The 72,089-nt window shown below is 32.2% G+C and overlaps 1 protein-coding gene across 1 annotated transcript; it reads left to right on the top strand.

Moving 5' to 3' along the window:
* Positions 1–19,611: 19,611 nt before the first annotated feature.
* Positions 19,612–47,723, top strand: LOC127852681 (limbic system-associated membrane protein-like). Its single transcript, XM_052386631.1, has 6 exons — positions 19,612–19,761; positions 20,152–20,356; positions 41,807–41,965; positions 42,823–43,116; positions 43,862–43,987; positions 45,807–47,723. The coding sequence occupies exons 1-6, from the start codon at positions 19,612–19,614 to the stop codon at positions 45,968–45,970; spliced, it is 1,098 nt and encodes a 365-aa protein (XP_052242591.1). The 3' UTR covers positions 45,971–47,723.
* Positions 47,724–72,089: the final 24,366 nt, after the last annotated feature.

The following is a 72,089-nucleotide window of genomic DNA, read 5'->3' as shown; positions in this document are numbered from 1 at the left end:
AGATACATGCGATATGTAAACGACGTTGCATTTTAAAGCTCTGATCATATCACGCCATATAAGTTAAGCTTCAAAATATGTTTAAATGTAGTTTTACTGTATTGTTGATAAACATAAGGTTTACGGCATTTGTTAACATTTCGTGTCCACGGTACCATTATTATAAATTAATTTATATTATCATATATGTTCCTGACAACAATTTGAACACTTGCCCTTATAATATTCCACTACAAATACCTGCGACGTAGTAGCATTGTAATTATCTTCTAAACTTTTAAAAATAGGATTTGCGCTTTTTTGCATTAAATGCACGATGATGATATGCAATATTTCATCGTTTAACTATCATCTATAAATGTACATTAGACGCATGATGCTTAAGTTTAAATTCGATAATCTAGTAGTTAAACGGTGATTAAATTGAAACGTATCCCATATATTCAATTTGATTTGGTTTATGATGAGGTTAGTTTGAATTTACACTTAATCTCCCAAATGTTTAGCAAACGGTCCCTTACCTTAATTACATGACCTCATAGTTATGAAAAGAAATATATTTTGCTTATTCAAACGTAGTATTGCTTAGTCGTTATGTGTATACATTTGAATGCATCGTGTCTTATACAGAAACATAAGGCGAAATTACGGTGCGTTGTTTAATATACAAATATTGAAATATATACATGCATTGAAGTTGATTTTTTAAAACGTGTCAGGGGTTGTTCATTAATTGTAAAGTGTGGTTTGGCATGCCTTTCAACAGGGATAAAGACACATGTTTTACATTAAATTGTCAGTGCAATGACTATAGAAAATATTATGTGAGTGTCGGATAGAGATCAAGTTTATCATGCTCGGCTGAGAAACATGTAGTGCGAGGCTTGCCGAGCGCTACAAAGTTTCGAACCGAGCATGATAAACTTGATCTCTATCCGACACTCACATAATTTTCTATTTATCCTATTATTTTGTGGTCGTTTATCGTTCAAAAAGAGTAAAAATACTTTAAAATTCAAAGAAACAGCGCTGGTTTTCCAAGTTGACTCCGAAGTGTTGTTTTACTTCAACGTCATCATTTGCTATGACGTCACATTGAAACATATAGTGTTCTTAAGATAGAGATCGGAAAACCATGGTCTAAAAATAGCGATAGTATAAAGGTAAAGTTTATACGATCGTTGTTATACTATCGATTTTCATCTGGTAATAGGATAAAATATTGTTTGATCATCGTTTTGGTTCATGCATGTTTTATTCTGTGTTTGATAAGCTGTTGAATACTCGCCCTATATAAGAGACAAGTAATATTAAATTGCAGTTTCTCTACTGGTGTTGCCTCTGAAATTGCCATGTTACATATAACATAGGTACAATACTAGTTTTTCTTATACATTTTTATTTCAACGGCAGTATTAATAATAATTTGTGAAAAGTATTGGCGCGTACAATCTTTATCACAATGTTTTTTTTACACGTCTTAATGATAAACGATTGTAGCATAGACCGACCTTTCAATATTATTGAAGCTTCCAGAAAGACAGCTATGAACATTGGAAACTTGAAAACAAAAGCATTTATTCATTCATTTATTTATAGATTAGTAACATTGAGTAAGCCAAGCGGTATAGTGCCAAATCAAATTAAACATTTTAACCGCTGTATGGCAGAAAACAGTGAATTTCTCAATGATTAGTATTGTTATTGATAGAGGCGTCAAAAATAATAAGTATTTGTATGCTATTCATTCAGTCTCAGTCTCCCGTCATTTGCATTCAACGCATTTGTTTTATAACATTTGTATGTTATTAAAAAATCTAATTAAAAGTGTTTACCTGTGAGTAAAACATTACATTTTAGTGATATTCATGTTCGAAAATGCTTGGTGATAAATATTTACTTGACTCTTTTTTCGCTTAAATTTGTTTTTGCTATCCACTAATATAATACGTAGCATAAGAACAAAACCTATTACATTTTGTTCTATACCACCTCTAAAATATAGTGTCACAAATGAAAGGAACTTGGAATTAAATTAAGATGGTATGTACAAAAAGACAACATTACATTTCAATAACAAATCGTTCATATGTAAGAACACTCTCAATAGTGGTGATTTATAGAGACTGTGGGCATTCTAATGAAGTATACATTCCCATTTTCCCGGAAAGAATCACGTTCGTTTGCTATTTCCGAAAAGGTTCATGCGTCATTTAATAGTGTTAACACTGTTGAACTTATTTTTTAATTGTGGCTGAATTAACATTAATCTTTTTCTGATAAGACACATATACCTAGCAAATTTACAATATAACCGTTATGAGATATTATCCAGTCTGCAAGTTATACACATTACGCGAATGCATGTTTACTGGCAACGGTTTCACGTTTGCGATATTTTACTATGGATAATAATATTTTTTTCTGGATATTAAGTCCCAACTATAAAAATGTAAAGAATACATCGGGCTTCATACTGTGAGTTGTGAGCAATCGAAAATCTTTCAAGATAAACCGTTTTAAGTATGTATACTCGAATCTTGTATACTTTGTGTAGAAATCGTCTGTAAGATTGAACGTTAAAGACGAGGCATTATATGTTCAAATTGTTCATTGCTCACCTGAGCATGTTGTTCTCATGCTGAGCTTTTGTGGTCGACATCCATCGAAATACGTCGTGTGCCTTGCGTCGGCGTATACCTTTAGCTTGTTTACACTCTAAATGCTATTCTGTGTCATAAGGTCGGACCCTAAACAAACAGTGTTACCACGTATAGAACCATGTGTATGGCTAAATCTTTATGAAATTAGCTCTTACTGTCTATGTTGACAATATATAACGACTTTATATCGCTTATTTCGCTTCAATGGTACTACCTTCAACACGTTTTGATCTCACAATATTTAATTCATTCTTCGTTCACTTTGAGCGGCCTGTAATTTTTAATTTTGCATGTGTAAACACGAGAAAAGAATTTTCAATAAGACAGACATGATACGTATACGTTTGAATACTATGCTTAGTTGGATGGTATATAGACCCATGTATTTAATTGACGCAAGTTAAATTTAACTATTTCTAATGCATTTGTGAAACATTCTTATTGTTAATAATGTTCATTTCAACATTTTATAAACATAAATATACATATGTGGCGTGTTCTGAGACTTTTGGTGCTAATTCGGCAAGCCGAAATGACGTCGCTAAACTAGCGCTTATTTTTGTTTAAATTGCTTAATGTTTTCTGTGATTATACCGTTTATCGTATTTAAGTGATATAAAATGGACATATACTGGTCCTTGAAAGCTTGAAAGTATTTTCTATCAAACAAATAGTTGACCTTTTAATTTCAATGAGCTGACTTCTTACTCCCCTTTTACCAAAGTTAACAATGGATGATAAATAGTCACAAACAATACTTCAACACATGCTGATACCGATTTTTGCTTGATGCTATTAATATTTTTTTACTTCGAACAAGGTAAGTATTATTCTTTTAATCAATTTTACTTTTATTGTTAAACGCCCAAAATAATCTAACAAAACAACATATTTACAACTGGAAACGAAAGTTAAAATGGCGACCGTGACCTTTTTCTTTTCCTTTTATATTATTTTTACATTTTAGTTTAATAAATTAAGTTTGTCAATGTTTCTTATGATTGAATGAAAAATTCCATCTGTTAATTATGTATATTTAACACCTAAATTTTTCTCCAATAAAATCACATTTTTGTTTTGGAGAAATTCTTATATGGAAATCCTAATCCAGTCATTAACTTCATGACACGTGATTGCATCTTTTTTTTAAACAGAATAACATCATACAAGGCAGCTGGAAGATTAAAAACGAAACAGGGTCACTGTGCAGAAGATGTCAGAGAATTATCAACATATGACTTTTGAGAAGAAGTTTGATAACTTTTCGTATACCACACCAACACTAAATACTTAGCCTCCCATCTCCATGCCTTGATATAAGAGGAAGAATTAGAACACCGTGCAAAACAAACAGTTCCCGTCTATCATATGTGCAGATGTAACAATGACAAAATATGTGACTAATAACAGCTCATATTACAGCCAGTTTCTGTAACATATTTAAATCATTCGCAGTCTATGAGCATGTGCTATACCATGATATACTTAACCATGATGAATTTAATTTTAAGAGTTAAATGCAACAAGACCTCACTCATATTTATGCAATATGTTTGGATAGAATACATTTTACCAATACTTATTTTATTATGTAGTTTTATAATAATAATGTATATTCAGTTCTGCAAAAGGGACTTTAAATAACTGAATTATTGTTTAGAATTTAAAAATGGTTACCATGGTAACCACACTGCTTTAATAATTGGTTTACTAACTCTCTGACATTAACGATTCTATAATATATTATTGTTTGATGGGTTTTAAGATAGCAATGTGTAACTTTAACTGAACAATTAAATGAAAATTGAACAAAACTGAGAAAAGAAGGTTTGTCTATGTATGTAGCTAATTTTTGGATCTGTTTGAATTCTTTATAAATTTATAATATGATTGAATTACTATTATATGATTATCTGAATTGCTGAGAGATAGAAACATGCAATGTTTAACTAGGTTGTGTTTTATTGTTTGCAAGGTTTAATGAACATTTTATTTTAGTTTTACATCTTTTACATAAATTATTTTAAGTTTCACCTCTTTTAAATAAATGATTTAAGTTTCACCTCTTATAAATAAACTTTTGTGTGTATGGTTTCAATGGTTACAATACAACCAACAGCTAGAGATACCTTGAAAACAATTATAATATTTGGAAAAAAGTAAATGCAAACTTTGGAATATACTGGTAGAGTTATTTTAGACATATTTTGCATTGTCATTACATTTGCTAAAATGAGGTAATTGTTTGTTTTCTTATCTGATCCAAATTTACTGCGCATAAATTTATAGTAAATTAACACAAGGGTCCATATCTATTGAGATAGACACTTTGACTTTGTATCTGCATTTAGAATGGAAGTTTTTTTCTTATATCAGTTTAAAAAAAACTATGCAAAAATGTATTTGTATGCACATAATTTCAATAATTTGAATGTTTGTGGTGTTTTCATGGTAACCAATATACCTTTTATAATGGTTTCTTATGTTTGAGTAGTATTAACAATGTTGTATTATAAAACCATATGTTATTGATTTATTCCTGCACTTGTAGATTTATTTAAAATGTAGAAAATTATTTTATTGAAATGAAAATAAATAAATGAATTTTTATTTTTTTGTTTTAATAGGAATTTCTAAAGCAGCCTTTTTTACCTTAAATTGAGAAATATTGCAAAACTCTTAACTGTTCTATGTTCAACATACATTGAAGCATAACCTTTCCTGAAAATGTGAAGAACTCAATTTCGTCCAAAAACCTCGTTTGACCATACATCTCAGAACAGGCCACCCATATATATATATATATATATATATATATATGTGTGTGTGTAGTATTTATCAATCTGTTCTATTTGCTATCGCGTTCATCTTAAACGTTATCTTATGTGCTAAATTTGAACATGAAAACATAAACATGTTTTACCACATTGTGCCCCGTATGAATATATTCCCGAAGCAAACTCGTTTTGTCCATAGTATTCAACCTAATAGAGCAATCAACAGTCCGACACTGGATTCCGTCTATCACAAAGGAATTATTCATCCTTGAAATACATTTGGAATTGTAAGGAGTTATTTCTTCAGCTGCATGTGAACATTCCTGCACATTATTTTTTGGAATTAGGAATATTATGGCGAATTTTGATGAAAATATTTTTCGATATGAATTTCGTTTACTAGCATAAGTAAACAAGATATTTTTAATCAAATACGCATTTTATTTCATCTTAAAATAACGATAAAACTTAACAATATCATAAAAAAAATTCTGTTAAGCCACCCACATTTCATTGTACTCGTCAGGTATTATTAGGTATTGTTAAAGGAATGATAAATTTTGATTCGAAAAAAAACCCTCATACATACGTTTATGGCCAAACATAAAATTGATTTCTTACATTGATTAGATATTTATTTGATTGCCCTAGTAATGGGTGGCAAAGAAAAGAACGCTTACTAAACACACACGTGAAAACACTTTAATACAACCTGAATAAAATAGCTTTAAAAACTATATCACAAAAAAGCGTGCTAGCGTGAACAATTATTCTAATATACATGTAATACATAGAGACCGAAGGATGAACATATAAACTGTCATCGATAGGTAACTAAAGCGTTAGAACAGTGCAATATCCGCAAACTTCTCCGTCATTCTTCCGTCATTGAATCGCCTATGACACGGGTCAGCGTATACTCGATCATTCGAGACATCTTATTAAACCATATCTCAAGAGCCACTCTGTGCGCTAACATAGATGAACGCCAAACCATAAGATGTATCAATCAAGCAAATGTGCAATAACAAGTCAAATCATAGTATCTACTCAATCCTTGATTTACATGTAACAGTGGTAATATGCCGTACGTTTATTGCATTAAAACGCTTTGCAAAACTTATTGCAAATGACATACGCACGCGAAGAGAAAGAAAAGAAATCCTTTACAAGAGCAGCAGGTACCGAATATATAACATATCACACATCTATGTATGATTTATGCGCTGATAAATGTGATTCCTGTGCAAAGTTTGCGTCATTTAGGTCGTCCTTTTTGACAGAATTCCTACAATCCCGATCGGCTGAGAAAACAAGGACTATATGAGCCGCGTTCTGGGGAAACTAGGCTTAATGCCTGTGCGTAGAGTGTCATCCCAGATCAGCGTAATCAGGGGCGACATTACATACAATAGAATCGTAGGTAGGAAGTAATCCGTTAGGCCGTTCAAGCTAGACGTGCAATGCGCATCGAAACATACATATCATGGCGACATACAACGTGAATACTATTTCGATTTTTGTATCACAAAAATATTAGCACAAACGATATTTTCCTTGTACTATTGTATGGGTAATATAGGGTGGGAGGTTCACAAACATTTAGCTAAATAAATGCGTCACTGATGATTCGCAAAGTTATGCAGACGTTCCGGGGAAATAGAATACGGCTATGGCATATTTAACGTCGAATAATATTTTAATCCTCTACATTCCTTCCTCGATGAGTCAGAGATAGATCGAAATAAATCACGTTTGATTATTCCAAAGAAATCCACATTCATTTGAATGTTGCCTTCAAGAAAATTGAAGTGAGAAAATTTGCAACGAAGACATAATGCGTACTTTAAAAGTAGAAACACGCGTTTGATGCTTATGATATAAATATGTTGATTTACATGTGTCAGTTGTTGATCTATGGATTCAAATTAATAATTCGCCTACATGAGATGTCTTGTTAACGTGATTTTTTGTTTTATGGTGTTTATAATTGATTGATTTAAACATAAAATAATTTAGAATTCAATGTGTTCTCAATGAAAACTATTTTCAAATAAAAATAATGATTTTTCATCTTTTGGTGAAAAGCGTGTGCTTTTGTGTTGCTTTTTGGAAGACAGTTTGTATGTGTCCTTTACAAATGTATGGAGCGAAAAAACTGCATTAGACTTAAATCAGTATTTGAGTATACTGCATACTGCATGTCAGTGATAGACTTATGTTGTTATGAACATACTCAACTTGTGACCATTTGTGTTTGCTGTCTTTTGGCAAATTAAAGAAGAAAGTGTCATCGTTTGACTGATTTTCCTTTTGAAATTCTATACATATTGTTATGTCGTATAACAAAAGAAAACAAAAGGTTCATTAAAATGTTCTACTTTTACTTTCAATTTTAGTTTCATTATCAATTGTCTTTATAACAAAAAGCATATATCTAAAAATAGCATATATAATCAAGACTAAAATATTCGTTCCTGCATCTTGATTCTTGTCTTAAATAAAATAATCGTTTTAATGGAACCGGATGTTTTCTGTTTAAATCTTCATTCGAAACTGACAAATGTTTACTTTCGAATTCGATATTTATACTTTGTCGCGCTTGACATCGGTGACACATGACGACGTTGTTATAAAAATATCTACCAATGAATGTAATACGAAATGGCGGATTTACTGAATGAATGAAATGCAAGCGTAAACAATAATAATAAGTTAAATCGCTGACAATTACAAAGGTTTAACAATAAGTATGACTTGTAATCAATTAATAAGCTATTTATCTTTAATGTTTAATGCAAATACTTTAGGTTATTATTTAAGATATTTCATCGGCAAAAAGCCTTTGTTTATATTTCGTTATTTTTTAACGACTGGGTGGGGTAACGGCCTAGCAAATATCATTTACATCACGAACAATAATGTTCACATTTGTCTATAACATTAAACATGGCTTACAGTCGGCTATTACTGATGAACAGTGCCTTTCTCGATCCTTACTTTATTGAGGTATTCATTGTAGCATTTACAAAATCTTTTTTAATGTATAAAAGACGGTGTATTAAAAGAACCATACAGCCACCATCAAGGTCAATGTCATACTTAAACATCGAATATCAAAGTATAGCAATCATGTGAACCCTTTCGTAACAACTGTATCAAAGTCAGACTAGTAAATACCGTCTAGAAAAAGTGTTAAAGGTACCGTCAACCACGACGAAGAAAAGGAAAGTTGTAAAATATCGTAATTTTTAACAATCATTAGTTTATATTGATTAGAATAACACGACTGGTATATTATATAACTTTAAAAATGTTGTTCAGTTTTCATATTTTCAGTATATTCGGTAATAAAGTTTACTGGGTATGTCTACCAGGTAACTACCGGTTAACTATAAATAACGCCAGTAGATTGATCATCATCGTCACGTGGTAAACTCAGGAATGCTATTTGTGCATGCGTCGTGAGTTGTATATATTTTGTATATAACATGATCAATCACCTTGCGTTATTGATAGTGTGTATATCGTTATGTCACCTATTTTCGCGATGTACTTTCGATTTCACATCGTGAAATTTTATTACCGAATATACTGTAAATATAATTTTTTTCAAGTAATGTAATATACCAGTCGTGATATTTTAATCAATATAAACTATTAATTGTAAAAAAATACGGTTTATTAGAACACTTCTTTTAACATCAACGGTCCCTTTAAGGCAATCATTATTGAAGCCTTATACATAGAAACCAAATTTTTTACGTTGTTTGGTGCATCACTGCTCAATACAGTAAATCAAACTATTCAGGTGAAATTGATCATGGTTTCAGGATTCAGGAATGTGCTTCTTCTCGGCCAAGTGTAGGCGAACCTGCTTCACACACTGTTTCCCTCAGAAACATTTAACTCAGAATGCTTCGATCACAAAGTTACGTCAAAAAAGACAAATCATAAAAACACGGTTATAAAACACATAACATATTTTTGGAAACCCCAAAATGGAACATAATTTTATGTTTAATAAATTAACTATTGTTTGACATCTTCAAAGAAGCTAAATAAATTAATAAATAGATAAAAGAAACACTTGCAAATTGTATGGCTGAACAAACACATATTAGAGTATAATATAACAACGAATACATTATATGCTTGAATGAGCGCGCGCATACAAATTGTCCCTTTCTCGCCCTATTGAATAAAGCATGATTACCCCTAACGCCATAATGGCTACAAAACGCAATGAAAACCAATTTCCTAAAAGTGGACTTCAGAGCATGTTATCGTCATTTCAAATAAAAGTCGAACCCTTTCAGTGATCGCGTCTCCCCCTGGATTTCTTTTTGTAGGATTCGTCGGTGTGTGATTTAATATCGCATTAACTAAACTGTTTCGAATTCGGGATAAAACGTATTCTTGTTCAAAAGTACGTTATGTGGAAAAGCGAGAACACGTAGAAGCTCGTTAATTAACATACATAAGTTGTTGATGTTACACAAATGTTTTATGTGTTTTTTACTCCAAGTTGCTTTTTATACATGTATGTTTAATATAAACATTTACACAGCTAATGCAATTAATACTTTTGTATCGCTATAATAGCAGTATATAAATTAACATAATTCTTAGCAATTAATGCGAGTTCATATGTATCGACATGTTGGTTTAAATGCTGTTGTGCATGATTGATTTTAGACTGACCATATTATATGCACACATAAATGGTAACACCCTTATGTAAAATAAAATGATAACAACATCTTAATCTTCACCAAACGAATATATAATTAGAAAACGGCAATTTTATTCGGTGGCCTATAATTGTTAGTTTATCGCATACAGGGACAGTTATCAATCATATTTGAAAACCTTATTTTTTGTTTATTAACATTGTCTATCAACAACGATTACCAAAGCGATGCATGATAGTACATTACTGGAAAAGAAATCAGTTTACTGTGCAATAGATTAATTATTACTGTCAAAAAAGTTTGTTTATCTTAAAAAATAATAATAAATATTGTTAATTACATGCAAATAATACATATTTATTTTAACAGCGAGTATAAACGATCTTAATTTTTTAACAGATATGTTAAAATGATTCATACACATCAGATTGTATAACAGTTCAGAAGAAATAGTACCGGAAAATAAAGTACAGTTCAACTCCTTTGCCAATAATTTTCAGATGTACAATAGAAAACTACATAATTTTCAAAATCATGAAAGTTCTTTGAAAAACCCGATTAATTTCTCTAGAATTAATATTTATTTACTTAATATTTATTGTGCTACATATACCTGTAAACGTTTCCGTATCGGCGTAATTGTGTTCGCTAAATATGTCATTAGAATTTACAATATTTGATTCATGGTATCATATAAATTGTATATAATATTCATCTATACTATTCATATGTTGGTGTAAGATTGTAAAAATAAAAAGGTGACATTGAAATCGTATTTACTCGCTTTAATATACATTAAATATATGTAGCTGTTGAATAAAATCCCGTCAGTTTAAACAACCAGTACATTTAAAGGTATATACATTTATATAAACTTTTCACCAGCGCCAGAAAATCTTTAAGTATTGTTTGAATTATAAAATCAAAATGTACCAAATTCTGCATTCCTTTATCATCCAATAATATGGGATAAAGTAGGCACACACAGGCAAAACATATATCAAAGTAAATACGCACGAAATGCCAGTTTTATACAAAATTAAACATGCAGTGAGTAAAATATTAAAGTATTTCGATTAAGAATATCTTTCAAAATATGACAAAATGGTCTCATTGTTGAATATAGCATTGACGTACACCATGTAAGAATCACTAATCCAACGTACACTTATAGAATTGCTTCAACGACAGCGCTATTAAATTATTGTCCAGATAATATGCATTATAAAAGAAAATGGAATTTCTATTAATACAATAGAATAACGCTTAACTCAGCACACATATGTGAATATACTACTAAATACATGGGCACAAAACAACTTGTTGTGTAACGTCATTATATTGAGACCGATCCTGGTGAAGTGTCATATTCACAATCAAAAGGTATCAATGGGCCGAATGAATGTGATTGATTTTTTCGTCCGACTTGAATTACCATAATTCTCTCCGAAAATTAGGATGTACAAGCCTGCAGCAATTTAACGGAAGCGGTTATTGTTGTCCGAGTAAAGCTACCGTTTTTAGCAAATGGGTCTGTTTTGTACATGGACAAAAAGCGCCTTCAGGACTTAATTGATATTAATGCCTTAAGCTAGACATCGTTAGCCTCGTTTAATTGTTCCTGTTTTAATGCTGTGCGCATCGATACTAATTGATGTAATATCCGGAACAGACACCACATAGGCGACAAAGCATTTATTCAAGCATATTAAACAATGATAATCGCTAATGGTATGGTATTTCGTATGGTTTACCGAGTAAAAGTCAATATATAATCAATTAAACAACAACGCTTTACACCTTTCAATAACCTTTCAAAAGACAAAACCCCATGTATTGTAATGAATTTAAATACGTCAACCTCCGCACAGAGATATGACTGGTTGAAAGCTATTTGATGTCCCTTTCTGTATTAAACCTCTTCACACTTCACACAACGTGATGATGGATGAATACAATAGTATTTCAATATATCTGAACACAATTCTTTCTTTTTATGTAATTTTAATGTGTTCTTATTACTGTACAGCATGTTGAAAAGGTCTATTTTATTGGGCATATTACGCATTCGTATAAAATAGATACAAATAGAAACGCGAAATGAATTAAGATTTCGGAGGATTTCACCTGTCAATTCTACATTAACCGTGGTGGGGGTAAAGAAACAAACCAACTGCAGGGAGTTCGCAAAAACTGGTGGTAATTTATCGCTCGCGGCTAAAATGCATTATGGCAATGTTTATTGGCTAGCGGTCATAGCATTTGTTTTGGTTAATGTTAATTTCGATGACGGCAAAGCTTTATGCGTCAGCGATGAGACCAATTGTTTGTGTAAGGACTTTTAGAGGATCAATCCCAAGCGCTCAACAATCTGATTAATATGTTACGAGAACCCTCAGTGAGCATACGAGCAATCAAAGATAAAATAGACTTTTCGTAATTGGTAAATTTGATTTTCAGGGCGTCTCATATTGTTTCGGTTATTGAGTGACGCTACTTGGGCGATGGCGGTGCTTTAATGGAGTTTTAATAACAAAATGTCACTCGGCGAATTCCACCAATATTAACTTTGCTGCAGATACACGGAATGGGACCAATTATTGCTTACAAACACATGTGTTCTACGTAGCGGAATAGAGCAACGTGAAAGCGAATATCTTGTTTAAATAGTGTTTTTGTAATTTTTCGTCGGCGAATGTGAAAATCGGAATACAATGAAAGCAATTGCGATATTTGTTATTCGATTTTTAACATTTACTCACACATTGACAGGTAAGAATCGCTCTAACAAGTATATGAATATTAATTTTAAAAGTACTAAATAATCGTGCTGTTTTTGTATTTAAAAATAAACGATAATACATTTTTATTTAATATGCATAAATTTCTTAATACTTTGTATTTGATATATTGCTCACTTCAGACATGCGTTTAAAAATACGCGATTGTTATCAATAATGTTTGGTAAAAATACATTCCACTTGACATAGCTATTATTCTTCTTAACCTCGTCTTTAACAAGTGCTTTGTAACGTTCAACCTAAATATTAATTAGAACAATATGCGCTACGTTTTTACACAAAGATTTTTGCAGCCTTTTGTAACTTTACACAAATTAGGATAAAACAGGAATACATTCTAAGTGTGCTCTTATGTTAATAACATATACATAAATGACTGATTGTATTTAAAACTGATAAAACCATTCGTTCTAGTGTTTATACAGAAACGCGAAACAAACATTAGCTAATCAGCTTTATATTTAAAATATTTTTTTATATTATTTTAAACTCACCGTAACATTTCCCATAAACTAAGACAATCATAATTATATTGTGCACGATAACAATATTTATATTTTATTTATTTGTATTTGTTTAATTATTACTTTTTTAATTTTCACAAATATTTTACAAAAAAGGTAGTTTAGCCAGCTAAACGTATTGTCGTTAACTTTAATAAACATGGTTTATATTGGCGTGCGGAAATCTGTAAAATCTACATTGACATCCTTTATTAAATTGTTTATGTGAAGTTCAGGTTGCACATATTATCAAATGATTTGAAACGAAATTGTTCATGTTCAGATATTTAAGCACAAAGAATCGAAAAAAGAATATTTAAATATTGTTTTTCTTTGACAATTTCGTGGCATAAAATCATGTTGTTTTTTATAATTTGATTTAAACTGCATATAGATTGTTTTATGTTATGCCTCATAAATATTTTTTTTAAAGAAGACGGACACGATTATTTCAGATAAAAGTGAAATTTTCAATGTTTATATACAAATACGTTTATAAACCCGTTACAAAATATCAAAAACACATAGTATCACACACAATTATGCACAATTAAAAAAAGAGAACACATTGATTTCATGATAATTTATATATGTATTATGTTGAATTGTGTAACCCAAATGGCTATTCATTGTGTCAAGTACTTATTCATCAAATCTGTTATATTGTATTGTGTGACCCAGCTGAACTTTAGATAAAATGTGTTAAAATAGTTAAAAGAATCAAATGTCAGACCTTCCATTACAATTGCTGATGTGATTGATAAGTTATCACGCGGTTAACTTATCTACCGCGGTTAAGTCTCATAATTTGCTGCTTGTTCGTGTTTTAACGTCGTTAAACTGTGGATAATTACATAATCATAACTAGTTTTGCTTCTTTTGTCATTTATATAATGACCCAACTGTGCGATACAATGTAATTGTGATATCATAAATCCGATAATTGTTTTATTGCAATTGGTATTGAAATAAATCTAACGGTAAAGTTCCATTTGTATACTCAATAGTCATATCGCGATCATTCGCCGTTTCTCCCTGCAGCTCTTATCGGGGAACATTATAATATCATGCTTCTTTAGTATCAACTGCAATATGATGTACATTGCAGAGACCAATTTCACATCTATAATTAGATCTCAGTTGAGCGGTCACTGTTGGGAATGCAAGACATATGAATGGGATATCATATCTGTTCTTAGATGTTATATAGTCTATAGAAAGTGTAAATCTGGTCAGAATCACTGATGTCTGTTCTCCAAGTTTGTGACAGCCGTGACCGTGTTAACAAATTGAACAATAGTTTGTTTCGTTATTTTTTGTTGCCAAGTAAGTGTTTTATTTGTGGTTTTGAAAATCAAATTCCTGTCAAACACGTGTTTAATATTGACATGGAAATCGTTGCTACTATTATTTTTCTAACTCTTTAGCAATTTCAACCGAATACAACGTCGAAATATAACACATTAAAACAAGTTCCAAATAAAAATGGACATTAAAAAAACTTTTTTCCTTCTTGTTATTATTCGTTAAATACACACAATCTAAAAAGTGTGTATGCTCGAATATTATATATTCTTAGCGATATTTCAGTTACCACCATTATATGTGGGATGAATTCAACCAATTAGTCATACTATAGTTCCACAGAAATCCCTGCATAGCAGTTCGTATCCCCCTTGTGTAGTGCATTAAACTTAAAGCACTGAAAAACTTATTAATGTGCATGTTCGAATCGGTATTGTTTTCGAGTTCATCAGCAGAACATTTTGAAATAAATAATAATCACGAAGTCTCTTAGAAAATAGGAAATTCTCCATGTTAATATTTTGTCTGACCCAGGGGCGAATCCACTGTCGTTTGTCTAAATCATGGACGAACAAACCCCGAGGTTCCTAATTAACGGTACGTTTTATATTTCTTCTGACGATTTATTTCTAGTTAGAAATGGAAATGTTTCTGGCATGTAAGCCGTAATAATTAGATCTGCATTCATACGAAACAATATATAAATATTTGCCTAATTACAAGTTTGATTTAGTTTGATATGTAAACCATGTTCAATATTGCTGTTAAAAGTATGCAGCCACAGAACAAAACATATTTTAAAATTAAATTGTATATGCACAAAAGAGTTAACTATACAAAAATTAAAAGATTCGATTGTATACCACGAAAGAAATTTTAAATGTCAAATAAATACTATAGACATATTTATATCGTTTTGAAATGCGTTATTAATTAGGTCGTACATATAGTGAACAGTTTTTAGGTGCATATATAAATATAAATCATGCAAACACTTCCTGTATGTATGTATCAGAAAACTTGCATCGACATATTCATGCAAAATGTATGATATTATGCTATATTAGGATTGCTTTACGCTTTAGTTGACTATTGACACTTACTTAATCTTCATAAACGCGTACAAAATGCGTTTGATTGAACAATAAATATTTTGCTAATTTCCTAATTATGGCTTCACAAGAAACTCATGCATCACATCCACAATGTGTCAATTGCCTCTGGTAACACTTAATGGAAATTATTGGAAAAAGACATCTTTATCATACTAATATAATTGCTAACATAAACCACCACACATATAAGCAATATTTAATGTTTTATTGGAGAAATCTTATCGTTACTATGACGAAGTTGTTTATATGGATCTTTTTAAGAAAATTTTTGTCGCGCATAATTTAACTGGTAAATATTTTGAATAAAATATTAAACATAAACTTCAAAAGTTCTGTAAAATCTTGGTGAAATACCGCGGAACGGTCAGACAGTGTTAATTATTGCGATTTTAGTATCGATTGCACATTTCGGAATAATTAAATACGATAACTCGCGATAAGACTTGTAATTGAAGGACATTATTATATTAATGTTCCAAGATTGATGTATGATGACATGTTGAGAAAGCATATTCGTCTTGATGTATTGCTGAAATCTCTTGATCTGCAAAACAGTATCGATGGCATATTATGTTACTGTTTCATTTATTACATCGAGATCGACACACGGTTGTCACAAATAAGTTTTAATTTCTGAAATGAACACTATACTTATTTAAGAAAAATAATTAAAAAATCATTATTATCTATATTTATCAATGTCACCAGTAGGGTAAAACAAAAAAACTAACACCCATTATTTTAATTTTCGAAACTTCCACAGAACTTTCCTTGTCATCGTTACCAACATTGACAAACGCTGCTCTAATTTTGTTTTTAGACTCATAAGTACACTATTTTTGCCAATAATGTAGTGTAGCAATTCTTATTTTAATCCTAGTTTAACATCAAATATGCAAGAGATGAGAAGAAAAGATTTCTCGACGTATGTTGTGTTTTACAGTATACTTTTAATGTGACCCATACGATTTAAGACTTTATTAATTATTTGCAGAAAAAATAGTATGAAAAATATATGGCGTTTATTATTTGATATTTGCAAATTAATTTTAGATCGAAACAAGCTATGTTGTCTAAATTATTGAAAACGTTTTGGTAAACTGATTCGTGTCAATATTCACAGAGGTAACACATTGTTTTATTGATAATCTCAATTCCTAAACATATTCATAATTGTTCGTTGTTTTTAATAGCTCCACTAATGCGGTTTCGGGTCAGAAAATGTATTTAATTGTCATAGAAATAATAATATAATTTGTCAATTTCATAGCGATCCCTTTTGCAATCGCTTTATAAAGAGCTTCATCACTCCGTCTTGTAGCAAATTAAATGCTTAGCAAATCAAACTAAGACAGAACATAAACAATTTATTGCTCTCTTAAGATCTGTTCTATTCATTTTAAGCAGAAAATTGTAGGCTAATAACAAATACAAAATCAATACAATTTGATAATGGCTAAAATCTTTTCAAATCGTCTACGCCATAGGCAATTTACATGTATTTGGAACACATAATAAAAGCTGCGTTCTAACTACCGCTGTATGAAGAGCATCATTAAATAGTAGCTTTGTAATTGTTAACATTGTTAAAAATATGACTTGCGTTGACTAAAGTTTTGCCATTCTGATGTGCCTCAAGGCATAGAATAATTGAATAGTGTTTATATTGCAATGTATTATCTGTTATTATCCCCACGCTTTTCGTCCGTCCTGGCCTCTATCTCCACCTACACACTTAGCACTAGAACCTTGAAACTTACACACATGGTAGCTATGAGCATATGTGCGATGGTGACAGCAACGGAAATTTGATCCGACCCCTGGGTCAAAAGTTATGGGGGTTGGGGTGGTCCGGGTCAGAGATTTTCCTGCGACCGCGATTCGAAAAAGGCTCATAACTACTGTGTCCCTTCAGATATTGCTTTCATATTTGGTATGCATGTGTATCTGGACAATGCCTATCCATTGGCATACAATTTTTATCCCTGTGACCTTGACCTTAAATTTGGGGTCAGTTTTCCGGTTTCGAAATCTGAGACCGCGATTCGTAAAAGGCTCCTAACTACTATGTCCCTTCAGATATTGCTTTAATAGTTGGTATGCATGTGTATCTGGACAACACCTTTCCACGCGCATAATTTTTGTTTATCCTGTGACCTTGACTTTGAACTTGGGGTCAGTTTTCAGGTTTCGAAATCTGCGACCGCGATTAGAAAAAGGCTCATTACTACTGTGTTCCTTCAGATATTGTTTTCATATTTGGTATGCATGTGGATCTTGACAACACCTTTCTATGCGCATACATTGTTTTACACCTGTGACTTTGACCTTTAACGTGAGGTCAGCTTTCAGGTTTAGAAATCTGCGACCGCGATTCAAAAAAGGCTCATACCTGCTGTGTCCCTTCCGATATTGCTTTCATATTTGGTACGCATGTGAATCTGGACAAGACCTTTCAATGCGCATAAATTTTTTTACCCATGTGACCTTGAACTTAGGGTCCGCGTTTAAATTTTGAAATCTATTATGTGGTTATCTCCACCGTCTGTCCGTCCGTCCTAGCCACTATCTCCTCCTACACTATTATCACTAGAACCTTGAAACGTAAACACATGGTAGCTATGAGCATACTCTATGTGCCACAGTGCACTATTTGTAATTTAGATCGGACCACTTTGTCAAAAGTTATGGGGGTTGGGGTGGGGCCGGGTCAAAGATTTTCACTCATTTACGTAAGGTTACTTTACATTAACTTTTTCATTTGTACACCCATTTAATTCAAATTGATACTGTACATATTTTATGACAATACGTTCAATCTCAACTATACATGGCCCGATTACCAACCCTGGGGCGCCCCTGGGTCAAACATGCGGCGTGGGGATACGCGTCGGCATCTGCCGCGCCATTTCTAGTTACTACTTGCTTTAAAACATAGTGCTATGTTGTTACTTTATATATACAGTGAATTCTGGGTGAAAACCTTTGGGTCAAGTCTTTGCATGGGCCTTTCTGATAGAGTGGCCATAGGTTAATGTATTTTAAACGAATAAGGTGCGTTTTTATTATGTTTGTATGATTTTTCACACTGTTTAGCAAATACTCGATTGCCATGCATAAAGGTCCTGATGCTTTAATATGTTAAAATCCTGATGGTTCAGCTGAAGTTGTTATTTCCTTTGGTTTCATTTCCATCGAAAATTGTTTCAGGATTTATAATTGTGTAATATTTGGTTGCTGTCGTTTGTTTACACAATATCGAGCATGTGCATAAATGTAAGCAAAAACTTCACATAAAATACGTCATTTGTAATGTTATTATTATGTAAAAAATTGAAGAATTATATTTCATGCAAACACCAGCGGTGCTACTCATTTAAGTTTCCATGGGTACAATTAATAAACTTATTTATTTGTAGCTGGTTACAGTTAAATATAATTAATTATTCGTAACACGACAAAAACCGCGTAAATATGCTTATGGAATTATTTGACATCCTGTCTTTTTAAATAACACAGTTCATGCATCAATTTCATTTTAATGGAATGTTAACAGTCATAACACAATTCTAAACACTACCTATATTATTATGAGAACATTAATGTTTTGTTATGTTTGACATAGTTATACTTGTCTGTTGTATGTCTTGTATTGAAATGAATGTTATACGAGTCACTTTATTTGGTACATTTGAAGCATGCAAAAATGGGAAGTATGATAAATTTTACCTTAACTTTTATAAATGTTTACCTATGATTGCAGCGGTGTCCATTGTAGGCGGAGAGTCAATGGACCGGGAGCTTATGGACCCCAGCTTTGACACGAAAACAGAAAACATAACCGCCATTGCTGGTGAGACAGCGGAGCTCCGTTGTATAGCCGAAAACAAGAGAGGATATGGTGTACGTGGCAATGCTAAATGTCGCATCTAAATTTGTTAGATAAATATTTAAATAGATCATATAAATATAGAATCAAGTATGCTTTCGTTAGGGTAATTACAAGCTTAAACGCAAGATTACCTTTGTGACATAAAACTCATATATATATATATATATATATATATATATATATATATATATATATATATATATATATATATATATATATATATATATATATATGTGTGTGTGTGTATATTAGTTTTATGAATGCAAGATCACCTTTGTGAGATAAAAATGCCAGAAATATAAATCTATATTTAAATACATAATTAAATAAATAATCTTATTTGTTTATATATTTATATTAATAGTATGTTCATACATCTTTGTCGATATTTTATTTTGCAGCTGATATGGTTAAACCCGCGAAAAACGCTGATCAGTAAAGACGAGAGCCGCTACATCGACGACTCGCGCATCAGCGTGGAGCGCCCGAACATCCGGTACTGGAACATCATAATCCGCGAGGTGCGCTTCAACGATAGCGGCGAGTACATGTGCCAGATCAACACCAAGCCGGTCCTCATCAAGAGAATAAACCTGTTCGTAAGAGGTATGCCTCGAAGATGTTTTAGAAAAATCCCGTCAAATTTAAAGTATGGTATAGTTCCTGAACAAAGTAAGAACATACTTAAACAAACCATTAATCGAATTAGCTTTCCCTATATTTTATATTTTACCAACTGTGTTAACGGAATTTTAAGACTGTGTTATGTAAGTGAATTTATATGAGCAAACATGTATTGGCCTGTTTGGCTGTGGTTTTTATTGTCACATCTATGCGCGCCTGAAATGAGCACAACATTTCCCTTGTTTGTAAACTTCATAATCATTTTAGCAAATAGAGCTATGTAATACATAATGGGTAAATATGGTGCATAGTTTAACACGAAGTTTAAGGTAAAACAGACTTGGTATTTTTTTTATAAATATTGTTCGATACTGCATAACAAATCAACTTTCTGTTATGTTCTCTACCGACGTTATTTGCTTGTCGTTAATAATGCCACGGCCTCTTACCTTTTAAATATAATATTAAGTTCTGAGAAAAAACAATCAAATCGAAGCTAAATTGTTTCTCGGAATGACGGGCATACAAAACTAAAATACAAAATCGCAATATGCAAGATTTACAAAGTAAATTTCCGTCCATGTAAATCATGTTTACAGCACAATATCGAAATCTGTCATTAAAAATGATGATACACAAAGTGCAAGGTTGTGTGTGTTCGTGTGATTGTCTTGGTATGTAATTACATTTGCACTTCAATCGGAGCCTGGTATTGGAGTGCTCGTACTTTCTGATACACGTCAAAACATGTTATCGGTAAACGTTTCGAAACCATTTATATGTTAATAATTATTGACGCTGAACATCAAGGCGAATCATAACTCATTAGTGATGTCGATTTCTATTTGGACAAAATCAATTGCAATAAGAAAGGTTCCAAATTTAATTTATTATTCATCTCTTCTAAGTGTTCTTACACAACTTTCAAAAGTTTTTATACTTCATTCAATATGAGATTTATTTGAAAAACAAATCTCACAACAACGTAACTTTTAGGCATGGAAACACGGAGTTTACGAAAAAAAAAATATAAATGAGAATATAAAGATTGTGCAAAAGCATCAGTTGTTGGTGTTTGTTTTTAAAATAACATCACGGCTATTAACCTTCATGAGTTAGTAGACCGCATTCTTCAAAGAATCTATACGTTAGGGCGTTATTACTCGTCAGCGTGGCAACTGCACCTTTAAGTAAACCATAAGCAAACAATAAACACCTAACTACGTGAAAACATCAACTATCTCAATATTGTCAGCGCTGCATTTTCTTTTGTGAATATTACTATATTTAATCTTTCGAAACAAATACACCTTAGTTTTCCCATAATTTATCTTGAGACCGAACTTCTTAGAATATGCAATCTAAGTGATGTTGTAGTCTACGGGGATCAATTGAAAACTTTGAAATCTCATTCGCAAGCATTAACATAAACATATATAGCATGTCAATATCATAAGTACATAGGTTTGTCAATTGTTAACCAATATCATTGATACACCGAATAAACAAAGAGGTGGCGATAGATCACATTTCTGTACCTCTAATGATACGTGAAAGAATTCTGAGTCTGGCATTGAATGTGTACACTTACTACAAGATTTCGCATTTGCATTTATGGATGCAGCATATTACACATTTACAACTGATACCTGAGTTAACATGTTTGACCCATAGGGTATCATGAACCACAGTACCAAATACTTTTGCATAGTCTACAAAGTCAAACAATATTTTAATAGTATTCGCTAAAAACCTCCTGAGTTCAACAATATGGAATAAATATACACTCAGATGTAGTACGATTATTATAAAAACAAGTTTACATTCATTAAACATGGATTCTCGCACCCATTATATAGACAGTTGCGTAGCGTTAAACTAAATATATAAGCCTAAATATTGATGAGAGTTGTCACTTTAAAGTGTACCGGCTTAGATTTATCACCCTTTTTAAACAATTGAACAATTGAGCCTTTAGTCCAAGACTCATGTTGTCCAATATATAACTATTTTGAACTGTCTGATTGAGAGATATCCTATGGCCTATATATGTGTCAATGCTTATTGACGGTTGTCTCAAATAGGCAGCTATAATAACAATAACTACTTTTGTAACCACTCGTGGGGCTGATTTTACACTTACGCACAATAGTTTGAACTGATAAGTCTGGCCCTGAACACTCAATCTCCGATTACCCAGATGATTTGAATGTATTGGAATGTAAAAATAAGCACGTCTAAGGCTATCGAAACAAAAAAATCCTTTCTTTACAAGATTGAGTGCTGTTGATAATGGTTGCATCTTTATGAACTTTTCTGAGATACTAAAGAGGTTTTAAATTGATTACTGGTCGATACCCCCTGTTGTTGTTAATTTTCTAACGTCATTGTACTGTATAAAGAATTAATCTTCTGACAGTCAGGAATAGTCCTAATCACACTTTTTGTAATAAAATGCCTATCTCGTCTTTAACACTAGAATTGTTTGATGAAATCTTTGGCTCTGTAACGTCCTGAACTTTTGGTCTGGTTTCTCTAAAAACTCTAGTTTGTAGCCTCGTGAATTATTAACAGAACTCATTTGTATTGAGTTACACGTATCCATTTTGGTAGAAAGTTTTGAAAGCGACCTCCTAGAGGTTTGTACAACATTATTCTTACCTTGTCACTTTTGAGCACTGATTCCGCTGCCTAGCCCTGTCGAAAATGTTTGCTGTTTTATTGATTCTCTAGCAGGACCTTCTGTTCTAGGTCTGGCATAAAATGGTCTTGGTGAATACCCGTTCCCCTTTCAGAACCAAAAGTACCTGCCCGAAAAGTTTCGTATGTATCATATGTGTCAAACCTATTTCATTCTGGTATACAATTATGTTGATCCATTATAATTCAACAGACTCTTTCTCTTCAAAGAAGATTTCTTCTCCAATTCTGGTTTTGATTTCCGCGATTTGTTTAAATATATCTTTGGGTTGTTGAAAAAACATATCTAATTCTTTACCAAACACACTGTCATTTGAGAGTGGTAAATTCAAATCAGAGTTAATCTATATTATCAAAAAATATGTATTATAAGTAATTGCTTTACGCCGCATTATATGATGTAATGCTGAAAATCTAGCCATCTAATCAAGCGATTTGTTCAGCTCTATCTATCAAGATTTGGATCACTTGCTCTTACATTTGACAATAACTGTTGTAGTCCTTGTTGTGTATAAGCTAATGAAAAATATTGCCGCCATCTGTCTTGAATAGGCAGAACGTTCAATTCGTTTGTAGGTGTGAGTGACCAAGGAAGCCCTAGACCTAGAAAGTGTAGACTTCTTTGAAACATGTTTCTTAGACAATATTGTTTTGATCAATGGATCTAGATTTGATACATGAGGAAGGAATCACACTCTTCACTGAATGGAAGATAATCCTTATTGGATTATTGAGATGATTACAATTTCTCAGAGTTGCTTGAATACACATTTTTATCAAGTAATTACTTCCGACAAGTCTCCAATCCAATACCCTTCTTTTTGTCAGATTCTGAAATGTCATCAATACAAAATAATTCGACGAACACATATTTTGTAGACTGTGACAATGATTTATCAGTAATATGATTATCTGGTGAAGACTCATCATCTGACAATACATAATTTATGTTTTTCATATTTTTCAACAAGTAAAGACAGTCCATCATCTGTTCGAGTAGGTCAGCAGTGTTCACCTGTATTATTAATTGTTACCGCAGGCATTTCACACCTGCCAGTAGCAGAGGCGAACGAATGCCTTTATTTTCAGAAGAAGATGACAATTATTTCTCCAACGCAACGGACACTTTTTCTTTTTGCACCTCAAACGAACTGTTTCTAGTATAAACATTCTGTCTCAATGTGTCTACTTAAGACTTACACTTTACAATAGAAACATATTTGGAATTTGACGATTTTCCACCCACCAATTCTGCACGGTGAACGTGGTGAGAATCATCATCAATTCCTTCTTAATCACTTCCAGCATTTGTAATATGGTTAAATGATGCCTGAGCTATTCAGCCACTGTCCCAAAATAATTCAACATTTAATATACTTCTCTAAAATGAGAGCACGAGTGAGTGCTTGGGTGCCGAAAGTAAAACTGACAAAGAATATAAGTTCTATGCGAAAACCCTTTCGTAACTTCCGGAAGACAGGTTTCTGAATTTGTGTTGCTTTAAAAAAAAACAAAAGAAAAATGAGGACAAGTTGGCGAAATGAACCGCAAGTAATGTAAATGTATGTCAATCTAGTAAATATATGTAAATAAAATTCATAGGTATGACTATCAACAGCACTCGCACGGACATTATTTCTGCGAAAATGATAGCAAAAAAAATAATCCTTGCTCTAGGGCCCCGTTAAGAATACATACACTTCATTCTGTGCAAAGAGTAAACAATGTATGTCCAAACCGGTTTGTAATTCCATCTTGTGATTGGCAAATTGGTAGGTCATGATACTTAACATCTTCGACTGGCAAATTAAAAAAACCGGATTGATTTAGTATTTTCTAAAAAGTCACTATTTTGCTAAACGCGCGAGTTTAAATCACCCATAGGAACTTCATTGCCAAGCGTTTTTATAATACGATATGCGTTCAGTAGAAAAGTTTAAAAAGTCGAATTCAAATTAAGGCGCATTGTTACACCTATAGACAAAAGAGTATTCTGGTGGGATATAACATTTTAATAAATATACATCATTATATCAATCAAAATGTTTTTAGAAGTTGTATATATAAATCCCGCATGTATTTTATTCTATCATTTTGACGTTAGCTTAAAATAAAAGTCAAAGTCTAAGTAATTTATTTAGAATGAAAAGTCAGGGTCACGAGGACGGCGCGGCGCTTTTTTACTGGTTTGCCTGCTGTTTTGATGCTGGGTTTCGTAGTTTAGCGGCGAACTGGAAGCGAATTCTGGAAGCGACGAGGCAGCTCAATAACACGAAAAGATACCTTGCTGATGTGGTTGAACATCGTATTGTTAATATTGTGGAAAGTTTGGGCACTCTGATTGATACACCGGTGTAGATGGCACATCCGGGACAGTCGATAGTTGATTTGGTGACTGATTGGAAGCGCGGCTGCATTGTCGAGTTGATAACGTATAGATCGTTATTGATCTCCTTTTTGTTATTGGGTTTATTGTTTGCTATATGTTTGTTGACTGACATCGTGGAACATATAAAACGATTAAGTATATACAATCCGACAAAATTTATTGTGGTTATAAAAAGATACGAACAGGTAAACTTATCGATTGCTCACAATCACCAATATCCACAAACACGTATTGTGTACTAATAACAGTACCGGTAGAACGAGGGCGAAACAAGAGATGAAGGAGACACGAGAAAATCTCAATTTTGTCATTAAACTATCCGTTTTCGCGAAAACGTCTACGTTAGTGAATTAAAGTGATTTTAATAACTAAGAATTTGATATTTTACTCGTACAAAGAAAGTTAACGTACGCAAAAATGTTTTTTAATCAATTTTAATAGACCTCAAAACTATAAGGCCTTCATCATCTTACGCATGCGTACTTGCAATGCTTATTTTTTTCCAAGCTTCTTCAAGATTTATGTCGTGATAAATCAAATCTTACAAGAAAGCTATTTTAAAAAGATGTTTGGCGCAATATGCGAACATCAGATCTAAAAATTGATATATTCCATATGTGTACAGTTCATAATGTGGCTTACGGTTAATATAGACCACATGTAGACCACATGCTGATACACAAAAAAGAAACCAGAAATAAAACAATTTAATATTCTTCACATCCATGTGTGTCTATTTTGGTTAGTTTAACGGTTTCCTCGTAACATGAAATTCTTGATTTTAACATTGCTCCATCAAACGGTCCATCTTAACCAGTATGTTCCTTAAACATGTATTTCCATAAAATAAAGTGTGAACATTATTACAAACAACTCTTACTTTGTAGAATTATTGATTATCATGAAAGCAAGACAATGTTATTGGCATAAGGTCGTTAATCGCTTCCAATAGACGATTCACAAGGTAGACAGACTGCAATGTGAAATGCACTGCGTTTTGATGAAAATGCTGACATACAGCATCATGGAATTGGAATAAACACGAATGAATTAATACCTCATTATGTCTAAGACGTTGCTGCCAGGTTATATTTGTTTATATGTCTATGTTGGGTAACATAAGAAGCAATAAAAAGTAATGATTTACAATATTTATAAATTTACTGTTATTCGACGTACTCGTACTTCTAACTGTATCATCTTACCATAAACATTTCAAATATTTAGACGCACGCGTTATTCGAGCAGATATATTTTACCTTTTTGCTGTATACAGATTTGTGTGTCAACTTAAAAAATAATGCAATAAGTGTGATCGCTGTTACATCTTAGGTTAAATAACTCAATTCCTATCAAACATAAATAATTAAGTTTTAAAATATTCATTCAGTAAACAGCTTTGTAAATATACAAAAAACATATAGTTTATTTGATAAGCCAGATCTTTAATTGAGTGCTTTAAGAATAATATGCTTCTCTAATTAAATATATAGGTTTTGTTGTATTAAATATTTTAATTACTTCAAATGTATTTTGTGCATTGGAATTTAATTTAATTACTTTATGAATGTTCGTCTTAATCTAATACATAATTTGATAAGATATTAATAACAAGAAATAACAATTATGGTGTGCAATAACGTTGGATTTTTAAATTATTTTAAATGGGATTTATATATATACAATTATAATTCTGCATTGTTGTAAAACATTTGATATTCTGGAATGATCGTATACGTTACGACCGATGTGTTTACACATAAGTTAAGTTAAGGCGTTTATTTTTCAAATGCATATAGCAATGGTACAAATACATCAACGACATCCGAGTTTAATAAAAATACCTATAATTTTAAGTTAACTAGAAAACACACTCATGCAAATTGAACGCCTGTACATGTTTGGAATCTCGGCAGATCTGCTTTGACGATATTAAAACACAATTGTTGGCTCTGCAACAAAACAGTATCAAAAACATTGGTCCTTATGCGTTGATAGAAGTAAATATTATTTGATGAATAGCACCATTTACAATTCATTTACATTTACATTTGACATGCACGTGTCGGTTTAAGATGGACAAATTAAAACGTTTACTTTAATTGTTTGTAAAACTCAATGTCCAAAATGCCTTATTTTCCGTTTATTTTAATGAAATTCTCTTTTTTAATAAACGCAGTTTTGTTCTGAAAATAAACTATTCCTTATTAGCACATTAATTTTTCAAACCGAAGGGCAATGCTATCAGTCTCGTAGGGTTCTGTTTAGTTAATATGGCTTTTCACTATTCTTCTTCTTTATTTAATTTCGTCAAATATAATTGTTTTGCATGGCCTTTCTTCGCCTAATATACAGCCAATACGTACAGCATACACATTTTAATAACATTGAGTCATTCCACAGTATGTTAGTCTACGAAATGTAATAAACATCAAATAAGACATTACTCTGAATCATATTGACACGGAGTTAACCACTTGCATTCATCCATCAGATTTAATTTCCCCGCAGACGACCGACGTGGTAAAAATAAATGAGCAGTCAGTGATACGTTGAGCATCCGAAATATTTAATATTTGAGAAGACAACCACAAATACCGATACATACAATTTGCGCACTGAACATGGAAATTCGTTTTGATCATACAGAAACATGTATTTTCACACGCGTCTAAAGTCCGTATTGAAGATGACTATCAAATAATTAGAAAAAAGGCCGAATGAACTCATATATTTCAAAAATCGAAATGTGTTTGCATCATGAGACATTAATTCTGCACAAAGGTGACACTAAATGCCACTTTGACTCGTATGTGTGTTTCTCATCTTTTACAAATCACAGACGTATGATGAGGTACGGGTGTGCATGTTAACTGGATTGCACTCTTTTAAGTTAAGTTTAAAATTGCATTTTAGTTTAAGTCATATACATAAAATCGATGACACAATTGCTTTTTATTAAGCACAAACAGAGGTGCTAGATGCATGTATGTATGAACAAATGTACATTAGAAAATATTAATGAGTGTATTAATTTCCGCTTAAACTGACTCACATAATAACATAAGCAATATTTGATAAAAGGGACATGGTTTGTACCTTCCAGACTGTATCTGTCAATGTCTCCTAATAATGTATTCATCGTTCAGCATCGCGATGCCAGGAGTTAACATATTTACAATTATTTTTCTCATGGTATTAAACCATCTCTCATGAGGACGTTTTTTTCGAATGGTAAAGAAAGAGCGCTTGATAAAATATAATGAAAACTGTTGGTACTTTTGTAATACGGATTATTGAATGTGCAGAAACAAAATTGCATTTGAAAACTTATATGGTAAGTAAGAAGTATTTAATAGTGGACGATCGGCCTTTTGAAATCTCGCCATCTGTAAATCAAACTGTTATCTAAATTACGCTAATTTGGATGCGCCGGCTGTTATCGACCTATCCGGCCTTTTTCAGACAAGCGGTAGGTTGTCATTTGTTCAGTTATGTCGTGTATTTTCTTCTAACAAACGGGAATGCAATATGGTTAACCGTGTCAATTGGCTAAAGTTTGACAGTCGATATCAAGAATGATAGGTTGGAGGGATAAAATGTATACCATTTCCACAGCCGAAACGTTGTCTTGACAAGTGGGAGTTTAAACTTCAATGCGTAGAATTACCGAAGTTTTATTATAAATATTGATACATGTCATATTAGCAATATTGATTATGACTTATATCGCGTTTATTTGTAAAATAATCGAAAATTTCGGTACCTGTTTTGCGTGACTTAACACAATTCTTGGTATAATTCGATATTTGTAACAGAAACAAATAAATAAAAACAATGTTGTGTTAATATTTCCATGAAATGTATAGATAAATTTCATATTGGAAGTGTTATTTAACACAAATATCACTAATAGACCTAGTTATAATTGGGACCTTGGTATCTGCGCGAGTGTCTGATACACTGATAAAGCCTGACCGAAACAAACGTTTTAAAACGTCAATTTATTTAAGAAAATGACCAAACTGATTTCTTGTGTTGCATTTTCAATTATAATATTAAAGTTTAATAATATCACGTTAATATGTAATTAAATCGATTATTTCGGTACCCACTCGGTGTCAGAAAGCGTGTTTAACCCAAATCCAAGATATAAAACGCTATTTCGTGTAAAATACAAGCGGAAAAATGTTTTTTGAACATTTTTGTCAAAGCCATGCGACGTTGGAATTGTTATGTTTAGATAATATTGTTGCTTGATTGTGATTTAACGGTATTATGTTTGTTTACTTTTACATGCGTTTTAATTAATATTGACTAAGTGTAATTATCGGATGCCGATAAACCGATTAAAATGTATTTAGTACCTCAAAGACCATTAACATTTTTGAATTTTTTTTTTTTCGACAATATAAAGACCAAATATTTTCGATGTAGATACCTGACCACTAAAAAGTCATTTTTCTTTTTAAAATGGATTTATTATAACATGTTATTTCTCAATTCGTATACTAATGTTCTGGTGTAGATTTGACGATCCCCAAAATATAAACCACAATAACAGAACTGCTCCATGAACACATCATGCCTGATATTTGCATTTTCTTTCACAAAAAACTTGGGAACAAAATGAACCACAAAATACTGAAAACAAAACTAGTTCATTGTATTTATTCAAAAAAAGGAAAAATATCAGTTTGTCAATGTGGTATTTTACATGTTTGTTTAATCACGATTGAACAAGTAATTGTTCCCTTTCCTTGCGGCACCTATGCGCCTTAAATCTCGTTCTAGTGTTAGGTTTGAATGTGTTTAAGAAGCAAACACGTGTAATCTTAAACTGATCCGATCTCTATAAGCCATTCAAAAATATTACGTCTACACAAAGTTTGTTTACTTTACATACCACATAAATCATAACCAAATCGACATGAGTATAACAAGTTTTATTCATCAGATTAAAATCCATTCAACGACGAAAAAATGTGATCATTCAAGAAAACGAACGCCAACCGAAATGAAATCATATAATAATAATAATAATCATATTGAGCTACACTCTGGTCGGGTGAGGACCTTTTTTTTGTTGCGCCGGTCCAACATGAAGGACTTCATGCCGCAAATTCAGATTTACCATTAATATTTTACATATCAATATTTCAACAGTATCAATATCAATTTACCGAATAATGGCCATGCATGAACATTCAACTCACGTTTAGTATTTAAACCTGACTTTTTTTAACCAATGCATTCTTAATTATTATATAATACTGTCCACCATATGTCATTGTGTAATGTATACAATGTTTATATTGCAAAAAACTAGTAAGTGTTATAATGTTGTATATGTTTGCTCTTTTCTTCTACACCATGAATTAATAATTGCTTTAAAATATGTGTTGCAGTTGATTTTTTTATGCTTGACCAAACACATATGACATTGTAATTCTGCTACTTAGAATCATGAAGTGTTTTTACAATAACATCCTTATTAAATCATAAATAATTACTCGTTAGTTAAAGTTCTTATTCGTTTGTTTGCCAATATTTAAATATGTTTACTTAAATATGTGCGTATCAGGCAATAAATCCTCATACAAAGTGGGAGAACATAACTTGATGTTTGTGTAATGATGTGTATTATTCCAGTTTTGTTTCTTCATATTTAAGTCTTGCAAAGCCTTTCGGTCAACGCAGTCTGTTCAGCTTACAAAATCATGTTGTGATAATACTTAATTTAATAAAAAAACAGTCAAATAATACGGCTTTTATCATTCTTTGTTACGATATTAACCCTTTTAAGGTCCAACTCATACATTTGAAATACTTGCTCAGATATTTATTGATATATATTTGGTAGCTCAGTCTTATATAATTACGCCTAAATATCAACACAAACATTATCGGAAATGAGCAATTCATGTCACTCGGATTTTCGCAGGGTTGTTACCTATTTTTGAAAGATGACTATTGGTCTCATATTCGCCGGTATACAAGCCGTGGTAGGAGTACATTTGTATTTGCATATTGAAATACCGGAGTCATTAAATGAAAAAAAAACTGGCTACATGATTACCATATTATATAATTAAATTAAAGATAAATAAGTAGACGAAAAGTTCGCCTTCATATGTTTTACTTTGTTGTGTAGACTATTATCATTTCTTAGCGTAGTGATACAGTTTCTATCAAGTTTCACCACCAAATATGGTATAACAAATATGAGGTCATTGTTTGGTGAGGTCATTGTTTGGAAAGTATGGATATTATCAAATAAGGCTTTGACACAAAATAATGGGAGGCTTGCTTTACTGAAAACGAAATACATAGCGTTATCGAAAACAATCGATTCAACATTCACTAAAAAGCGATAGGATATTTTTTAAGAATATGCTACGCTTTGATATTCATCCAGAGAGCTCATTTAATGCAACAATGGGCTTATCATACACTGACATGACACAACGACAAACACCTTGACATTGTGAGTAATTTCATGTGACGAATACTGACGTCAACAGAAATGCATGACGAGTTTGTTCACGAATATAAGGATTCGGTTGTTAATTTTAGCGTGTTTTAAAACTGTCAATTGCGCGTTCGTGCCAAAGCAGTTTAAGGTATTTATGTAAGTTTTAAATATTGACAGATCAAATGTTCATTTGTTCTATGTTTTTAAATACGTATATGAAGCAACAAATAACTTTAGTTAAATAATAGATATATCAAATACATTTACCGTTAACAGATCGTATGATGCTATGCCCTTAACCGAAAAGAAATACACATTGCACTTAGTATACTCATGAAGAAGCGCTTGATAATTCAGTTAATGAAAACGGATGCACATGTGTAAGGATTTTCAGCTAAAAATATCATTTTCTAATACTTCTGCATGTTATCTCGTTTCAAAGAGTATAGCTTTTTTCCGAAAAACCATTTAAATTAAGTCTGTCTTGAAGTCGGAAATTATTTTCCAAAAGCATGATTAAATAAGGCGAGATTTACCAAACACGCTTGCAAAATGTTCGCTCGTTCTTTCATAAAAGTTTTAATATTTTACTAATAATAAGTCTGCGTGAAACGTCCACACTCGTGGGGAAAATGGTAATAACATTTATTGGCTCCAGACTTCTACCCGAAGCAGACACCAACGTGAAGAAGTTTATGATATGATATAAACGTTATATTTGCAATAAATTTGCTTTCAAGATATTATCAATCAGATCGGTTTCAAGCGTGTAATCCAGAAATTGTGTAAGTTTATAACAGGCTTGCTGCAATTTAACCATCAGCTTTATATGGCAAACAGTTGAACTATTGACAACAAATTTGTCTTTAAGGACACAAACAATCATTCTTACCAACCTGCCCTTCTGATCGTCTCCAAATCGTTCATACATAAGTCGGCGTCTCAATGTCACATGTGAACTTAATTAATCTCCATCATTCTTCAAGAGGTATTAAAACTACAGCCGTTTCCCTAATATTAAAGAATGATTCATGTTTCCCTAATATTACAGATGCATAACGTTTCTAAAACTTTTGTGCAGAAGTGATGCTTTTTATGCCCCCGGATCGAATGATCGGGGGTATATTGTTTTTGGCCTGTCTGCCTGTGTGTCATTCCGTCATTCTGTCACTCTGTCATTCTGTCCCAAAACTTTAACCTTACAGTAAAGTTTTGCAATAACTTTTGAAATATTGAACATAGTAACTTGATAACTTGATATTTGGCATGCATGTGTATCTCATGGAGCTGCACATTCTGAGATGTGAAAGGTCAAGGTCATCCTTCAATGTCAAAGGTCAAAAAAAATAAAATCAAAGCGGCGCATTAGGGGGCATTGTGTCTCTGACAAACACATCTCTTGTTTGTAATTGTAAGTAGGAGTTAATTAAACAGTTGTTTAGGATATCAAAGAAAAACGTAAATGTTTCGTGTTGAACACAGCTGCAATTTGTATGATATGTCATGATACGTTTAACATGAAAATTGATTAATATTGAAAAACATATAAGTGATAAGTATTTTTTAGATCTGACTTATATCTTTTTAAGTACGTGCTTAAGAAATAATTGCTGTGTTATTAAGTACACAAAAAATGCGGGATTTCTGCATACGGTTACATTAATGATCGTGTATGGTGTTTGTGAATTTGTTTTGTCCTTTGTTCATAAGGTGTATATAAGGCCCCTGAAATCTCGTTATGATATGAGATGCGTCGTGCGAGAATGGGTGTTTGCTGAATGTGGTGTTCCGGAGCTTCTCATGCTTTTCCGAAGATTAAATTTCGATATTCTGTATTCAGAATCAAATTTTGTTTCATTTTGGAACATGTAATGTCTATCACAAAATCGTTTTTCATGCATAAAGAGAATATGACGTGTCTAATAAAATCGTCGGTGGCATTAATTTTTGTACATTTAAATTTACTTTAAATGGGCGTTGATCCGTGGCTTATGGTGAGCATCTCATGGCTACTTATTGTTATGATAACGATAACGATGATCGTTATGAAGACTATATAGTGGTGATTTATATAAATATATTTGTCATACGGTACAATTATTGTTTTCAATTGCTGCATAACATACATATGGACATGAACAAATACAAACTCTTATATGTTCTTAAATTTGGTAAAAATGGTTTCTTTTATTTCAAATTTGACTCGATGTACTTTGCTGAGCAAAATAACGTTATGCTTATATGTCGTTTCACGTTTAACTGTGGCAATAATCCAGAAATAGTTCTTAACTGATATATGGAGACAATTAAAAATCTCATTAAATATATTTTCTCATTAACTTGGCACTAGATCACGTTTGATTATAAGTGCCGTTATTCAGCAACTTTTACTTTCGCGAACTAATATCACGATCCTGTATGTGCCATTTTTTGACACCGATAAAGAAACAAACTTTACATCCAACAAATACACTACCTATCAGTTCTGTGGTATTTATACACAATACTATAATTTACCCTGTAACATGATGTGTTGTAAACCCAATAGTAGCTTAGTCATTGTTTTACATGTAATGATTCACCAATCGATCCAGATTTCACTGGGACAATATGGTAATGGAAAATAAATTAAGCGTATACGATTTCAAGTTAAGTAATTTTGACGATCTTTAGATATTCTACATTGTGAATTATTTAACAATTCAGAATTCTTTGAGTTTGATAGAGGTTTTAAAATCAAAGTTTATCAAGTGTACATCTATTGACGTGGTTGAACAATTCGAACTACTCATATGAATTGTACGAATGCCTTTAATGGTGCATGTATGATATTGAATTGACAAAATAAATTGTTTATACCTCTCATCTCATTAAATTTATCAAAAGACAAACACGAACATTTTAAATATGCACTTTCATTTAATGCAATTCATTGATCGGATTTAGTTGTTTAACAATGTGTACTAAAGATACATTGCAATCTAAACGGAGCAAACACGTTTGATTTATTAAAGCCGCAAAACCGTAATGCCCTAATTCATAACTACTTTAAATACGATACGATAAATACCCAAACAGTTTCGCGAAGCTTTATTCCAAATGTCAGGCCTTTAAGCCCAGTTTTCATGTGAATTTCGACTTGATAAGAATCCTATATACAACACCAAATACAATAATATTTAATTATGGATTTAACTGTTCCGTACACATATACCATTTTAAGCAAATTCGTAAATAGCGTGTACCTAGCTTTGATGTCGATGTCAGCTGCGAAATTTACTATGACTTGAAACATACCAAATCCTTTCTAAGCAGTCCAAGCGAAAATTCACATGTGGACTGAATGCGAGGCATGCGTTAACCAGTCACATATCAAATGTGAACACATCTCTGCCAGTGAGTACACTCTGCTGAAAAACTTTAAAACCTCGTAAGATCTTTAACGGTATAAGAACTCTATCATATGCAGATTTCTCCGTTGTGGATTAAAACATTGGTGGTGCTCATTTTGGTATTAGTTATTTCAGCGCTTCTGTTGATTTCGATTCGCTGACATCGGCCAATAATATAAATTCATGAAAAAATATTGTGCATGTATTTATATCTATAGCTTTCGCTATGAATTCAGATCTTCTATTTAAACAAGAGATGAAATTAGATAATAAGAAAAGAACTGACCTATTACGGATAAATACATAGTCTTCAAGCGACTTAGCTTTGTTTATGAAAAAATAATATTCTGTACAAGAAAGACAATTCGTATTACGGCTGTATCAACATATGTCCAATATGTAATTGGAATCTTGTGATTATACATGATCATGGCATCGTTTTAACATGCTTTCTTGCAATTACAATTGCATTTAACATAAACCAAGTTATTTAAACAAATATAAACTTAAATATGTATAATCATATTTTGAATTTTACTAATATTATCATTAATAAATGCATCATTAATAATAACAATACTTATTTATAAATAAATAATAATAGTGAAAAATAAGATAATAATGGCAATTACAATAATAATAATTATTATAATAATAATAATAATAAAATTATATGTATTTTATTTGACAAAAATCCATATTTCCCAGCGCTTTCGTCTGCAGCATTACGTTTTTGATTAAAATATGAGAAAATACTTTTCTACAGAAATCATATATGGCTACAAATATTTCAATTTATCTTTATAATGCACTAAACTCCATTAATTACAATGTAATCATAGTCGATATATTTCGGCAGCAAAACCATTACGACCATGATATTCAACATTCCTGAACGGAAGAAAATTCATTTTCATTCTAAAACTAGATTCAGCCAATCATAAAGGCGTTATTCAACCCGGAAATACATGATACATGACATCAAATTAATCATTTGATAGCATGCCCACTAAACGGGAAAGATGACGTTATGTGTTGATAGCAGTTTGTGATAACTTTTCCAAATAAGCATTTATAATGTATCAAAGTAACATAAACACTCAAAATCAACGAATATTTCGCAAAATATTTCGTTAAAGTTAACCCATAAAAAATCCATGTCCCATATAGCAATAGCCAAACGTTCAACGCTAGATGTGTTATGGGAATACAGATTTAACGAGATACAAAATGCTCATTTTCTGTGACACAGTTTATTCAATTTTAATTTCCTGAAACGATATATATTCATACAACACACGAACAGTAACATGGTACACGAACATGTGTTCAATATATTGTCCCACAATACAGAAAAAAGAGCATTTTGTATCTTGTTAAATCTATGTTACCAGACCACATCTAGCGTTGAAATTTTGGCTATTGCTATAAGGATCTTTGATGTTTTAACTTTATGTTTCGAAATTGTACAAAATATTGGTTGATTTTGAGAGTTTATGGGCTTTTAAAAGTTTATATACACATTTGAATAAAAAAATGATGAAGCGTTCTAAAGCACATAGTTAAAATCCGTCGATGCCATTGTTACAGGTTGAGAACACTAAGCAACTTTAAACCCTTTGAATTTTTCCGCCATCCACATTCAATGTATTTCACTCACGATTTATTTTTAGAAGATAATTTTGATTCATCGATAATGACAACACAAACAGTGCACATTTTGTATGTTGTATTTTCTTCTTACATGGATTTTTCGCGCACAAAAGTAAATAACCTTACATTAACCTAAATGAAAATGCTGATATAAAACCAAGACCAATAAAATAGCACGTGCCTGTTGATAGTGCTTGACAGATTTCTGTCTAATGCAGCGGTGTAAAATCTGATATGTTTGGATAATATTTATAGGTTCATAACATGTAGCGGACATTTTTCCTGTATTCCCGAAATGGAGGTGCTTGTATTATGTAAGGGTTACCGTAGTGTATCTGGATCATCTGAGATACATTAATCTTTTGTTTGGGCAGTTATTGTAATAAAAAATAAAAAAGAAGGCCCCTTTTGTTGAGTTTAAAAGTGCGGTAAAAATGCCTGGATGTAGTAAGATGTTGGCTGACGAAATAGATAAGATAATTTACATTGCATTTTCTAATTCTTACAATTTTTAATTTAGAAACTTTTTTTTCGAAGATTTTCCTCTGAGAATTTCTCTAGCACCATTTTCTAAGACCATTTTGAGTCAAAAAACGTTCTTAGAAATAAAACAAATATCGTTCGTAAAACCATAATTATTATATTATTAGCAAAAGCTTATAACGTTTAATAGTCATATTGGGGTAATCACCTGATAGTCAAGATGGCGACGTCTATGCCGAGGCAGATATTTTCGCCATTTTATACCCTTTATTACTTCCTATTAATATTCGCTCTATATCTCGACTTTACTCGCTGTATTTTTTTTTAGCCGGATTAACTAATTACAGCAAATTGTCACTATGAAAGTATAAGACTATTTAAATACGAAATATAAGCTAATCTCCTTTTAACTGATATGGCTGAAAACTGAGCGTCATTTAAAAATAAACAAAAGCAATGATTAAAGCGGCGAAAAATAAATGTTTGTGCATGCACGTTGCGTTGCAACCTTGACTTTCATGTGATTACCCCATCTGTTATAGATACAATGTATTATGTTTCCCATTAAATGGTAAAAGTTTGCGTGGAGCATCCGCTTACAGATTAAGACATCACGGGTTCGAATTCCAAAAACGTCATTTTTTTTTCAACTTTTTTTCTTACTATAAAAATAAGTTAAGTCTATGAACATTTAAGATCTAATGACATTTGAGAAAAAATATATGCTAATAATTCTCTTTAAACGTGGATAAGAACGAGATTTTGATTAAATTATCGTAGTTCCACTTGTTTCATATATGCATTTATTCCAATACACATGTTCCCAACATTTTTGCTATTTTTTTGTATACTCAGTTTTATGTTTTATTTTTACAAAGTGAATCTCGTCGTATTTTATTTCGAGATAACATCCTTTGATGTATTTATTTATGGGGTACGTTACTTTAAATAGTTTTAACAAATAAATAATTGTATCACATGCTATACCCTGATTCCCATGTAATACAACCATTACATATTATTTTTATATTACACATGTGTAATACAGCATTTTAAAGCGTTTTCATTGGCTTAGTTTTCGTTTATTGACCAATCGCATTTTGTTATTTTGCTGCAATGCGTCAAATGACGTCACAAAATGTAAACAACATTCGTGATTTATCATTATGTTTGCGTAAATATGTATTTAATTTGCTCATTTAAAAGCATGTGATAAAAAGATCTGACACTCGTTGTCATATCATACCATATTTTATTAAACTCGTCCAGGAAATTCGTTAGTAAGCTCGCCAAAGGCTCGCTTACTAACAAAATTCCTGAACTCGTTTAATAAAATATGGTATGATATGACAACTCGTGCCAGATCCTATATGTATTGTTTCTTGCAGAAGACTGTCAATTTTTTTAAAGGCTGAAATATGGTTAAACTTTGTGAAGGAAAACATTAACCTTGCGATTTTAGGCGACAGTAGAGGGGGAAAAATTACAGTATTTTGATATTAATCTGCAAATTATTTTTACATATTATTTGAAATTATTGTAATAATTTCAATAAGGATTAAAAAAACTGCAGGACGTGTGCTAAAAATATAACGTGCTTTTAATAGTTTGCGTATGAAATGAAATTGGTAAATATAACAACAACAACAATACAACAAAATAACGAATTGTTCCTTTCTGATTAAATAAAAAGTAAGCGATAGTAACAGTATAATGAATAATAACACAACATGAAAAACAAAGATATAAATTTAACCCTAGCTTCCAAATGAAAAGGTCGTTCAGTCTCGTAAATAGTAATGATATTATGATGACGTTAATTAAAACAAGAGCATAAATAACCGTCTAGTCAATCAGAAATTACATGAACATCCAGTCATTTACTGGCTTTCGTGGTTTGAATAGTAAACATAACGTAATTCAGATTAACATCTTTGGAAATAATCTGAGGTAAAGAAGTTGGTTGAATTGACACCATTACCCGACTCTCCAGCAAAGTGCACGGCTGATTACAATAAAATAGTATCTTGAACAGTTTGTTCTTATGAACAATTTTCAATTAAAAAAACATTGAACATTAGTTTAGAAATAACTGAACTATAAACAACGACCAAATAAGTGAAACATTTATCTCCGCAACCAACGTTTACTTTATATTCGCTAAAAGTGAATACCAAAAACAAGTCAATATCAAATGAACTTTAATGTTCTATACCAACGCTTAGGTCAGAGTCTTGTTGACACTGTGTAAAATGCTAAAGTAACAACGTTTGTTTTTAGTATATGTTCATAGGTCTTTATTTAGTAAGCTTGCTGGCATAACATACTTTACACAGTTTTTATTCAGTAGCTCCACAATATAATGCATTACAATAGTCATGTTGCCATTAAAACAACCGCTGTCAAGAAATCATAAGCATTGACAAGTTATTGTAACATGTATTCAGTACATTCGACGGTAAGAAATAAATTAGCCATTTACTTGAAAACCCGGCTGTTTTTCATGCATGAAATAACGAGATGTTTGATTCATCTGTGATGATTCATCAAATTATATAAACGATCTTCTAAAAAACGGTAGTGCGTATAACATGTTGAAAGTATTTTAACGATGTAATACATCTTTTTTATGTGTCACACTTACCAAAAATATATCGATATAGCATGGTTGAAAATTATTAATACATGCAAATTCACTTGAATTTCACAGTCATGAAAATGGAATCGCGAACATTAGCAGAGATGGCGTGAAACGTACTGTAAAAAAATGGCGCCATGCACATGATGCTAACGGCATGTTTATGCTAATGTACATGTGTCTTAGATTTAAAATAATGCTCCTTTCCATGGTTTTCTAGAGAAAGTTTACATGTTACGGTATTTAAATAATCCATTAAAAAAGTCTAGCATTTATAAGGTTCGATGGGTTGAAAGAGATTTGGAATTAAAATTATAAGAACTTAAATCAATTAACATTTTGCATATATTTGTACTCTAATGAATGACATTGTTTTCGTTACTATACCCCCCTCCCCCGAAATCAAGAAAGAAACCCTATAAAAAAAATGAAATAGTTGTGTATCCATGACGATTGGTTTAACAATTGGTTGGTTCTGGAATGTTGGCATTTCCTGAATTTCATAGAACTTTTATGTGTGCGTTTAAGAAGAAATGTTTTCAAATTGAAATGAATTAAAAATGTGCAAATAGAATATGCTCGATTTTTATAAGTGTTAAATTACAATATATTGATAAAATTATGTTACAATAACACAACATAGGCAAGAAAAATTCTACATTAAAGACGAATTTCATAAAATGCAGCAAAGAAAAATTAGCGCCCCGAGCCGATTGTGACGAAGATATTTCGTAAATATTTTGCTACAATAACCGAAGCATTCGTCTTTTTATTAGGATCGGAGATAGTGTTCGTGTGTCGTATGAATAGATATCGTTTCAGGAAATAAAAATGATCCGAAAAAGTAAATTTAGATTCACATCGTACATGCATGATAAACATGCTGGCGAATTCGACTGTACAAACATTTTCGATTTCAGAATTAGATATTTGGCTTATTTCGCATTTTTCGACACATAATCTTCTTAGCTTTTTTTTAAATTTATATTGAAAAATATGTATAATAAGTTGTTTACACATTTTATATAAATTCATAAATATTTGACAAAATCGTGCATACTCTCTTTAATATCAGCTTCAAAATAGCCAATAAATGACTATTCAAAAATAAGTTTGTCATACGAATCATGTATTCAATTTACATATGATTTACATGAAGCGAATATGGGCTAATGACATATGCGGCCAAAGTAACTGAAGACAGCACAGCGCATCCGCGTAGTCTGTTTAGGGGATTTCCTGTCCGCTTATCGGACCACGAAATATTGCGTAAATTAAAAGCGGTCAGCAGCTACCCTGGACGCATTTTTAAATATGATCCATTTTCGCACGGCACTGCTCATTTAATATTCTAAAATAAACAAATAGTTGTTTAAAGTTGTTCAAGGTACATTATCCTACTAGTAGTCAAGCCTTCATTTGTTGATATTTGATAGTTTGCGATGCTGATGTTTTACATTTCCGATGCATTATGTCATATCGTTATGGGTTTGAAGGACGACTACACAATTATTCAACATGAAATTGAAATAACTAAACACGTCACTATTCTAATTTTGCTCGCCAATGAACCAACCAATACACCAGAAAGACCAATAAGGTTACCATCTACAATGTTTTACACTTTTGTTTAACAGGTATAGTTACTGGGCCTTATATATGTACACCGCCTTTACTCAAAGGACGTCTCGTTTTGTTTAAGTTGCACCGGAGATTATAGATTATGGGGAGACAAATTTTGTTTTGCCGGAAGGGGAGACGGTTGATCTTACGTGCAACGCCACGGGCGTCCCGATTCCGGTGGTCACCTGGTACAAACAATTCAAGCCAATAAAAGACTACACAGACGGTTATTTTGCAGGTAAAAATAGCCCATAATAAACAAATTCTAATAAGTACGGACATTATTTTATAAGTCAATATTCATACACATTATAGAATACTTTATCATCTTCATCTCACTTTTTCACGCATTAACACAAATTTCCACATTTCGCACATATTTTCATATTCCATCAACACAATATTGACGAAATCGTTGTGTAAACAAAAAGAAAATGCCGAAACAAATATGTTTGGATACTGCTTATATGTTATTTGAGCACACGCCTCACCTGTCCTATTTCTTTTAAATTAATGTTTCATTTAGTTACACAGTGCTATTATTTAACACTATTTCTGAATTGAAATGTTTCATTTATCAGGGGGGCGAATTCTGCCGGGCGAGACTTTACGATTGAAAAATGTATCACGTTTTTGCGGAGGGAGGTACGAATGTATTGCTGAAAATGGTGTACCTCCTAATGCTACGAAGGTCTTCCACATTACAGTTGAATGTAAGTGTCAGTAGGCGGCAGCCACACAACAAAACAATAATTACACGATTCTATGCTTCTAATGCGTTTTACTTGCGTTTAAGAAATTAATAATAATTATTAATAAATAATTGTAATATACTTTCTTCGTGTATTGTTCATGTATTTATTAATGCATGACGAAGAAAACATGTTATCTCTGTTAAGCATTGATATATTTTAATAATGTGTACTCTACACCTAACCTGACTAGTCGTCATCATTATCAGTATATATGTGTCGATACATATACTGAACTTCAGTAAACCCGAATAAAACAGCATGACATTTAAACATGACTCGCGTACATATATATGATGGGAAACGGTTAAATTAAAGTTGAGGGGTATTGTCGCTGTTGCAGTTCCGCCAGAAGTGAGCCTTACGAACAAGCGTCTTGGTCAGTCGGTGGGTCGGGAGACTCTCTTAGAGTGTCGGGTTGCGGCCTCCCCACACGCCAACATCTACTGGACACGCGAACGTCAGGATCTGCCGCTACACAAAACCAACAAATACGTTACCAACGTTTATAATGACGGCGAGCACGAAAAGACTCTGTCTCTAAATATAATAGATATAACTAAGGAGGATTTTGGATCCTACACTTGTCACGCGTCCAACAGGCTCGGTCAGGATAGTGAGACTATGTTTTTATATGGTAAAAGGCAGTTTCCCTAATTCAGCATTGATTTACGCTTTAAAGGGGCCTTTTCACAGATTTTGGCATTGTTTAACTTATTCATTAAATGCTTTATATCGATAAATGTAAACATTGGAACGTAAAAGCTCCAGTAAAAAATCAAGAATAAAATTAAAAAAGGAAAAGAACATTGCCCGGACCAGGTTTCGAACCAGTGACCCCTGGAGTCCTGCCAGAGTCCTGAAGTAAAAACGCTTTAGCCTACTGAGCTATTCCGCCGTATAGACATGTTGAACGTATTTTATACCTTATATAAGCAATCTTCGTAGTTTCACAAAATTTAACGACAAAAACAGAACTCTCCAAATTATTCAATCGTTTCGCGTTGCAACGCTTTATAATTTTTAGGTTTTAAAATCGTCAAAAGATGCATATAATGGCTCTATTAGACCATGGTAAATGTTCAGTATTATTTCCTCACAAATATCATAACTAAAACGAAAATTTGCGAATCTGAAACAACTTTTTTCAATTTTGTCAATTTACCAAAGCGTGAAAAGATCCCTTTAATGATAAAATGATTGGTATTTTTGAAGAAGAATACTACAATTATATTGCCTTTTTAGAGCAGTATACCGTTACATGTTATTTTTACTCTATTTGCTTTTTTTTTACCAATTAATATCACTCATAAAACAGCTACTATAGATAAAGAAAACACAAATCTATAAATATTAAGTTAATAACTACACTGTTCTTCCAGAAAATATCAAAGTGACTGAACCTACTGTGACCACGCCTCCTTATAGGACCCATCAGCCTGTCCGACCGGTCAGTCCCCCTCGTGACAGCAGCTTTGTGAACACCCCTCACTACCATTCTGGGAACGGTATGTCAATAGATGACATTTTGTATAAGATTGAATTATGTAAATACATGAGCTTAGCATCAACAAAGATTAAGACAAGGCCCTTCATTTTTAGTCTACACCTGATATTGGGCATATCTTCGGAGAAAGGGTGCTACTTTATGGCTTGACGGTAATTGCATTATTTCGTGGCATATATTGTATTGATATGGAAACTTAACAGTAACTTCAAAGGCCTTTTATTTGAATTACAATTTCACGTAGTCTTGTTCTGATCGAATTTGAGGATCCAACATGCGCGTGTCCAGTATTATAAAGATGATGCTCTAATGTAAGTGTAGTGTGTTTATGTTAATACAATTATGTAAGATCGTATGCTTTAGATATAAGTGAATGTATACGTCGAGCGTATTATTACACGTTATGGTGGTGCTGAAAGTTAATTTGTATACACTAGATTTCAGAAATTGCACGTTATGATGGATTTTCAAACCTAAAACTACTCTTGTATTCGAAAATACGATAAAGTTAACCTGGCATTAATAAATATTTGACCATAATTCGACAAATGTCCGTTAGGACAAAAGGCGGACGGTAGAAAGGACACGATGGATATATTCGCTTCGGTGTATCTTATACAGATGAACGGCGGCATGTCCTTGCACTGTGAGGGTACATAAGATGAGAGTAGGCTGTTTGTAGCACATGAAATTTACTAAATGGGTTCGACTGAGCTATTTCCCCCGAAAAAAGTGTATATATCTTTTTGAATGTTTATATAAAATGAATTTAAGTCTTAAATATATAGTAATCCTGACTTAGAGGCCACCTTAGTTAGGCGGTCAACTGGTCATAGCGGTCAGTCTAGATTCCCATTCGAAAATCATTTGAGATTGATGTGCGTGAGCATGGTTGTATGAGGTTAAAAGGTATGTTCACGTGATGTTACATGTTGTTTTTATATATAACGATTGTGAAGGGTTATACACTTCTATGCCAATTAAGTAATTGCAACAAATTGCCCTTTGCTAGTTTGATTGTTTGAATGAAAAAGCTGTTTGTGTGTGTGTGATGTTATTTTGCATGTATTGTTTTGAGCTTTTGGTGTTTGTTTCTTTGAATGAGAATGGCAACTTTATCTGACTGATCATCTAAACAGTGGGTACACGAGTACAACGGTTATCTTCATTGAAGGGACACTTTGGTCACTTCCTTTTTCGTGCCGCTGTACACATATTGGCATGTTTTCCTATGGATAATTGTTATTGTAATTCTAGTTAAATGTATTTAATAGCAATGCAACTTACGAAGTAAATGAAACCCATGCTCAATGATTCGTTATGCTACTCTTACAGTATGTATTGATAGACGGTTATCATATGAATGCATGCGTCAATGTGAATAATCTTGACCCAACACTCTTAAGCCATATACAAATACCTATCAAATATGAACAGATAATACAAATAAAGTCAATCGAGCAGAGAAACACACAACCATTGATATTTGGTTTCAAATTGTTACCATTAGGCAATCGAGTGGATGAGCTACAATCGAATTGCACGTGCCAGCATATGGGTCTCGTCAACCATCCGTATCAATATTAAATTTAGAATCGGCCACGATAATCAACTGGTTTAAACGGAATATTTAGGAGAGCTAGGTGTATTGTATTATCTATCATTTAGTCCATACAATTCGGATTTAAGAAAAAAATCGTAGAAAGCAAATATGGTGGGCAAAGCATAACAAAAAGGTTTTAACCATCAAAGCAATCTAGTTAGGTCAACCGTTTTTCATAATATAGTATGTGTTTAAACAGTCCTTTTTTATATTTCAGATCAGCCTGGTCAATATAGCGAAAGCGTGTACTACAACTACAATTCCAAGAACTCTTCACCAGAACAACTGGTTGCGCATGCGCGTATGCTTATGGGAATGCTACTGATATGGATTTTAAAACAAATTCAAACCTTACAAAACCATTTCTTCGAAATAAAATAGTCTTTTAAGATGCTTTACAATGTGTATGAATACAGTAGGATATTATGATAATATCGGCAATGTACCAACTTTACTTATACTACAACATGAGGTTTGTTAAAATTCAATATTACTGACAAAAAATAAGCGAACTCTAAATACACGGACACCAAAACCGTAACATAAATTATCCACAAACACGTAAATGATGCACAAAGGCTTTGAGAGAAACCAAAATATGTGTATGTATACTGCCAATATTCGCAGAAAAATGCAGCAGTGGTCCGATAGTGTTAAACTATTGTACACATCAAGCAATCGATTTCGAAGTCACTGTTTTATCTTACTATGGTCTTAGTCCAACTTCGAACAATAGCACTACAAAAAATGATTAACAAAAGATAACATATTTAAAATTTCATGACGTATTGTACAACAAGAATGCCGTAGTTTGTAGAAGATAAATGGATCAAATGGGCCAATCGGTAGTCTAACGTTTTTACCGATATTAGTAACTATCACAACCCAAAAAATTACGAGGATGGTCGGGGGTTGAACTTAAGTGTTGTTGTCATGACGGCACATCATTGGGTGTATGATTTAACCAGTCTGTCTTCTGCGAGTTTCAGAGAGACAAACGCGCATTATGTGTAATATCTGCAAATTCAGTATTATATATTAAACATTTGAAGTATATGTAATAAGCAAGATGTTGAATATTAGGTCTTCGAATTAGTATGTCTGGTAATCATTTTAATTGTGTGTACATATTAATCATCATAGTATCTTTATATCGTTTTCTTTCATCATGCATTATTGTCTTTGATTTCAATAATAACAGCAATGTAAGTTGTGTTAACATAATTTTTATTATATGCGTATCCTTGTTACGTGTCTAAATTTATTTACTACATTCGTACACTTTCTTTGCCTTTAGCTCAACATATCACTCTATAGTCATTTAATAAAAAAGGATTTACTTTGTGTGATTGCTCTCAACTCCGTAATATCACTTCAGAAAACACAGGCTACAAGCGCGGGGTTGAATATAATTGAGCCGCGTTCGAAGTCCGCACAGGCTAATCAGGGACGATACTTTACGCTTTTATGACATTTTTCGTTAAAATAAAGTCTCTTCATAGCAAAATTCCAACTTTTGCGTAAATTGTCGTGCCTGATTAGCCTGTGCGGACTGCACAGGCTTATCTTGGAGGACACTTTACGCACATGCATTAAGCCCAGTTTTCTCAGAACGCGGCTCAAATATTGTGTTGAGTGAAACTATTTTTGCGATCGCTCCGACTACTTTAGTTTATATTTAAAGGAAGCATGTTTTTTATGTATTTGTTATTCATTATAATGCGTATTTTCTCATGTGTTAATGTGTACAAAATTGGTGTTAAATTGCTTGAATATATTGGTTTGCAATTAGTAAATTCAAATACAAAGCAATCTCGTTAGCATATTTTAATTAATAATGATAACTGCGTTACCATTGTAATCAACATAATATTACACTATTGTCTATGATCATTTAAAAAAATTGTTTACGACGAAGTTGTGAAACATACCCGTACGCATTGCAGTGTTGTGTATGAAAAAATGATTTATGTGTTTTATTTAACATGCACGTTGTAATACTTGTTTCAATATAAATAACTATTATTTAATGTATAGCTTCTACAATCTTATATAAATACATGATCTTAGATTTTAAGTAAACCGTCTATGTATCATTAATAGTCATTTTATTCCTCTTATTTTTTGTAATTAGTTCAACACGCTGTTTGATTGTGAATGTTTTTTGGAAAAGAAACACAACAATAAAAACTATGAATAACCTAATTTGTTTAGTTTTTTGCCTCATATGAGTTGAACATGAATTCAGTATAAGAATAGAAGTAACATAATTTTCTTTTCTTCAAACAAATTGCAGTCGAAGTGTTTTATTTGAATATTACGAGTATCTGTGTTTCTGTATAACTCCCATGTTGATTAAAATTTGAAATAATAATTAAACTGCATTCTAGCTTTAAAAATTCTTTTTTTATAAGCAACCAATATATCTTCTATATTATTATTTATTTAAATGTCGTAAAGCCTGGGAAAAAATAGTCGCACAATAGCTATAGTGTGCAATGAATACACATGTTTATATTGTGTTAACTCATTAAATTTGAGTCAAGTCTGAAAGTCGTTCTTTGTAGTTTCGTTTTATTTTTGTCTCTTAGTCTTAAGCGGACGTGTTGGTACCACAGTTGAATGTTAAATTTACCAAAACATGCGTGAACACTAGTTTTGGTCGTTCATTACAAGACCAATATATCAACACAATTGATTCGAAACATAGTAAAGCATTCCCCTCTGACATTAATTATTCACTCACGGGACGACACTGGTTGCCTTTTTAACTTCATTTCTCAGATTTTATTAGAATCCCCGGTGTCATCGGATGTTCGGTAATAAATACATAATGGAAGAAAATAAGCCGGCATTTTGACATCCCTTAAGACTATTTAATAAAAAATTAAACAAAAAACGACATACACGTTATACAAGTCGAGCATTGAGACATTTCACTTTAATTGCCGAAATTTATAAGCGAAGATACTTCATTATAACATTACAGTATTATCTAAGTTAGACAAACGCGTTCCGCTAAGTAACGATACCATGTATGGCTTATGTATAGAACAAAAAGAAAATAAACATCATAACATTGACAAAAAAAATGTCAATATCGTGCATTTGTATGATATTTAACCGAGAGTAATAAAGATGGTTCAACAATATAAAACATATACTCGTGGATCCAAAAATAGTACATTCTGGTATGTTTTGCAAAATTATTTGTTAATTTTTCGAATATCGACCTTTTACTTTTTACGTTGAAATATAATGAAGATATTATAATAATTTTAAGTTTTGCGGTAGAAGTGCGATTGGGTTTTTATTTGTGGCATTTGCATGCAATTGTAATGTATATTAACATTCTTTATATGAAGGGATCTTTTTAGGTTTTGGTAAATTAACAAAACTGAAACAAAAATGTTTCTGATGTTGAAATGTCTGTTGTATATGGTTATATTTTCAAGGAAACGGTAATATTAGGCGTTTACCATGCTCTAAAATATGAATTATGTGCATTTTGAAGATTTAAAAACCTGAAAATCATAAAGCGTTACAAACGCGAAACGATTTACTAATACGGAGAGTTTTGTTGTTATCATTATATTTTGTTACAATACAATGATTGCTTATAAAGCGTATAATCTACGCCAAAACACGGACTGCCGAGTGGTTTATTAATAAGTATTTGACTTTTACTCCAAGGATCAGTGGTTCGAATCCAGATTACTTTTCTTCAATCTTTAATTTTATTCATATTTTACTGGAGCTTTTTAGTTCAAATGTTTACATTTATCAACATTAAAGCATTAATCGACAAAATTCAATATATTCCAAAATCTGTGAAAAGGCCCCTAAAATCAAACTTAAACAATATTTATCTTTACATTTGATAAAAGACCAGTTAAATAACAGTAGATGTCCGTTCTATTAGGCAGAAGGTCGAATATACACTAAAATCATGTTCTGAAATTCTGTTAATTGAAATAAGAGTGCGATAGGTGTCTTTTTATTATTTTACTTTACATTTGTCAATAACCTTTCAGAAAAGAGATATTGTCCACTGTTCACTGAAAGTTTTTAGTTATTTTGGTAAGTCAAATTATGTACAATAATTGATTCTACAAAATACTAGAATTGACAATTAAGCTGGTCAGTCTAGATACTTAAATTTATTGTGAAATCTCTTAACATATCAGTATATTAATTCTCAGATATATTGTAAATACCATATGGACGGACGGTCCGAAACATTCCTATAAGCGTACCAAACTACGGTATAGCCAGACTTATTAAATCGACGTTAAAATGTTTAATCCTTGTTTGTGCATCATCATCATTCATTTAACCTGTCTGGCCGTTGGGAGGCGACACAGGTAGCTACTCCTGTCATTTTCTGGACACACCCGTTTGTCAGGTCTTCTAAGTAGGAGATGCGGATCAATCTTCGTACACACTTGCGTTCAAAGACCTTTACCCAGCGTCCAATGTAAGCATGAAGTGTCCAGGTATCGCTGCGATACAAGAGGTTGGATACTACAAAAACATGTGGATCCTGCGATGATGGAGCGACTTGTCAACAGCATGCTTAGTCTGGCCATCGCTGCGGTTTTCATTGCAATATGTGTTCGGACCTCAGTGGTACTGGTATTATCCTCGGTAAAGGTCGCCCCAAGGTACTTGAAGCTGATTATGTATTCCAGCTTCCCACCGTTTTTATGATGATGTATACATAGGTGGTATTCGTTCTGATCAGCATAAGTTTTCGTTCCACCGTGCTGACCTCCATCTCGTATTCTCCTGCTGATTTTTATGTCGTGTTAAACAAACACAAAAAAACCGAACAAAGTGTTTTCATGTTTAACTTTATTCAGTTGTTCTGTGTACGTCGTGCACCCTTCTTACGCCGGGATCATTTATACGCATATTTATGGAAGGCCCTTGTATTCTTTTTCCATAATGAACTTTATCTGTTGCTTTTTGCGACATGCCAGTTGATATATACGAATTCCAATGTGTTGTTTACTTTTTGACACTCGACATAGGCTTAATGTCAGTTGTTGTTTTTTTGGTCGTAAGCCGGTTTCATATTACGTCTTGTGTTTATCAATTTTAAGCAAATGCAAGTCAGTAATATTCAACAAAAACCGGTAATTAAACAACGGATTTTAATGCATTGATAATACTTAATAGGCATATAGTAGTTCCGCATCTAGTAATTAAATTTAGCAACCGGCCTTCCAAACGTTAGCATATGAAATATGGGATATATTAACTCGTTTATTATCAGAAAACATCTTAAAAATGAAGAACAAAGTGCTTTGAACAATTGACGTTGTATCGCAGAAAAGAGGCGCTACGATTGAATAGTCGCCAATCAGAACATGGATGTTCAATTACAAAGTCTCTTGGTGTCAGTTCGAATAGGCAATCGTACCAGTACAACCGTGTTCAATTTGTCTCTTAAATTGAGTTGCTTGGAATTTAATTATGCAATAAATCATACTAGAGTGGTGAAATGGTAAATAATATTTGCCTTGCATTTGAATCAGATTATGATTATAATGAACGCATTTTCATAGTGTTATATTAAAAAATAAAAATAATTAGTTTTGCTTCTATTTAATCAGAAGACGTACAAAAGACATAGATCTTCTCAGATGTGTTTGCTGCCTGTTCTATTATAACAATGTAAACACAATTATATAAAATAATCTATATGCAGTAAATTAAATTAAGTCGTATTGTTGTAAAGTCTTCAAAATTGTATTTGTAGCACTACTGTAAAAGCATGCCTTTGAGTTCAAATAGCATGCTTTGCACTTATCGAAGCTGTACTTATTTGTGCTAGATTTTGCCACTTTTTTCAATCGCTATAATTTTCGGAATATAAGAAATTTAAAGTGTTGCGAACATGTGACTTCGGTTGACGCAATTGGAGTTTCTCTTCGTTTAAATTGTAAAGGTACATGTAATATGAGTATTGTATGGATGTATTTGTGCGCAAGCGTAAAATATATCCAGTCTAGAAGAGCTAAGATGCAAATATTGCCTGTATAATTTGGTTGACATGCACAATATGAAACAAATACTGTATAAGTGGTAAAGTTAGCGAGGTGGAAATGTTTGCGAATTTCGCGAACGCAATAAATTCGCTAAATTTTCCCCCAGCCAAAATTGCGCCCCCATTGAGGTAGAAATTTACGGTGACACCGGGTAAAGATAATTACTGTATACCATCGTGTAAGAAATTTAATCTTGACACTTGTTTAAGATAAAAACTACTTTGTTATCGATTTTATATAATTACGAATATAACATTTTGGAGAAATATATATAAAAACGTATTATAAACAAAATGTTTATTTTATGTTTGATTAACTATTAACATACTGCTTAGTTACGGCATTACTCAAACATTGCCAAAGCTGTTTGGTTACATCTGAAAATAAATGACTGAACAAATAAACTGATTTTACAAACAGTTGTTTAGGTATCGCATATCGATCAATACAGTAGCCCCGTTAGGAAAACATGTTTTCACACCTTATCGCTTGATAACAATAGGATTATTGTTTTCGGAGAAAAGGCATTGTTAACAGTTTCCCCCCCCCCCCCCCCCCCACATCAAACAGCAATTTTTGGACAAAGAAAAAGACAGAACGAACTACGCTGAAATCATTTTATTTCACAAGTAAAGTGTGATCACAAATCAGTAAAACAGTTTACATAGAACAAGATCAATTTATCCATAAAATAAACAAATATTTCACAACACTAACAATGTTAAAATGTTGTCAGCTATATTCCGTCAATCTAACGATCGTTTAAACTAACGGTAAGTATCTGACAATTATAATCGGATTGTATGCAACCAGCAATAAATTACAATTTTTACAACGTGAAATATTTTTATGTCCTTTTGATACGGGCGATTCGCTAACATTTCCACACGCGAAATGTCTGTTTTTGTGAATTCGCTAACTTTTCGACACGCGGAAATATTCACTTATACAGTACTAATATGTCAAATCAGATAAATTAAGCGGATTTCTAATCAGATAGGATTCCAACGATGTAAACTAACGCGGTATTCACAAAACATATCATGCATATTTTAAAACATCTTACGGCGGTGACTTTGTTTTTGGTTCGATTCTAAAATACAAACTTTGTTTATTTGTTTTAATGTTACTGGATGTTTTGTTACCTATTTATGGACATTTCAAAATGTAGCAATCAGAAGCAAGTTACTGTATCCTACAAGAAAAGTTCTTCAATTAAACCTCAACCGAACCTTTAATGACATTAACCACTATGTTATACACTTCTAATGTCATCATTTACCATGCATGTTAATAGAAAACTGAAAATTTATATATTGTACAACTTGTAAATGTCTTTCACACACAAATCTACAAAAATACAACACCATGTTAACCATAAGAACACATGTTTTGTTTTCATTTTTTTTTATCTTTTGTAAAAAAAATTTATAGCTATATATCTTATTTATGGTTCTCAACTCACTAAATAATAATGGTCGAAGGTATTCAAAATGATTCCATTTTCCATTTCAGACTACTTTAATGAGCCTTTAATTGCTAATAGCGTGTTGCATAGTAAAAGCAAATGTTCTTTCAGCGATTGTCTCGAATGTGTTCGAATCATTGTGTGTTCTGACTGAATTTTGCAAGACTGTTTCTATTCCACGCGCCAGATCGCTGTTAAATTGTACAGCCTTTTACACGCACATCGTAGCTTTATCTTTTATTTCCAAAACGCAAATGGCATGCATTTGCATTTTGTTTTCTTATTCATTACATAATATCTGGCGTTCTTGTTGTTTCTATTTCATTGTTTGGCACTAAACAAATCAAAAGCACACGAATAAACATGTTTAAAATTGCTTCATTACATAATACAAATATTTAATTAGAAAATTAGGGGTGCACTAATTTCACTTAACATTTTGTTGTATTTAACTGGAACAAAAATTTTGAAATTGCCTACGACATGCAACTAAAGAAAACATCTTGGAAAAGCCCTAAGAAGAACATTTGTAAATTTAGAAATTACGCGTTTAAGTTAACAAGGCTGTCTTACAAATGACATGTGCAGGTATAGATTTTCAAGACCCTACCAACAATAAAGGAACTCACTAATATTTACATTATAATAAATCCATCAAATTAATATTACTTGCAGTGATATCATTTAGACCAATACAGAAATCTTTTAATAAATCCTGTTAAAATCTCTTGGACACAAATGAAAAAAATATTAATCATTAAATTTTGGTGTTCACCGAATAAACTAAAAGGTACCCAATCTAAAGAATACCATTAAAATGCTGATATCGTTCTATGTGATTTTCTATTACGATCACATTTATCCTGAATGGAATTTGTTTTACGTTCAATATGAAAGATCCAACATCATCGTTCATCGTATCTTGTTGGAAAACCGAAGGAATGATTTAATTTGTTTGTTTCTTATTTCAAACACAGTTAACTTTATGAACAAGCGGAGTTTCAGGAAAAAAATACAGCGTCCCACAGAAAAACCAACAATACATGTTTACAATTAAAATGAATTCACCTCATAATATTTTGTACTTGTATTACGCATTTCGTTTGTTAAAATTATTTGAAATTTAAATGAGCTGCTCATATTTTTCTGTACAAAAGTATGGGTCATCTTCAGTTATATTTGTGCAAGTACTTTTTGGGGGATGCATTTACAACCGGATCTTAAGTGAACATAATTTACGAATTGTCATAAATTATAATTTAAACATATCACAATAATGCACTAAACACAAATCTGTTATTAGCACATTGCTTCTGTAAAACTTTCAACCGTGAGGATTTTATTGAATGTATGATTTAAAAAAAACGTTTATAATTGTTAATGATTTCTGTTCCGCACCCACCACACCAACTTCTCTGACCTTAAATCCTGTTCGGCTGTCATAAGAGTAAACTCTTTCTCATCGACAATCGGCGTTCAATACAAATACGTTTTGTTCTTTATTTAAATACAATTTACACACAGTTTTTTAAACACATATGTGCAAAATGACAAGGATATAGTCAAATAGAATGGCTCATGCACGGTTATGATGAAACTATATTTGCATAACATATTTCATATTGCAAAGTAGCCTATCGTACGTCCGTACTCAATGCCCACACAACCTTCAAGCGAAAAATAAATGTAACCCATATGAGAAGTATGTTTAGAAAATAATGTGATTCTGAGTTAACTTGTACCAAGTATTTCAAAGACTACTAGTGTAAATTTTAATATGGTTGAGCGTTTTGTTTTGGGCAACTAGTGTCTCCATGTGACAAGTTAATGTATATATATAGGTTATTGTAAAATTAATGTTTTACAATGTATTAATCACCTCAACGAAAACACATATCGCTTTAACAATTAATTTGAACGAACTACCGTCATATATTCACGGAATTTCCCCTTCTCAATGTGACATACGTTCTATACCGAATTTTAATAAAAAGAAATGTCTGTCTGTTATCGATGAATGTCTGTCATCGTCTCCTAACCGTTCATTCATTATTCAGCGCCGCCATGTCAAGGGTTAACGTAATCTCAATCATTCTGCGGGAGGTATTAAAACGATACCCATGGGAATTGCTTTTTTTCTAAATATTAAAGATGCATGCGACAATGAAAGTAAGTCGCACCTTTAGGCGTGAAATGTTTTTTCAGAATATAAGTGAACTTAACGCTTCGATACATAACGTTCTATTGTACTTTTACTTGAATGTAAATCAGTATTACTGAAGTGTATCAGGAATTACAATATTCTGTTGTGAGGAAGAAGCCTATTTTTGTTAAATCTTAATCTTAACATTGCAATAATTTAAGACTAATGAATTATCAAAATAAAAGTTCATTCTTTGGTTGTCTGTAAGATTGTTTCCTCTGTTATGATTGTCAAGCCTTTTCTACAATTGAAATAAATAAAGATGACATGTTTGCCCCATGTTAACAACACATAATAGCGCGAGACATCTTGGAAAAAGTTAGTACTCGTTAACTTCCTGTTTTAAAGTGGTAATATTTACAGAAACTTGATATGCTTACACATTCATATGATGTGGCATACGTTCTTTGTATCGTTATTCATATTCAATCCGACTGACTGGAAGCAAATTTTGTTTTGTAACATTAAAGAAGGCGGAAGATTTCCGTAAAACTTAGTTTCGTTTGACAATAAAAAAATATTCACGTAATTGTGTCAAGTGGCGACCATTTTGTGTGTGCTATTTCGTTTGGAGTATGATTGCTTTTAACTGTTTGACAAGATATTGGATACAAATTTAACGAGATTTGTTTCTGATTGGCAGTTTTGGACAAGCGATATTTTTAAACATGGTTTGACATATTTTCTGAACAGATTAATCAATGGCTATAGGAATGTTTCAGTATCAAGTAAGATACGGCAAATGTTAGTTTTTGAGCAATTGGATACTAAAGGTCAATGCCAACCAGATTTCAAGGTAAAAAAGTCAACCCAGTTCCAAAATGTTATTTATTTATTTTTTTATTTCACGTTGTTGACTAGAAAATTAAACATCATTATGTTTTTGTTTCGCCGTTTTATATCCACGTTCTTGTTTTATATTCTCGAATTGTGACATATATACTATTGCATTGTATTTTTTGTTTATAATCTGAAATCCTTACTTTTCTCTTTCGTATGCTGTTCTCGGGCTTAAGATTAAATGTGCGAATTCACGTTGCGATTTTAATGCCGTAATATATATGTACTGCATCATTTTCCATTTGCGCTATTCGTGTAATTGTTTAATTATAAATGTATAGATTTTACCATATTGCGAACAACGAATGAATAATGTTTTCCTTGAAATACATTACAGACAACACATTGTTGCTTCCTCATTTTCGACATTTTGTGCCATCACAGCAATTTATTGCATTACAATTACTGCAATTAGAGAAGCTAGTAAATAATTAATTATGCTATTTCAATCCGTTTCAAATGCAGATTGTAATTTTCAAGATGAATATACACTAATTTGACAAAATAAATACATGTGTCACATTGCTCAACTCAACTCTGCAGCTGCTAGTCATACAACGTTATGATTGATAATAGAAATTCGATTAACTTACAATAACTTTCGCTTTTCTGACTTTTTGTAAAGTAATAAATAAAGATACATGTATTTTACTTACCGTTCTACTGGCTCAAACTTGACGAGCTTGACATTATAATGTTATTGTCGTTATTTAATGAGATTTTTTAAATTAGTTCTTTGAATATATAGCTTGAAAAATATCACCGATACATAAGCGCGAGCAACCAAAAAGATGCCAAAATGGCATATTCATGTTATTAATTTTCATTTAAAGCATGACAAAGTTTTACAGTCATGTAAGAATAAAACATCATTTGCTGGAAAACAATTACTTCTGCCGTAAAATTGTCAATCTTGTCGATCCTTATTTACACTGTGAATTATGGTAATTCTAGCCTTTGGCCAAACTTTTGCAGAATTAGGCCATCGCGCTCATGCGGTCAATTGATAACCTTTACTAACAAAGATGGCATTTCGTCCAGATTTCTCAGTAATGTGGTTCGAAAAAAAAAGATCATACCATCGTTGAATATTTTCGCCCTTGTTCACTAATACGTTCTTTATTTGTTACGGTTTTTCAGATATTGAATACATTTTGTATAGACGCTATAGCCTTTATTTTCAAGTTGTATGCATACATGTAATGCTGCATATTATTGTAACATTGTAAAACTTATGTCTTCCGATCACCTGTAATGGCCGCTATATAGTTGTATAAAATATTTTGGTAAGGGTATTTACAAACTTCTTTAAAACCTGACTATTGCTGTAGAAGTGTATATATAATTGTATATATCTTGTAATATTGAACAATTAATAATTTGATAGTGCAAAAGTATCAAAATTATTGTAAAGAAAGAAGTCATTGAAAAATGATGCAATTCAACACGCTATAGGGCCTTTTTGCAAATATATTTGTACAGATATGTTACCACTGCTTATATGCAAATGAAGATCCTCAAACTTGTGTTGCCTTAATACATATCATTCATGTATAGCAGTTAATGCACTGCTGGTGCCGCCTCACTGTGAACGATGTCACTGATATTCATTGTCAACCTAAAGGCCATGATCTATAATATTATTTGTTTACCAACGTCTCCACAAATAGTAGGTAAGTCGGCTAAACATTTCTAGTACATATTATCAATTGCACTTAGTATGATCAGAAACGCAATAGAAAATTAGTTAATATGATAGAATTAAGCAAATTTAATTAAAAATTTAATTGAGGAATTGTATCGTAGAAAATTGTGTATATGTTTTTCACAAAAGATTTTACTAAATTAATTTTTAAGGTATGACTCATTTCATATATATTTTATTTAAAGCTGACGGGCACATTTTATTTTCTATTTGGACGCGAATGAAATTAAGCATTTCATTATAAATCTTGATAAAAACATTCAACTTTACCATTAACATCGTTTCTATTATTATTTTTCTTCTTCGTAGCATTATTAAATTTACTTTTTACCGATTTTACCAAAACAAATTGTCGCTAAAAGATACCTTGAAACAGGTTCCAACCAAAAGGCTATTTCAAAAACTTAACTATTCCTGCGTTGTATTCATTGTTTTATTCAGTGTTACAAACATACAATCTAATAAATTTGTGCGTTCGAATATTCATTTTCTGAGCAAAATGCTCATGCATTACCATTTGTATGAGTTGGCATGAATTTCACCGTCTTTGATGTAGCTGGTATCCGTCTCAAAATAGGTAATAAAGTTTCATAAATATCCAGGCAAAAAAGTCGTATTATGTGTGGCTCAATAAATATTCTATTGTTTTTATATGACAACTTGTTGCGTTGATCGTATAGTGTTAATAAACTACGGAATCGTGCGTTAGGTTCGACCTTTTAATAAACGTTAATGCGAACTGGTATATGTACAACATAATAAGTGACGTCGATAGTATACATGCCGTCGCGTGCATATTAGCGGAAAAACGTCAATGTTATGAATTCCCTACATAATCCGGGCCTCGAAATTATATAAATTCTAACAACAGTAAAATATAACATGAAATAATGTGTAATAATTTTTTTAACAAATATCATTCAATTAACGTAAGTCTCTGCTTATCACAATATTCACATTAAGTCTCTATTATCACATTATATAAACAGTCTCTAGATATTGTTTTCACATTTTTCAATTCGATGAAGTTTCACAATTGGTCGTTGAGTGAGTCCATTATTCGTTTGAACTTTCGCCGAACGAACGAGTCCGTCATTTCCCGGCACGAGTTCCTCCACAATGGCCAAGCGCCACTGCGTCCTCGGGCAGTCATCTTGTATATGTACGACGTCGCCTACGGATATCGTCTGGTTGTTATTTCCCCGTACTTGACTTCTTGCTCTGAGTGGCGTCAGGTATTCACGTCGTCATCTTTTGCGGAAGTTCTGTATGAGTTGCACTCGTCGAGTACCTTGCTTCACAAGCGACGAACGATTGATGCAATTATCTGCTGGCAATGTCGCACGCTCGACAGGAAGTGACGTTATTCGTCTTCCATAGATGGGCAGGCGTCAGTGTTTCCGGCTGTCCTGGCTCGCCGGAAGTGACGTAAGTAAGGGGTCTGTCGTTGATAACGGCTTCTTGTTGGTCTACTTTCTCAATGACACCTCCTTTTAGCTGATCGGCGATTATATCTCCATACGTCTTTAACACTTCTTTAACACTTCCGGTTCTTGAGATAATCGGCGTATGGTAGCCTCTGTCCGTCTCTTGCATATGTCGTAGTTGGTTGGTAGAGTTGGGTGGTAATCTCTCCATGGTAATTTTGCCACATACCGACCATCTTCGAATGAAATGCTGTTGCACATGTATTCTTGAAGATTACCGGAAGTACCGTCTGTTGACTCTTCTGAAGATATTCCCATAGACTCAAGCATCCAAAACTTCTCAATTTCAAATGTACTTGGTGGAGCGCTAATGACATTCATCATGTGTAGGTCAGTGGATCGATGTCCTGATACCGGAAGTCGTCCCGACAACAAATAACCAATCTTCGATTTCACCGCTGTTGGTCCTTTGCCTCTGATAACTCGGTCTTCAACTATATCCCAATAATAATCCGCACCAACCAGAAGCGAAATTTCAAACAGATCGTTGTTGTGTTCTGTGAGCGGATGGGCTAATTTCAGACCTCTCAGATACTCCAAATACGTATTTCGGCGGGTATGTTCTGTAATGGCACTGCTATCGTTGGCACTACAAGAACTTCCAGTTTAATCAAATCCCTCGTCTCGCTTTTCAGGTAAATCTCGCTTGTAAGTATGGAACGAACCCCTTGTGAATTTCCACCAAACGAAGCCAGAGAAATTGTATCATGTCCGGTAACAGGAAGATGTACAAGTTAGTACTTCGCGTTGAGTCCGCGACAACCCGGGTTCGAATCCTGATCACGGCACAAAAATGTTGCGTTGATCGTATAGTGTTAATAAACTACGGAATCGTGTGTTAGGTTCGACCTTTTCATAAACGTTAATACGAACTTGTAAATGTACAACATAAGAAGTGACGTCGATAGTATACATGATGTCGCGTGCATATTAGCGGAAAAACGTCAACCTTATGAATTCCCGACACAACTCTTCGATAATTTAGTGTTACATTACTTTTTCCCTACTAAATAAAAAATACATAGTAGTTATTTTCAACATACATTACATTGTAGGCTTTAAGCCCTCGAGTACACACATATTACAACAAAGTATATACACAGATGGTCAATGACGTACAGAGTTTTAAACAAAACCTAGAAAAAGGTGTATACAACCTGAACCTAGATGAAAGTCTTTAAACAAATATGTGTATATCACTTTATCATATGTTGTATGTTTATATCAAATAGATAAATAAATGTAAGTGCGTGGAGAGAAACTATTGATAACTTAAGACAGCTCTCAATTTAAAAGCTTTAAAAACTAAAAAGTGTCTTGTTCTGAGAAAACTGGGCTTAATTCATGTGCGTAAAGTGTCGTCCCAGATTAGCCTGTGCAGTCCGCACAGGCTTATCAGGGACGACACTTTCCGCTTTAATGGTATTTTTAGTTTCAAGAAAGTCCCTCCTTACCGAAAATCAAGTTTAGGCGGAAAGTGTCGTCCCTGATTAGCCTGTGCGGACTGCACAGGCTAATCTGGGACGACACTTTACGCACATGCATTATGACCAGCTTTCACAGAACAAGACACAAATAGATAGATTTCGTACACCTTTTTTCATTGTCAGTCCTTAAGAAGTCAATAAATTTGATAATGTTTGTGTTCCCCCAGTAATATTTAATATATACTTCACACGTAAATACATAAACATTTGGCATTCAAGTAAAAAAGGAAAATCGTCCTTAAGAACGTTACAGTGTTTGCATTTTTCGTTTTGAAACGGTATCTGTTCAGGCTTGTGCCATATCCCTGCTTCCACTTCAAGTCTGTGGGCAGTCACTCTAAATATAGTTAACGCAATTCTAAATTTTGAAACATTTACTGAACCATTTACTACATTAAATATGGTTTGAACTTAAAGCTACTGTAAAGGCTATAACTTCTACATCTGATCGAGTTTTGCATTTCATTTGACCAGGTTTACAAAAACATATCAGATATTCGATATTTAGCTATAGATAAAATATAGTCATATCTTATACACCTTGAAAAAAAAAACTTACTTCAATAAATCCTAATCTGTCTAATAATTCCTTGAGAGATTTAACCCAATACCTTTTTCTGGATATATATCATGATCATGTAATAACATATCATAAACGATTTTTATGTACTTGACATCATCGGATTGTAATATTTTAAACATCATCCAGAAGTCTATTAAAAATATGAATCCTCTATCTCAATACTTTTTCTGACTAATGGGAAAACCGACACTAGTAAGTCTCAATCAGGGACAAATAAACCTAGAGGTTCCCAATTAACGATACGTTTAATATTCCGTATTCAAGTTTCTTTCTGGTAAACAAATGAAATGTATTTGGCATTAAAGAATTAACAAATAGATCTGTATTTTGATGATACATAGAAACTAGAATTGCATTATTACAGTCGCGCTTTGATTAAATATGTAATACTGTTAGATATTTTTGTCGGAAGTACATAAATGGCATAACAAGACAAAGCATTTTGAAACGATATTGTGTGGCATATTAATGATAAATTGGGAGTTGAAATGGTCGTTTGTACTATAAAATCAATATAAAAATAACAATTACGTGTATATACATATTTTTTCATTTTGAAATGTAATAATATATTTATGAACAAGTTTCGTGAATGAACAGTTTAGTAGTTTATAGAAACACTTAGCACATATACATAATGTCTGTATTGTGTATCAGTAAACCTTTACATGAAGCTTCATGCTTTAATGATTTTCTAAATTTTCAGATGAGGGTTAAACAAATATTTAGTCTTCAAAATGCGATTGATTGAACTTTATTGAACAACGTAAAACTATTTTCTTAACCATGGCTTCACAAGAACCGCATTAATGTTATGTGTAATCTGTAAGTCGGATCTAGTCATCAATTATTCGACCTCTGTGTATTTGATATAATTATTTGAATAATACATCACAGGTGTAATATTGCTCGTTGTTTTTGCAGAAAGCTCAGGTTTTGTGTAACTGAGTTGTGTATCAAGACGCTTTTTGGATAAATGCAACTTTCTTGAAGCTTGTTGTCATCGCACATCATTGAATGGGAGAATGGGAACTATTTTGAATATAATCTAAAACATGAACTGCCAACGTTGTAAATTGCAATTATATGACGAAATTGTGAAATACTACGTAACGACCAGACAGTTATAATACATCGCTACCGTTTATTATATAAGCATCGATTGCTAATTTAACAGTCATGTTTAATTTCCACAATAACTCTCAAAAGTAAAAGGAAATATAAAAACAATTTAATTTAGAATTGACGGCGATGATGTATGATGACATGTTGAGGCACCTCCATATTGATGCATTGATGAAATATTTTCTCTTCATAGTAGTTATTACTGGGATATTCCGTTATGGTAGGAATAAATCGCGATTGACAAACCGGTATCACAAAGAAGTTTTGTTTTAGGGATCGCACATACCCTTTTTAGTGTTACCAACATAGACCTAAAGCTCTATTACTCTTGATTTTAGACAAATTATTATAACTCAAGATTGATAACACTATATATTCGATACTGTACAATTATTATTTCGAAATAATTTCAACTGAAAAGTCCCATGAGGTTTTAAAGGAATTTAATTTTTTACAATGATACTGTACTGGACAGAACACTTAACATAATAATAGTTCATGTATTATTTACTATTTCTTAATATAATTGAAGACACAATTATTAAATAGATAAGCCGTTTTATCACTCGATATTAACAATGGATTTGAGTTTGAAATAATCTGTGTTGTCGAAATTAGTAAAAATTATTCGGTACAATGTTTCTTGTCCATATTCACAGAGTTAATACAAATTTAGGAATACATCATGATTGCCTATTGTTCGCTTTGTCCTATAAAAATAAATTAGGATATAATGTTAAATCGTTCATTCAACAACATATAATAGACAAACTCAAAACAGTCAAGTTAACTGGCTTTTTAAAGTGTAGTTTCTTCATCCTGAAATTGCATGGCGGTGATCTGAGTACCTAACTATGCGTATTTTGCATGTAAACGGACGACTTAAATCCCTGTGATCGGGGGGTTAATGTCTTAGTCGGCTGATGATGCATATCGAAGCAGACTATAAACCGCACATTTAACCTTTAACCTTTATGCAAAAAAAGCTTTAAAATCAGATAAAATAAAGTTTTTGATCTTCGTGTTGTTTTTTTGTCATTTCATGGTGCCTATAAAAGTACACAAACATGCTTGGAGCGCAATGCCTCGCATTAACTCTTATGATACAGTTACCCAAGTTTAAAGGTATTTGAATTTGTGTCTTTGATTTATATTGTGTTCATTTGGTTTGCCACACGGTTTGACAAATGGTCTAATTACCATAAATAAGACAATGTTTGAACGACTGTTATCAACAGATTCAAATAAAATAATTATGGTTAATGCTTAGCATCCTATTATCAAGTAATGAAACATTACAATCCGCGAGGTGGGATTCAACGATAACGGCGAGTTTATGTATCAGATCAACACCAAGCCGGTCCTCATCAAGAGAATAAACCTGTTTGTTAGAGATATGTCAAAAAGATGCTTCATAAAAGCCTCGACCATTGTACAGCATGTCATTGTTTTTAAAAAAAGTTTGTGTTGGGAACAGAATGACGAAAGTCATAAGTCATATTTCATTGTAACTGGATGATAATGTCAACAGGCTTAATAGCTATGGTGTTGTAAGTAATAGTTTTCGTAATAAATGCTTTGCCAAATGTAACGTTATAATGCATTTCAAATAGCTGTTCGTAAAAGTTGTAATAACTGTGTGACCTTAATGAACTTATATGAACATTATTTGATAAGCCTGTTTGGCTGTAGTTACCATCGACATTTATATATGTGTCTGGTATAAATTAGGATCGGCCCCGAAGGAACAATCAAAATTTAAGTTTTAGAACATCGGGCTACGTTATACGTAGTGTGCAAATTCTTTTAATATTTTAATAACAAAACATTCTTTGCGATTACACTTCGTTCGATGTAGAACAGATATCGGATTTTTTTTGAAGTGCTTACATTTTATTAACAAGTAAACGTTATGTTTGCTTTTGTCCATACTCAATAAGTAAGTCATTTCAATGGGCCTGACTACATTTTTGCGGTTCCCGTCTCCTCTCCAAGAACTTGCAGATGAAGCGGCGGTTACCAGGTGATATTGGGTCAAGATCCCGGAATCCGAAATGAGAGCTGAATTTCGGGTGATGAACCAGTTGTGTCAATCCTCCCCATATAGCAGCTGCCAAGCGACGAAGTATCTTACTACTCCACGCTTAACATCTGCAAAAAAAATTGTGAAAGTTGTTCAAGCAAACTCGTATTATATTTTTTCTTCATTTTTACTGATTAGGTCACAGATCTGAAGTGGATATGGTGTCCGCCTAGCAAGCGGGAGGTCACGGATTCGATACCCACTGTGGGAGTGTTCTTTTGATTTTCCACATAAACACCAAGTAGTGGTTCTTGTTCCTGGAAACGGACTCGAGAGCGTTTCGAATAAGCCTTAGGCTTTATATGCAATTGTGATAAAAGAACAAGTTTAAACTAAATTAAGAAGGCGAGTACATATAAATAAGTACGATTCAAATTATTATTTTACTAAAAAAAAGGAAATGCTTATTAAAATAAAGAAAACATTTAATAAATTTAAATTCCTAAAACATATAATGCAATAGACATGTTTAGACAATAGTCCGATAATACTACACAAATATGCGTTAATAACAAGAAGATAATGCATATACTTCATATAAAAGAGATTATTTATTTTCTAAGCTATATACTCTGAAAATATAATTGACAAGCATCTGAATATAAAGGCGCATGTGCGTTAAAGGTGGTCCAAAAATATAAAAAATCTAGATACAATCGCTTAATTGAGGTAAAACAAGATCGTCGCCGTGAGCTTGAAAACCGAAAACTGAAGAATATATGTATACTGTATATGCAACTGGTAAAGTTACATAGGTACTATCAGAAAAACATTACATAGGTATACGTATACGTTGGTTATTTATGCATCGCAGCAAACAATTTCTATTTAAAACTTAATATTTTTGGTATAGTGTACTGACACTAACACTGCAAGGTAATGCAAAAGACTTTCAGCCTTGTTTTCATAACTAACGTCGCAAAACCTGGATACATTTCTTTCTCGCCTTGCAAACTAAGAACTTCATTCAATGAACAAAAAGCCGTATGTTTAACAATAGCTGATTTTAAGAAGGTGGGAAACAAGATAACATGAAAGATCGACAAAACGGTGCATAAACGACACATATAAACTTTTCGCCATTATCCTTATTCTGACGGCTATATTTGCGTTTCTGTCGTTACGTCGTTTTTGCGACTTTTAAACTTGCCACAATAACATATGGCAGAGGTCTGCAAAATTGGTATGCGCATTTAACAAAAGCTAAACAATATATAAAAAGAGTAAATTAGTGTTTGCTACAATGAGATCTGAAGAAGAGCTATATCCTCTGCCGTGATTGGTCATTTGAATGTCAATGTGACGCAAGAATCACACTGATGTGCAGTATCTGCAAAAGTAGGACCAGATAATCGGCATTATGCATTCGCGCTGCCAGGTCAGGAAGTATCCTGATCGCTTCCTTACCAGACTGTGTGAATGCGCAGGCTTGTAAAGAACTATTCCGTCTGCATATGGAATAACATCTATTGCCTAATGACACTGTCAATAATCAGTTATTATGCGTTGGAAAAAAACTCACGAGGGTGGTAGTCTGATTTCTTAAAAGCAACGTATCAGAACAACACTGAATTTTCCGATTATTAACAATATAAATGTTAAACAAAAATGGAACGATTTTTAAATTATTTATCATACATTACATCAGTATGCATCTTTTTTCTGAATATGAAAGCCAAATATCAATTATTTAGATACAATATTTTAGCTGGTCGATAAAACAGAAAATCGAACGCTCGCTCTGGGCAATAGTGTGTGTTAATACCGTTCTGCTCTAGTCAATTGTAACCTTCGATGCAAAGTTTACCTCGCAAATAATTTATGATTTGTCACACAGTCGATTCGCTTAGTCTGTGAAAACAAATCGCTAAAATATGTGTGTGAAGTATATCATTTTATAAATAATATCAAAATGCTAAAATAAAAAAAGATAATATAGGAAAAAGAAATAATTTGGAAGAATTCACATATCAAAAACAAACACATTGGTCTTTTGTTTTACAAAAAATGGCATGACAGAGGTATCGACCTTGTGGAGCATTTTTATTACTATAGATTTCGAGAGTTTGTTTTACACTTGCGATCAAATTAAACAACTATATGATCTGGAAAATACCGAATTTCTTAAATATTATACATTTATTCAAAGTATCCCACTGGGAAGAGATGCTGAAATCCGAAGCTATCAGTTAATATCAACAACCCGAACGCCTTATTTCACTGATCAACAAACAAACAAACACAAATATGCAAATTTATTTACTCTTAGTTAGTCCTATTAAAAAGTCCAGATACTGTTAAATCCATTATCAAATGGGAAACACATTTCGAAAAAGGACTTGATTTTAAGAGTATCTTTGTTTAATCTCTATTGCCTACAAACGATACTAAATTGAGAGAATTGCAATATAAATATCTAATGAGAATTATTCTTAACAATAGCTTTTTACTGAAATGCGGGCTTAAAGCTTATGTAATTTTTGTTGCATGACGATTGACTAAAATATTCATATGTTTTCGGACTGCACAACAATACACAAATTCTGGCATGATTCTAAACTTTACATTGAAACAACAATTAATACACAAAGTGGAATTGACTACACATACGAAAAAATAAGTTTTTGTAATGTTTCAGATGGTAATTTACCAACATCCGTAGCTGTTAATTTTATTTCATTACTGACGAAATTTTTCATTTTTAAGAACAAGAACCAGGCAAATTACCACCAGCGTAGACTTAGAATTGAAGAAATAATTGCTATAACCAAAATATTCATTGAATATATTCAAAGAACAATTTCAAACCCTTTGCGCCAATATACCATAAAAAATACATTTTTGGCTAAGTTTTTTTGTGCGCATTTTTTCTACGTTTGTTTTCTCTTCTTTCAAATATTTTTTTTTTAAAGCTCTTCGTTTATTCCTTTGCTGTTGCTCCTTATGTTATTGGCTACATAGTATCTCAAAATATATATGCTCTCTGTATTTCGGTACTTATGTAAATCTTGATGCTTTTCGAGAATAAAAAAAATTGTAATAACAATATAAGTGGTATAATATAAAAAATAGTGCAGACCTCTGAGGGCCTCATCGCATTATCGAGAACTCATCGTCAACCGCCAAACGTTAAAGAACAACAACCTTTCATTCCTTTCCAACCGACGTATTTAAGATGACGTGTATGTCATTTGTTTCGAGGTGGCCCTTGGTTTTAGGTATTTTTCTTTATAGTATAATTGTTTGTAAATTGCAAATGAGAACGAACTTAGGAAAAAGATATTTGTATTTTGAAATTACATGCGCTTCTTCGGGTCGTGCTGAAGCATTGTTTTTGGTTAGTTAAACAATTCTGCCTACCCGAAGTTAATAGAGTATCATAATAGATCACCACATAATATATGAAAAGTTAAACTGTTTGACAATACTCAGTTTAATGTAAGTTAATTAAAACTACAGAAGCATGCAGATACCACTGATTTGTTAGACCTAATGAGGATGGAAGAAGGGTGATTGTTACAACCGAAATAACCACTTGAGTAATCTGTTCTTGGTGTGTGTTTTTTATTTACGTGACCAGCGGAATCGGGACTCCTGAAGTGTTATACGTATTACGAAAGTTGTCTCCCCATAATCAATCATCTCCCGTGCACCTATAACAATTATCACGAATAGCGTGTGAAGCAGGTTGGCCTACACACAGCAAAAAACAAACGTGATACATTTTACATTTACTGTTTGTGTCAATAACTAACAGTTTTAAGCGTTCTGCAATAGTAAAACAACGTGTACATTTGCTTTAAGAAAAAGAAAGCAAAATATAATTGTCAAGGCCGGTATGATGATAACAAATGTCTCTAAAAATCACTAAAATGCATTTTGGCTACAAACAGTATGAGCTTTTTAATACGTTAATAAATAACAAATACGAAATAAGTTTCTAATAGGTTTATCAGTAACAAATACAAAAAGGCCACCATGAAGCAAAAAAACAACAACAATGCCGTAGCTGTGAAAACTCATTAACATATGCAAAATATAATCTTTATATGGAAACCGCCTTAATTTGATTTGTTTAATTCAAAAGTCGTTGATGTTTAGGGCTGTAAACAACAAAACACAACCATGAATCTAAGCGTTAAATTTAATCCATAAAACAACGACAGTCACATGTAAATTTACATATTTATACCATTACAATCGAAGAAACGTTTCTACTTTTTAAGTACTCTTCACGCAATCTGCACTAATGGCTTCATTTCCATATTTTAGTAGCAATGTTTGAAATGAATATGCCTGTTTTAGGAATACTAAAACTTGATTTATTTCGATCTACCAAACGACTTATAAATACATAAGATGTTACCATAGAACACAACATAAGAAACAAGAGAGTAATACATATATGGAGCATACGCTTTTTGTTCTCATTAATTGTGTATTATGTTTTTCATGTTTTTGATAAGGGAAATTTCTGTTTCTGTCTTTTTTTATCTAAAGATTATTAAGAAATAAGTTGAAGTTTGATATGCACTGTTTAAATGTTCATGATACATATGAATGTTTTTATTTAAATAAATATACAATTCAATACATCGGTGTGTATTGTTTTCGATGATACAAAAATGAAATTGCTTTTTTCAGTTTTATTACACTATTCATTTCTTTCAGAAAGTATTTATAGTCTTTCATTAATTTTTGAATGTAAGCGCACTCCAAAAAGATGGTCAATTCTTATAATTGTTTTATTGTCTGTCTGCATAGTATTATTATTCATATTATTCGACAGTCGGTATTTTCGTCAGGTTCAAATGTTTTTTTCCATGAAATTTCAGTACTGTTGTGATTTTCCTTTGGTGATTTTTTTTTAAATATTAAATAGTGCTACAAAAGAATGTTATTGAATACACTTCAATAAATATATTTTCGAAACTACTTAAGTACGCATGCACACAAACTGAAAATTGCTTCATTATGTGTACAATAAATGTAAATTGTGTTTTGTATATTATCAAAAACACACGTTACAATTTCTTTAATTTTTTTGTACAAATGGACTGCTTATAATACAATGCAAACCATAAATGCAATTTATCACATGCTATACCCTGTTTCACATGTAATACAACCATTACATATTTTTCTTATTACACATGTGTAACTCAACATTTTAAGCGTTTTCATTGGCTTAGTTTTCGTTTATTGACCATTTGTTATTTTGCTGAAATGACGTTGCAACGTCAAATGACGTCACTAAATGTAAGCAACATTCGGGATTTTATCATTATCATTTTTTCGCGTAAATATTTATTTAATTTGCTCATTTAAAAGCATGTGATAAAAAAGATCTGACACTCGTTGTCATATCACACCATACATTGTATTTTATTATACTCGTCCAGGAAATTCGTTAGTAAGCTCGACAAAGGCTCGCTTACTAACAAAATTCCTGAACTCATTTAATAAAATATGATATGATATGACAACTCGTGCCATATCCTATATGTATTATAATTGTTTATTCGAAATAAATTTTAAGAAAGAAAAAAAATCGCCTAAACATTATTGTTTGTATATTCTTTAAAAAAAATATACATACTTGTTTAATAAAAACACATTTTTGAATAAAAAACACCTGTATAGCTTATTTTTCTTATTTGTTAATTAAAGCTTAAAGACAATATAACTAACTGTTTCCGTCTTTCCGTCCGTCCGGAGCCATATCTTGGAAGTGTTTTGGCGGATTTCATTGAAACTTGGTATGAGTGTATATACGGACTAAAGGATGATGCACGCCAAATGGCATTGGACACCATTTGTTAATAACGGAGTTATGGCCCTTTGTATCTTGAAAAAAGTTTTTTGTGTGTCCGGAGCCATATCTTGGAAGTGCTTTGGTGGATTTCATTGAAACTTGGTATGAGTATATATATATATATATATATATATATATATATATATATATATATATATATATATATATATATATATATATATATATATATATATATATCTATATATATATATCAGAGGATGATGCACGTCAAATGGCATTGTACACCATTTGTTAATAACGGAGTTTTGTTCCTTTGTATCTTGAAAAAATGCTTTTTTGAGTGTCAAATATAACACTTTTTTGTCCAGAAGCATATTGGCGGGGGATATCAATTCAACGAATTTGCTTGTTTATATCTTATCTTATCTTATTTTAGATATAAAAAATAATTTGTATTTGTATAAAAAATGTACAGAGTTTAAAACATATTTTATAAGAAAAGCTTTTTGATATCACATCTATTAAAAATTATGCGTTTGCTTATGTTTGCTATGTTTGTTAAAATATTTCGGAACCATGCTAATAAATGTGCGTGGCTTTATTAACTCGTATATGTTGATTCAAATGTCCAGATTTGCAAATTGTTTCATGTGTAATACAAATCATCGTACGCAAAGCGGTAACAGAACCACCCAGGATTCGCTAAAGAACATCTTTTGAAATGCACACAATAATCTGCACACAGGTGAAAGAAAAAACATGTTTACGATATTGGTTTAAATACACGAGGAACTTTGCTTTTATGAAAGCTTTTTGTCAAACTGTTCAATTAAAGAAAAGGTTATTATTTTATGCTAAAATCATTTTAATCAGCGTCGGCAATGCTGCTCCAATTCAATGCTTCTACTCTTTGTAGGTGTTTGGCCGGACATACCCTTTACTGATTTGTTAAATAGGTTTTCGTCAAACGACCAAACAGCTTAATTTTCAGGAAATGTCCTTTTATCGTGATCAGTACCTTTTGATTTATGTTTTTCAGATCTTCTTTTTTTTTTGGAAATGTTCGACCCTACAAACTGCTTTTTGTTTGCCATTACATGATTACGTTTCTGTCTCGCCACAAATTTGAAATAATCGGTCTTGTAAACCTACCTTTGGCCTTGCTCAGTCTGTGTGAGATATCAATGTCGCCAATTTGAAGATAACGCCATTTTATCTGTTGATATAATTGTTTCACAAGTTTCTGTGTAGTAGCGATTTGTTTGAGATTAATGATTGACAATTTTGTGTTTATTTTGAATATTCTGGTACACCGAATATACGAACATTATTTAGTCGACTATACTGTTCTACTGGATTTAGTTTTCAAGAGTGATTATCAACATATTCTTGAAGGTTAATAGCATTGAGTTTGTAGTGATCATTGTTTTGTTCAAATTTCAATCATAAGGGTTAAAAAGGACATTTTGTTTTCTATTGATTTCAGGAACTCATTTATGGTTTGATTCATTATTTCTACAACAATTTCCGTAATCTTGTGTCTATAAATCTATGCCCAGTGACACATTTACCTCCTCCGGTTAATGTCGTCGTCAACATTTCATGAAAACAATCTTTAAAACAATTATTAAGTAACAGCATAGCATATGTTGCTATAATAAAGTAAATCACCCGGTATGTGATTATAAAC

This window comes from Dreissena polymorpha, chromosome 12, assembly GCF_020536995.1.
Source record: "Dreissena polymorpha isolate Duluth1 chromosome 12, UMN_Dpol_1.0, whole genome shotgun sequence".
Taxonomy (NCBI): Eukaryota; Metazoa; Mollusca; class Bivalvia; order Myida; family Dreissenidae; genus Dreissena; species Dreissena polymorpha.
This window is presented reverse-complemented; position numbering and strand designations above follow the sequence as displayed.

Excerpts from the sequence above, each read along its gene's own strand:
- LOC127852681 (XM_052386631.1), top strand. The coding sequence starts at position 19,612 with ATGATTGCAGCGGTGTCCATTGTAGGCGGAGAGTCAATGGACCGGGAG. Across the intron at positions 20,357-41,806 it reads AATAAACCTGTTCGTAAGAG|TTGCACCGGAGATTATAGAT; the intron begins GTATGCCTCGAA and ends GTTTTGTTTAAG. Across the intron at positions 43,117-43,861 it reads TGAGACTATGTTTTTATATG|AAAATATCAAAGTGACTGAA; the intron begins GTAAAAGGCAGT and ends CTGTTCTTCCAG.